Genomic DNA, 72089 nt, shown 5'->3' with positions numbered 1-72089 from the left:
TCAGTTTAAAATAAATTTTCTCTTCAAACTGACGTATTATAAAGCATCCCATTGACTGACTTTATTGGCGAGGAGGGGGGGGGGGGGTTGGGGATTACAATACCACCAGGTTTCCGTGCATAAACACACTAATTGTTTGCTTGAAGTATTTGTCACAGTTATGACACTTAGTTGCGTCAAAAATGATGCTGTGGTCATGGCGACTAGGGATGAAGCAGTGTCGTAATTTTGAATATAACTGACGTTTCGCTGCATCTCGCAGTCAGCATCATCACTGTGCAAATAAAGATGTTTCTGTAAAATTATTTTGATAGCTGAACTTAAATGCGTTTCAAATATTCACACAAAATATTATTAATGAATGAATAAAATGCTTTTCGATTTACAGTTAGCCGTATACATTACCTAAAACATCATAATGCACAGGTAAAAGAGTCGAGACTAAGTATAATAAATAAAACAAATTAGAAATTATTTAAAAGAGTAAACAATCATCACATTTTTCTGTTAAATAATGTTAAAAAATTTAACATAGATAGGTCTCACCTAAAGCACATTCGTCAAAACCTTTTAAACGGCAATTATCTGGATATAATTCTGACCTGCACCAAACTTCTAGCGGCACTAATTTTTCAGATGACACACAGTTATGTATCATATTGCATGCTTGTTCGCCCTGACTGTGTTTTTAAAATAAGGGTTAGAGAAAATAATTTTATCTTTATTTTTATTTTTCGTGAATATTAACGTTCTTAAATAAATGCATAAGTTCTTGCAATGATAGTTATTAAATAACTGATGTGTTCAATTTACTTTTTTAAAAACGGTTCCCAGTTTATCTCCAAGGGGAAAAAAAATATTTTTTTCTCAAGTGATTGATGTATTGCTTAATTAATATTGATGAGTATAAAATGATATATTACATACGTTGATATATCATGCAAAGTATTTTTTAAACAGGCGTCACCTTTATTTATGACCATTATGGAATTAAATAAAAATTTGTCCAAGTATTTCTTAACTTTTTATATTAATGGTATGGCCAGATGAATTATAATTGTTTTTTATTTGAAAGAAAAAGCCATTGCGCGAATGTACAATATATCAGGCTAAAATTTTAACGATCGACATTTATTCACTCCTGCCAGAACATGGAGCCCTTGTTATTAACAAACATTATTCAAAAACGTCAGATGGAATATTTTCTCGCTAATTTATTGGATAATAATCATACTATATGATGAAAGCTTTATCAAATCATTACAATTTTTTTCTTAGAATCATGAATAAAATCACGAGAGTAAAAAAAAAATCCTTCTTTCTAAACCAAAAATAGTGTGAAAATAATATTGTCTACAACAAAAAACAGCCGAGAATTATAGTAGTTACGTATTTGTGCGAACAACGTTTAGAAATTCAATTATTTTTAACAAAGTTTCTTAGCTATACCATGTCCAACAACAATAATTATTTTTTCTTTTTTATTGTGTTTCCGATCGTGCTTTTTTCTTCTTCAATGTTCTTTCAATAATTATGCTTCCTTTTTTTATGTGTTTTCAAATGTGCTTTCTTTTCGTTGATTGTGATTCCAAATGTGCTTACTTTTTTTAGTGTGCTTCCAAATTTGCTTTCTTTTTTAATGTGTTTCCTATTGTTTTTAATTTTTTTAATTTTGCTTCCAAATGAGCTTCCTTTTTTTTATTGCTGTTCCAATCGCGCTTCATTTTATTGATTCTGCTTCCAATTGCGCTTCATTTATTTGATTGCGTCTCCAAATGTGCTTGCTTTTTATTGGTTGCGGATCGTCAAGACTGTACTCAGGACGTGATTGGTCTCGTGGTTCGGAGATGCCTGGTCTAAACGCCTGGCATTGGACATGGCCTGTTTAAAGTTTTCTTCGATAGTATCGTCGAAAAATAACTATTGGCTTGGAGACGCTTGGCCTGTGTGTTTGACTTTTTGCACGATCTGTTTAAAATGTATCGAAAAAAAGAGGGTCTCGTGGTTCCGATTCGCTTGACCTGTGCGGCGATGTCATTTTTATTTTTATAATAATTTATACTTTTTTGTTTATACATAATATTGAATTTTAATAAATTGCTCTTTTTAACGTTCATATTTATATAACTAATGTAAAGTTTCTTAGGTTATATTTTTTATTTTTATTTTTTAGTTATTATACAACAAATGTTTACAATCGTCAAAATACCGCATGTAATTTGAAGTGACTAGATGCACTCACATACAAGCTTGCTTTCATTATTGCTAAATTTCCTGGTTAGTTAAGAAAATATTGTTAACAAAATGTAAAAAACGGGAAATAAAAATTATTATTATTTATGTTTTGTGACGTATGGCCTGGGTTCTACTTTGGTTTATGGACTGCAAAAAATTTTTTTCTGGGTGCAAACGGTATTTCGGTAGGCTCGTTTTCTACTCTCGTCTCGTTTTTTTAGTACTTCGAAGCCATCCCAACAAGTACATTTCCGTGTACTGGGTTATGGTTTCGACCACGTGTTCACGTGTTGGCGTGATGGCCGGTGCGTGCCTCGAGCGAGCTACTGGACTGCCCCGCGACACTTCTGCACGCCTGCAACCCCCGCACGCGGGGTCAAAGTTCATCTGCAGGCGCCTCCGTCCGGGCAGCCCCCGTCTCCCGCCTTGAGAATGTTCCAGAAACTCTGTGGTTGACGAGCTTTGAATCAGTCGTGCGTGAATACCTTTCACTTCACCTGTACTGGAAGTTATTATCGCAACCCTCACTGGAAAGAGACTTTAATAGAATTTATATTTTTATTTGTAATATTTGTAGTTGTCATAAAGAATTTGCTTATTTGCTTAGATTTATAAAACAATCTATTCAAATCGGAGAGGAGTTTTGCAATGGTAAAATTGCTGCTGCCACGTAATTTATTTTTAAGCAAATTAGGTATTTTTATCACCATGGATAGTGTAGAAAAAAATTTTTATTTCTTTTTTGTCATTTAAATTTGCACAAAAATTTTTAATCGATCTTTTAAGTAGCCTCGAAGTTTTTTTTAGTAAATTTGGGAATTCTAAATTGAGTTAATTGCCATTGTCGTGTTTCTGTGCGCATTTTTGGTAAAATATAATTGCCAGTTGAAGTGGATACAATTCACTTCCGATTTAGTAATCAGCCTTATTCATAACAACCGTACTTTTGTTGGCACTTTGCTTTTTAAAGTTGATTTTAATAATCTAGCTTAGAAACTTAGGTTGATTTCAGTTCGAATATAATTTTTAATATATCTGAGAGTGTTTTGGACGGAAGCAGCTTGGTGCAGATATTGTGTTGTCCCGCTCTACGAGAGAAATTAAAAAAGGGGGGTTGTCTGTAAAGTTGGTTTACGGACGATAATTTTATTTGATAACGTCAAGAAAACATTCATGATAAAATTACATACTTTTTTTTAATTTTCAAATATTATTTACAGTTTTTTGCAAATTTAATTTGAAATTATTTGTTTGAATATAATCACGAACAATTAGTTAAAAAAAGGCACGCCTTAACCTGTTTTTGATATTATAGAAGATTTTCTCGCACGGTGGTTGGCCGGTTCTTGCACGCTCGGCTCAGGCGGAACGTGACAATGAGTCATACTTTTTTTCGTGCGTGCAGCCGGAGTTCGTCGATTTATAAGACGTTATCACGTCAAGAAAATATAATAATTGTTGGGTTGCATGGTTGTGCTTTACTTCAGTGACGATGTTGTATCGGAGCGGGTGAACTATGATCGCTGGAACTAGTTTGTAACGGACGTGTTGAAGACTGGTTTCAGCGCGGAGTGATTTCCCCGCGGGCGCGCGGCCGACTGCGCGTGTGGCAATACGGCTCGCCCCACCTTGAACCCTCGCGCCGGCCGGCCAATGGGGTCGCACCGGCCTCTGTCCGCCGCCACTCAGCTCCGCCGATGGGAAGCCTTCATTTCACAGACGAGAGAGCCGCACCCGAAGTTCCCCGAAGTTCACGCTCGCTTTTTCCCCCCGTTCCATCTCATTGTATAAACCGGTGTGGCATTAAATTTTGAGGTCGATTAGGATAGGTTAGCTACATTATAAATACTTTAAAACATTGTGGATGGTTGGTTATATTAGGTAAGTATAGCTACATTAAAAATACTGCAAAATCATTTTATGGTTGCTTAGCAAATAATCTTTTTTAATGTGTAGCTATTCAGGGCTAGGAAACCGTTTACATGATTTCACAGTATCTTTGATGTAGCTATCCTAACCAAATCAACCGTCGACAATGGTTTAAAGTATTTATAACGTAGCTAACCTAGCCTAATCGACCATTAGTTATCATGAGTTACAATGAACAAAAAAATGAACCCCGAAGATGCACGATCGGGGGTTTGGCTCTCTCGTCTGTGAGAAGACTTCCCGTCAGACACGGCGCTGCTCCTGCGGGGTCTCTGACGTCACTCGCCCTCGCTCGGCTTCCCTCGGAGCAGTGGCGGATCCAGAGGTTCACTCTAGGGTTTCAGAATAGTCGGAGAAAAAAAATGTCGTAAATTAACTAAATTTGTATTGATTCTCCTCATACTACACAAAACCTCCAACCACCAGATTTTATGATTCTACAAGAAATTCATTATATATATTAAAATATTTTATTGGTTTCAGAAACAATCATTTTTGTCGGCAATATTAATGTAGCAGACAACTGGTTTTTCAGGGGGAGGGGCACTTGCCCCTGGTTAACCCCCCCATCCCCTTTTGGATCCGCCACTGCCGCGGAGAGAGGGTCTCGCAAAGCATTTCTCGGTCAAGTTTAAAAAACAAAGAGCTTGCGCAACGCTGTACACTTGGTATACCCGACTGAAACTTCTTTGGCGATTCAAAAACCTCGACTCGTAGGTAAGTGGTCTCTTCGTATCTGCTTGGCGTCGGAAACGTTTGAAAACAAATGCTTCACCTAAACGTTGCATTGAAGCTCGGCCTTGGAGCTGCAACAGAAATTTTTACTCTCGTCGCGCCAAAAAGAAGTTTCACTTCAAAAAATAAAATATTCCTGAAAAATATTTTCTTTTGACGTGATATCTTTTTATAAATCGGGCTTTTTAACTAAGATCAGTCATTTCATTAAATAAAGACATTTCTTCTCTTACTCATTATGTGTGTTTGCAAATAAAATGGAAAAACTTTATATAATTAAAACTGGCATAGTTTTTATGAAATATTGGAACTAAAAACAAGAAATTCTGAAATATTTCTTTAAATAAAATATTTCCTTAAAATTATGTTTTAAGACCCTTCAAAAAGATAAGAGTGATTAAGTATATTCAAGCAGAACTTTTCACAGGTATTTGTTCAAATGTACCGCTCATGGCAGAGAAGGTCTGGCAACTTTCACTGCATTCAACGAAACAACTTGCCCGGCAAGTATGTAAATACCAGAGTGATGAAAAAAAATAATACGGCACGCCTGCAGGTGGGTTCAACTCTTAAGTAGTGCGGTGCTTAACAGACGTAGCCATGACTCACTAAGTACAGCGCGTGTCCAGCCTACCAATCACGGGTAACGTAACAGAGGGACTTTAGTATTAGGACTGGTAAAAAAAAAAAAAAACGAAAAGGCGAGAAACAAATTAGAGATTTCAAACAAGCTGATAAGTTTGACACAGCGTGCGTTAGAAGTTATAATTTCTTGGTGTAATAAAACTGACTTTAATTTGTAAGTAATTAAAATAAATGAAATAATTAAAGAACTAGGTGATATTATACATACGGTTTTTTAAGTATAAATTAAATTAAATATTTAAAAATAAAACTCAGTTTTCAATATAAATATAAACTCTTCTATAAAACTCATTATATAATTAAGTTAAATAATAGAGATAAATTTTCATTAAAAATAAAAAAGAAATAAATATGCCGATGTTTATTCTAAATTACCTGTTTTAATTATTTAAAAAAATTAAATTAAATAATCTATGATTTATAATGCAAATAAATTAAAATAGTAAAACATAAACTTGATTATGTAAATACCTTTCAAAACGTTAATAAACTCACTTTTCTACGAATAAAATTCACAATAAACTAATTTTTTCAATTATATTGACCAGTATTCAATGTCAATGACTAAAATTTAAAAGCACATTTATAATATTTTTTTTGGTTGGTAGCCTTTTTTTCATACTGTGAAAAATTTTCGTTGCATGATGCCCACGCATCGTAAAAATTCACTCTCGTCGTTTTTATAACGCCCTGTACAAAATAAAACATGTCAGGAAATTCTTAAATTACTATCGTTGAAAGAAAACTGTTGATGCATATTGTGAGTCTGCCAACACGTACGTAGTTGTTAAAAAATTATTGAGTGAGAAATGAGAAGTGTTTGCTCACAACCCTTCCATGCTGACGACGTGTTTGGGTAAGAGGCACCGTGTAACACATGCTGCAACATACGGTGTCTTGATCCAACTGCGGGTTTCCGCTGCTCTGTGCTCTTGACATAGAGCTGTGCTGATGTGCTCGGCCGGCTCTACGCCGTGCTCTACGAGCACTCGAACAAGAGGCCTCTACTCCGCGCTGCGACAGACGTCAGATCACGTCGCTGGACAGCAAGTAGGCACACATCCACGTCTCGCCACGCTAACTGTCCCGTACAACCACTCTCTTTGCCACAAAAAAAATTGGTTGTCTGTGAAGTCGGTTTACGGGCGATAGTTTAACGTGACAAAGTTATAACAAAACATTGATGAAATGATTGCATACTTTTATGAATAAAATTGAGTCATTTGTATTGAATTATCATTATTTTGTATGGATACAAAGAAGGAGTGAAATTAAATCTACAATTTAATCGATATATTTACTTTTATTTGCACTCGTTAATTCAAATATGTTTATTACTTTAACGAAGAGATTATTTTAACTATAACTTTTATTCATGTCTGCTTTTTAGCTTCTTCCAATCTATGTTATTCTGTTAAGGATAGGACGATGATAGGTAAAGAAGGAAACGAATGGGAGTGTTTTAAGTTTAATGTGCCTGGAAAACGTCAATTTCATGGTTGTTCCAATCGAGTGGAAGAGAGATAGATGCGGCGCAAGCGTACAATGAGCGTAACGGGACACAGCGTAACGGAACAATGTGCCTAACGGGACAATTTTCGTACGTGCAGCCGGCGTTCATCGATTTATTAGACGTCACGTTAAAAAAAACTGTTTAGCTGTGACAAACTAAAATTATGTTGAACATTAGCCACTGTTATGCTTCTGCAAACTAAATGCCTTTTTTTGGCATGTATGTACAGTTATAATAAATGCAAACATCCTTTGTGGTTAAAATAGTGCTAAAACTTTCCTAATAATCAAGGCAGATGCAATAGGTATAAATTAAAGTTTTTATCACACTACAAATTACGGTAATCTCAAATGAATAGCCTACAAATATTAAGATAAATCAAATTTAACAAAGAAAAATTAAATTAGCGATACTCTTAAATACTATCATTGATTTATTAATTATAAGTTTTATTTAATTTAAAGAATAAATGTTTGATAGTTTTTATATTTGCCAAATAAAACATGGTTTTATAGTGTATTGAGTGAGTATAACTTATAAGATGCCAGTACAGCATCGGGTATGAATATATTTTACGCTAGCGTATACAAGTTGATACGAGAAGAATAAGCCCAGTACTTTCAGCAATGATTGAAAGTTGTTAGAATTATATAAGATGAAGTTTTATATCGTTTACAGTTTGCTACGATGAACTTCCCGGCACACCTCGGAAGCTTACACTCGGAGACAATAACGAACTACTTTGGTGGGTGCGCCTGTTAGCGACTATGCTTGTACAGTGGAACTCTGCCCGCATGTTGTGTGCTGTGTCTCTTGTGTCTTGTGCTGTGTTTCTTTGTGTTGTGTGTGTGTCAAGTGGCTTGTACTCAGTCGTCCCCCACGCATGATAACGACGACGTCGAGGCGCTACAGAAGGGTGAGGGATGAACGGAGCAGCAAAGGAATGCAAACGGCGAGAGGAAAACGGAAACACCCGGAGAAAACCCCGCCGGCTCACGGCAAAGTCCGCCACGGAATATCCCGGATCAACTCCGGCGGGAACCGAACCAGGGTCCACTCGGCGGGAGGCGTGTGACCCGACCTCGTGACCTTCGAGGTCACGTGTGTACCTTTGGACCCAGTCGACACTCTGGTGCACAGTAGCCTGTTACACAATCACCAGAGGTCGAGAGCAACAATTGCAGTGATAATCAAAACAACAGTCCTTCGAAATTTTACATTTAAAAAAGACACCATTGCTAGTAACACTGCATGTCATAGAGAAACCTCAATAACAGACCAAAATAAAAGGGGGGGGGGGGGGGGTTTATCTGTAAAGTCGGTTAACGGACGATAATTTTACGTGATAACGTCATAAGAAAACATTGATGAAAAATTGCATACTTTTTTATTTTCAAATATTATTTACAATTTTTTGCTAATTTAATTTAAATAATTTGCTTAAATATAATCACGAACAATTAGTTAAAAAGCCCGCCTTAACCTGTTTGATATTATAGAAGATTTTCTCGCACGGTGGTTGGCCGGTTCTTGCATGCTCGGCTCAGGCGGAACGTGACAATTTTTCGTGCGTGCAGCCGGCTTTCATCGATTTATTAGACGTTATCACGTCAAAAACACAATTGCTAGTAACACTGCATATCATAGAGAAACCTCAATAAAAAAACTCAAACATGTATAAATAGCCATATAAGCCGATGCTAATAGTTAAATGTACTGACAGCACAGAGAATTCCGTGGACGGAGGCCTCAGTACCTTAAGGAACTCTCGAACTCAACAGCTACTTTTATACTCTAAACTTCCGACACGAGCTTTTTGCTGTTCACGGTTTGGGCTCTACAGTCGGAGGTGCCTCCTTGCCGCAAGATGATTTATGTTCGCCGGCGACCGACACCAGGTTTTCTCCTTTCCTCGCGTGCCCAGGAACATCTGGTGACTGTTGAAATGCCAACAGGTCCTTCAGCCGGTGGAAGTGGAGCGGCCTGGTTGCTATCGCCTTCGCCAGGAGTCGTTCATGACGTGGCAGGACCTGTTCGCTTCGGTGATGGCTGGCTGCAGAGTGTCTCTTTAGCGCAACATTTGTAAGCAAGTCTCTTGCGTGAGGTTAAAAATTCTTTCTATTCCGAACTTAAAAAAAAAAAAAACAATCATGAACGATAAGTCTCGGGGTTGTATCTCGTAACAAAGCATGCAGATACTAAGTAGTCCAAAAAAAATTAAAATACTAAGTTCCAAATTTGCACTGGATCTGTCGAAACCGAGCAGCATTTTGGACGCTTTTTTAATTACAAAATTTCATATCACTTCCTTTGTCCAATTTTTGACGTGATAACGTCTTATAAATCGATGAACGCCGGCTGCACGCACGAAAAATTGTCACATTCCGCCTGAGCCGAGCGTGCAAGAACCGGCCAAACCACCGTGCGAGAAAATCTTCTATAATATCAAACAGGTTAAGGCGGGCTTTTTAACTAATTGTTCGTGATTATATTTTAAACAAATTATTTAAATTGAATTTGCAAAAACTGTAAATAATATTTGAAAATTAAAGAGTATCCAATTTTTCATCAATGTTTTCTTATGACGTTATTACGTAAAATTATCGTCCGTAAACCGACTTTACAGACAACCCCCCTTTTTCTTAAGTATTTCTTGACTGTTGCACTAAAATTTACCATTTTTCAAGATATGCCGTTACATTTAATTATTTCAACCAAAAAGCGCCATCTCTGAACCAACGAACATAGAATTGTTAACAAAAGCTTATTTTAGAAATTATACTGGCAAATTGAAAGCCGTGTCCCCAATTTATACGACGTTCTTCTCTGGTTCCGTTCCCGGCTAATCCTGAGTTTCCTCAAGCGGAAGACGTAGTGAACACTGCGTGTGGGCTTTATCGGGGCACTCCCCTTTCCCCCCACCACAGGCAATCCGTCGCTACGCCCCTCTGCCCCCTACCCACTCTCGTGACACCTCCCCGGGCTGATTGCAGGGGGCAGGCCTGTCCTTCACGCCAGTCCTTCACAGCTTACATGTGGACCACGATCACCGAGAGTGAATGCGCGCTATCTCGTCAGGTTAGGGAACATTACTTACATGTGCATGCAAAGGATAGGTTTCAGAAACGCACAGCTATCGCGGAATGGTAACCTTTCTTACATCGCGATATCCGCAACACTCAGACCTCGGGACGCTGGGGCGACGGGTGTGTGTTTTGACTGTGAATCAAGTTGGCACCCACGCGGTGTTTCGAACCTTGAGCTACTCGTTTTCGTGACTCTAGTGACAAGAGGCGTGGGAGATTCACTGAGAACTGTCCGCGGCGCCACTCTTAGATGCAAGGCAGCTTCTCAACTCGCCGCGGTATGAGATGCCGTGGGCAGCAACCAGTCAGGAGTGAAATATTCATCATCGATAGTTCCAAAACGATTCTTTCTTAATGGAAAACATCCACATTTAAACAAATCGTTGATTTAAAAAATTATATGACTTATTTTTTATCTTTAAAAAAAGAGGGGTGTTATCTGTAAAGTCGGTTTACGGACGATAATTTTACGTGATACGTGATTGCATACTTTTTTAATTTTCAAATATTATTTACAGTTTTTGCACATTTCATTTAAATAATTTGTTTAAATATAATCACGAACAATTAGTTATAGAAATAAACTGAAAGAAAATCAATGTCAATAAATTGTTAATTTGAAATGACGAAATTGGACAAATAAACCAATTTTTTTTTAAATTGCTGCTTTTAAAAAAGCCCGCCTTAACTTGTTTGATATTATAGAAGATTTTCTCGCACAGGTGTTTAGCCGGTTCTTGCACGCTCGGCTCAGGCGGAACGTGACAATGATTCATGCTTTTTCCGTACGTGCAGCTGGGGTTCATCGAATTCATAAGACGTTATCACGTCAAAAAAAATTAAGTTAAAATTTCGGTTTTGATATGTTGCTCTTTTCACAGAGGTTCTGCAGGTATCAGCTGAACTGTGTGGGAAGCCTTCTTTTCACTGACGAGAGAGCCACACCCGAAGTTCCCCGAAGTTCATGCTCGCTTTTTTCCCCGTTCTATCTCATTGTATAAACCGGTGTGGCATTAAATTTTGCGGTCGATTACGATAGGTTAGTTACATTATAAAAACTTTAAAACATTGTGTATGGTTGGTTATATTAGGTAAGTATAGCTACATTAAAAATACCGTTAAATCATTTTATGGTTGCTTAGCAAATAACTTTTTAATATGTAGCTATCCAGGGCTAGGATACCGTTTACATGATTTCACAGTATCTTTAGTGTAGCTATCCCAACCAAATCAACCGTCCACAATGTTTTAAAGTATTTATAATGTAGCTAACCTAACCTAATTGACCATTAGTATCCTTTTATCAACACCGCCATATTTATTTACAATGAACAAAAAAAAACCGAAGATGCACGATCGGTGGTTTGGCTCTCCCGTCTGTGAACAGAAGGATTCCCGAACTGTGTTGCTGCCGGGGTTATGTGAGCTTCGCAGAGAGCGCGATGCCCACTTGTTCGGGCGGGAGACAGGACGGTGATTGCGAGGCTGCCTGGGGCCACACTAAGCCTCTTACCCGGGGGACAGCTCAGCAGCGGAGCTGTCCGTGCGGCGGGCAGTACTGCCCCTTCCCCCTTGTCCGTTGTCCAGCCCCTCGGCTTGGAGCGCGTGGACTGCCCCCAGCCAGGCTACCGTCCAAACAAACGACTACGTAGACATGCCAAGAATTCCCACACAGTAAACAATACCCCACCCAGTTACTTAAATCCATTTAAGAATCTTTCAAAGATCACCTAACTCAAGAAGAAAAAGGTGTGACGTATAAATAGAGACCGGAAAAATTCGCGCTTTCGATGACCTCTAGGATAGACTCCACAACCCCCTACATACTCAGGCAAATGCCACCTGCTCATTGGCTATTGACTCGTGACACCTGTCGACTGGGACGCTTGTGATTCGATACTTTTTTTGGTTGAAGGTTTTCCATTGGCTCAAAGTCCTTCATATAAACTGTAAGCCAATCACAGAAGCAATATAAAGGTACAGTTGTTTGGATTCTAGCATATCGTGAATTGAATCCGCGAATTTTTCCGGTCTCTACGTATAAAGCAACTCTCAGACATTGCTCTAAGCTTATGGCTGCACCTAATTTTCTATTATTATTGAATGAGTTTGTATTGGCCAATTGTAAAATAACTCTCAATCATGGACTGTAATAGCTTTCTCGTTTACATTTGGAGGGACCTTGATGCATCGCCGAAGTTACGCCGAAGAAATTATAAACACACTGACTAAGGCATTTCTCCGCTCGAAACACAATATGCTTAAATGTGTCACAAAGATGGCGGACCGGCGTGTAGCAACGTACACCCTTGTGCAGACATAGTCACTTCCGTGAACATTAGGGTGCATGCCAAACGTAGAGGTGTGCCGAATGAAACTTCGTGATAGTGAAACAACCCCCGGAATATATTTTGTAAACTTGAATAGTCATAGTATGAAGTAATTTGTACTGCTTCTCCATTCGCAAGGAAACACGTCTGCGTACTTTTACACACACCCAAGTTCACGAGCGAAAGACCTAGCCGTCATTTGAGGACCGCTGGTTGAACTTGTTGATTTACAAATTGGCCGTCGAAATCTGAGTAAACCTTTTTACTTTCAATCTGAGGCGTCGTTGTGTTCTATCGACCGATCAGCTACAGCAGGCGAGTGTACCTAATATTTGTAGCAGAATATTCTGCTCGCCTGTTATAAAGTATGTAAACAATATTGCTGCTAATGCATTTTTTTTCATATTGTTTATTTTACAAATCGTTCTAGCCACCATGTGTATTGCCTGCGCAGTAAGAGGATGACTTCATGCATAATCGATGTTAAATAAGCATGTATGCTCAGAAGCTTGGTGTGTTATAACTTACCGTCTGCCGATATCCTTCCTAGTTGAATCACAACTAACAACAGTTTAAAAGTTTAAGTCTTTGTTTTAAACGGATATCCCACCTAATTATCTTAGATAACTTAAAAAGAAGACCTAGAAAAAAATGTACGTGTACTTTTGTGTATATAAACGCACATTTATGACCATTTCATAAGCTAAAAAATTGTTTTCAATAGGAAACAAGTAAATTAACTGAAGACAACACAAATCATAAAACATTCATCGTGTAAATTTTTCATTGTTTCATATAGTAAAAAAAATCGGGCTTAAAATATTACGTTTGTTGTCTAAAAACGCTTATGATAAACGTTAAATTTGAATTATCAAGCTTGATATGCAGTCTGCATGCTTAATTTACAGACGATAATGGAAAACAAAAACACGACACATGTTTAGAAAATATATAATAATTTGTAAGATGTGTTTTGATTCATCGCATTAAGGTAACTGTTATTTTTAATAATTAGATGTGTTTAGCTGATGTGAATCTGTGTCTAAACTATAAAAAATCTTCAGCCCTGCTTGATTGTTTAACCCTACAAACATTTTTAAACCAAGAATGCGATAACATTTTCCCCTTTTGTATTCTCAAACGTAAAAAAAATTATATTACTTGATATTCATATGTCAGTGAGCTAAAATCTCTCTAAATAAAATTAAAAATAATTGTTATGGCAGCCCCGTGGCTGGGTTTAAGCTCTTCACGTGTTATCACGGAGCGCAAAACATTTCGTAGTTGTGGATTTAAAATATCCCGTTTCGCCCACAAAGTCGGCTACTTGCAAAACACGCACGTATTGCGAGTTGCAGCTGGGATTTCACACAAGGGAATGGAGAGTAGAAAAAACAAAGATTTCATTTATTATGTATGACCCTCTTACGTTCCACGCTGTCAGGGTAACTAACGGGATTATCTTGGACACTCAAGCTGCCAGAAGAAAAACCAATTTCCTTTTCCAGTTGAGGCAATAACCTACGGCTTCATCTGAAACGTTAACAAGGGACAAGCGACCACAATCACACACTGTTTAATTAGTCATATAACAGGAATGTCTTAAAATCTGTAACTACGGTCTTTGTAATATTTTATTAACTTACGTAAAATAAAACTGATGGAAAATTGTTTGTGATTTATAAAAAAAATTTTTTTTAACTTTGTTACTTGTCTTATACTTATCGCAAGTTAGAGACAGCAACACACAAAAACACACATTGGGGATACTGTGAAGGAATCTACTGTGTCCTTTTGTAAGGAAAGTTTGCTATCGTTTGCCTGTATATATGTCGGGAAGTCACGGGAATACAAAATCATGTCTCGCCTGGACTAAACCCGGGTCCACATGACGAGAGACATCTGTCTGGCCACTGCCATATCACTTCCTTGTGGGCGCAGTCGTTTGAGTCCAAAAATGTAATGAAATGTTCTGGACATAGAGTCATTAAAATACATAATTTAGTCATGTCTCCTTTAATATCCAAGACGTTGGTCTTGGGGAATGATTGTTATAATAATTAAAATAGTTTCGTAAATCTTTTTCAAATAAATTTAAAAGTTATAAATTTAATTTCTCACGAATGACCTATTACATAAACCTAAAGCTTAAGATTGTATGTCCTATACCAGTTCAAAAATTTGAGTGGCCAAACATAAAAAAAATTAAAATAAACTATGTATACAGTGCATATACATTTTTTGCATAATTAGCTGGCACAGTTAAATGTTTAAATATTTTTGTGCAGTATGGAGCAGGAAAACCAAATGGAATAAAAATTGGAATTTTTTTTTGACGTGATAACATCTTATAAATTGATGAACGCCGGCTGCACGCACGAAAAAGCATGACTCATTGTCACGTTTCACCTGAGCCGAGCGTGCAAGAACCGGCCAACAACCGTGTGAGGAAATCTTCTATAATATCAAACAGGTTAAGACGGTTTTTTGAAATAATTGTTCGTGATTATATTTAAACAAATTATTTAAATTAAATTTGCAAAAAAAAACTGTAAAATAATATTTTAAAATTAAAAAGTACGCAATTTTTCATCAATGTTTTCTTATGACGTTATCACGTAACATTATCGTCCGTAAACAGACTTTACAGACAAACACCCCCCCCCCTCTTTTCTTTGTTTAGAGGCAATGCTGGTAGCTACTGCTACCAGTTCGCTATCGTCTGGTTCAACAAGTGTTAAAAGGTAGGTCGTGTGTTGTGGCATGAAGGCTGTGCTGTGCTGCTGCACTGCTCTGTTTGCGAGTGGATCCAGGCGGCGGGCAATAACCTGATTCCTGTGCGCAAGGAACCGGCTCGACCTCGCTGTCCAGTAGTTCGCCTGTCTGCCGCTGCCCGCGCGCGGCGCCACTGCGCGGCTGCGAGGTAGCCGGTTAAAAAGGAAGCGTTCCAATATGACATTTAAAATTAGGTCATGAAGTTATTAGGTCCATTATTTATTTTTTTAATGACAACCTTTAATATAATAATGATAAGTGTTCGTGAAGTTGTTTTTTTTTTGTTAGAATGGCAGTTTACTTATGCATAGAGACCGGAAAAATTCGCGAGTTCATTTCGCGACAGGCTAAAAAACAAATCGTTATACCTTAGTTCTGCCTCTGCTATTGGCTCACAACTCACCTGGATGACTCTGGACAAATGAGAAACACCCAACCAAAGCTTTATCGAATCACAGGCTGCTTCGCTGGAACGTCTCACAAAACAGCAGCCAATGAGTGGGTGGCATTTTACCGAGTGTACGTAGAACTATGGAGTTGATCCTACAGGTCATTGAACCCGCGAATTTTTCCGGTCCCTACTTATGCACTAGTCTGAAGATGGGAACAGATCTCAGTTCCCGAAACGTCGCAACTGTCGAGTCTTAATAAGCCAACGTTGTTCGTATGTGTTGTCGCCGTTGTGTCGCCAGAATATTTGTATTGTTTCAATCTTGGATTCGCATGTCCGTCGCCGTAGTTTCGTTGTGATGTCGAGGTAGTCTGTTTTGAATCATCGTTAGTTTCTTCGGTTTGTCTCTTAGTTGTCAAATGTTTCTGTTTGCCTGTACTTACTGTTCTTGTCGCAACTGTCTCGTCATTGGCCCACAGGGTTTCTCTGTGCTGTGATATTTCTGCTACGAATTTTTCCCACAGAATTCTCTGTGCTGTCTATACATTTAAAATTTGACATCTACTAATTTTGACATGGTTTCCTGGGCGTTTGTGTTTTTACCTTTAGTTTGTCCGTTCGTCAGGTTTCATCTATGACACACAGTGTCAAGCAGCAATGGCGTATGTACAACATAATGTTTTAAATCAGCATTAACCTTATCTTCCAATTTCACCCCAACAGTATACAGACTTGACTGCCCCATTAAAATTTATTATATGAATCGCTATTAATTAGTTCTTGAAGCAGAGAATGCTCACTTGTCGTGCTTTGCAACACGGTCGCGCTCATACTGCGATACACCCAGAACCTGTAATTTAATGCAATTGCACGTGTGACTGATACTTTAAGAGCGCTGGTCCAGTAGCAGACTGCTCACAAGCATCTGAAGATCTTAGAAGCAACCCTACCACGAGACACTGACAAACTGACTGCTATAAAACTTATGCACTTAATAAGTATCTGATATTTCAAATCTTTTTCAAAATAATAGGCTTTCTGTTCTGTTTAATCAAAGCCTAAAGTTATTAAACACATAAAACGAGTTGAAAATAAATCTAACTGAAGTTGCGACTTTATTATAATGTTTTTTCACCGTAACCAGTTCTTGATATTCGGGGTACTAATTAAAGATACCATTATAAGTAGGCGCACTCCTGGTTAGGTTTCTCCTTGGATATTGTGTAAAAAAATTTCATTTTCAGTAAACTCGTCAAAAAATAACATACATTCCATACAAACATGAAAACAATTTAAACGACAAGCAAATCTTCAAGAAGCATTGAATTTCGAAAAGGCTGCCGCCTTGGTCGTATGCAACCCGCCAGACGTGACTGCTCGGGGTGTAGGAGGCCACGCAGGGGAACTGCGTTATGACTGGTAGGTCTGACGAGCTGACGATGACACTCTCAAAGAGTTGGGCTCGTGGTCAGCTCTCGTGAGAGTGAGCACCAGGAGAGTGCGGAGCTGAGAGTGAAGTCCGCCATTTTGGTGCTCAGAACGACTCAGGGGATGGTTTGCGGGATAACTTTGAATCAAACCCAGCGTATCATATACTTTGTCACCTCTACGCGCATTACTTAGAAATTGAGTGCAGTCTCCTTGTTTGGTGACGCTTTTGTCGTGGACTATGTATGTGGTGACCATGCCTTTTTCTGATTTCAAACCAAAAATTATATATTTTTTTCGACAGCTTTTAAATATAAATTTTCCGATCGGAAATTGACTTACCTTAAAATATTTGCATATTGCCATGTCAAACATTTTCTTTTCGTTTTAATTTTATAAAAATTACAACCGATGTTTAAATTTTTCATTTTTACGGCTGAAACTTATTCTTGTCGATAGACAAAGAATACAAGCTCTTGGTAAATGTGCAAAAAATGATATTTTTGCGTGCCAAAGCGCACGGTACGGGACCCTGAAGGGCGGCAGTTAAACAGGCAAGTCCGCAGTCCCTGTCACACGATGTGAGTTCCCCTCGCGCGGTCGCCCGTGGCGGCTGGCTGGATGGTCGCGCGGAGGAATTACCAGAGCCACGGCCGTTTCCATGCGAGTTCTCGTAGAAGGTGGGAATATTATCCAATCAGATTGAAGCGGCAGTGTGCCCTAATGTGTTTAAAACGGTATTTTACTACGGAGGCATATAATTACTAGAGACCGGAAAAAATTTGCGGATTCCTTTCGAGACAGGCTGTAATCCAAACTCGTTTGGCTTAATGCTGCGTCAGTGATTGGACCGCAATTTACCTGAAGGACTCTGAGCCAATGGCAAACACTCAACAAAAGAAGTATCGAATCATAAGAATCGCAGTAAACAGGTGTCCCGAGTCGGTAGCCAATGACCAGGTGATAGTTGCCCGAGTACATGGAGAATCGTGGAGTCTATCCTAGTGGTCATTGAAACCACGATTTTTTCCAGTCCCTAATAATTACTGATTTGTAGAGACCGGAAAAATTCGCGAACTCATTTCGCGATAGGCTAAAATACAAATCGTTATACCTCAGTGCTGCCTCTGCTATTGGCTCACAACTCACCTGGATGACTCTGGAACAATAAGAAACACACAACTAAAGCTTTATCGAATCACAGGCTGCTTCGCCGAAACGTCTCACAAGACAGCAGCCAATGAGTAGGTGGCATTTGACCGAGTGTACGTAGAACTGTGGAGTTCATCCTACAGGTCATTGGACCCGCGAATTTTTCCTGTCCATAGACACAGCGTAATGGGAAAATGATGAGAGACATCTATGTTTATAAAATACAAAACCTAGAAAAAGCGCACGCACCAAGCTAGGCCTACGCGAGTCACCGTTCCACGTGTAAATAGTTTCTCCCGCGGAAACAGTGGCGGAGAGCCTGTGCGGAAACCTCCCGCCGTGAGACGCGGGCCTAACGCAACCGCCGCGCGAGGCAGTGAGGCGGGACGAGTGACGCAACTGCGTGCGTGTCGCACTGGGTCTCCACGCGCCGCTGTCTGCTGTGCCGCAACCGCTGGGAGCGGCGCTGGGATTGGCCGCTCTGGCCCCGCCCCCCTCCCCTGTGTGACGTCACTCGCCCACAGAGCCGCAAATAGAGACCTGCAAAATTCGCGATTTCAAATCCCTAAAGGATGGACTCCATGATCCTCTGCGCACTCGTGCAAATTACATCCGCTGATTGGTTACCGACTCGTAACACCTGTTCACTGGAATGATCGTGATTCGCTAATTCTTCTGTTAAAGATTTTTCATTGGCCCAGAGTCCTTCGGATAAACTGTGGGCCCAATCACTGAAGCAAAATAATGTCAAAAGTATTTGGACTCTATCCTATCGCGAAATGAATCCGCGAATTTTACAGGTCTCTACCGGGCATTAACAAACGATTTTAACTTCTTCGGAAATCAGCGAACTGCGAGGTATTCATAGGGAACCCAACAACATAAAATTCTTTAACGTTTCGAAAATAAAAGTTGGCCACCGTGATTTTATTTTTTTGTGGTGGTTCGTCTCTGGGAATTTTCGTTATAACTGTTTAAGTTTATCAAATTTTGTAATGCGGAACAACCAAGACGCTATGTTAAAATGTTTTATATTTTTTGTTTCAAAAAATTAAAAACTGCATGGTCAAAAAGTACGAGTATTGAGAACCATAACCTCATTTTCAATTGCAAGAAAATATACATGGACACACGTCTACACTTGTGTAAATGGCAGCCATGCTTACTTCATTGCTACCGAGATTATATTTTAACGTTGTCAACAATTATTCCAAAATATAATAATTTGCCATTGTACTTAACACACCACTCTGTTATTACACTATTCCATAAATTCTGAACTAAGAACATTTCTAAAATTACTTTTTTTATTTAGGTTATTATTTTTAAGAAGTTTTAAAGTTTTCTTTATATTTAAAACTAATTTTTTAGCATTATCCAACCGCACAGATTATTTAGTGGCTATATTCCAGCCTGAACAGTCCTCCCCCCCTTTCGCAACCCCGTTCTTCTGCCCGTTTGTGTAGTTCGCCAGGAAACTATACACAGGGTGTGTCTGAGTTCGACCAACAAACTTTAGCTGCAGGTTTATCACCACAGAATAAGTTGGAAACCTCTATACGGTTTATGGTCTAAAGTGCTTCACAAGGTTGGTATACGCCTTTGAAGTTAGAGTTGAACAATAACTTTAGATGATACAGAAATTATATTAGGTGGATCGCCAAGTGTCTGAATTATGTTTAATTCAATGAAAATCAACAACCACCACAAAAGTTGTCCCTCTCGTGAATGTATTTCTACGAAATAATTGGCGAAAGTAACACGTTACTACATTTTGTGGAAAATCTAATGCGCAAACCCCAATTATTTCATTGAAATAATTTGCTACACCTACACGCTTCGCTATGGTTATAGATTTTCATCCAATTAAACATAATCCAGACGCCCAGTGCTCCATCTTAAAAGCTTTCTCTATTATCTACAGTAAAATTTTTGTTCAGCCCCAACTTCAACTTTAGACCACGAGTAGTATGGATGCTTTCAAAAAACAATTTTCAAGCTGAATTTTGCCAGCCGAGTTCAGATCCTACCAGTACAGTCATTAACAAAACAAGGATCTTTAAGCACGAAGTTTACTTACATGCACAACTGCGCAGGTACTCTACATTCATAAACCAGTACATAACCTTCATACACACACGTGCGACTACAGCGCTAGTCGACCCACGTGCATAAATGAGCACGCGTAAAAGCATATGTGCATTAATAAATCCACGCTTATCAATGCATCTAATCAGAACACGATTCACGGTTGTTGTTTTTTTTTTAAACCTCGGCTCCGAAGTTGCTGTTCGCAAGCGCGAGGAGGAGTGTACTTTAAACTCGGGTTGTGGAGGGTGGAAGTGAAGCTGTTACGCCTTACTGAGAAACTTTTTTAATAATGTCCGTAAGAAGGCATGAAGCGCATCTCATGACCGCCATACTGTAAAGAACAATTTTACGGCCGTGACCGGGAAACGTCTCTCTTTCTTCGACTTTCAATATCTATTTCCGGCAGAGTTCGGTAGACTTAGATTCAGACCTTCCCACCTCTACCCGCGTATGTACCTGCACTGGTACATGTCAACAATAAATGTTTAAAAACCTTTTTCACCGAGACCTCAACAGTAAAACAGTAATATTTTTTAATAGTAGTTATAATAATATTGTTTAAGCTGAACAGGGGCTTTATTGGGGTAACATTTGCACCTACTAATTTCGCACGTAAAGTTTTGTACGATTTCATCGTTGGTTGTGTGGAAATGTGATCGTTGTGTTTCATATCAACGATGGTTTCATTAAAACCCGCCAAAATTAGTGACGAAACGAAAATGCACAGACCTAACATCAGTGCGAACCCGCGTCTAAGAAATATACACGCATAAAATTCAACAGGTAAATAAAAAAAAAATTCTGTGAAAATTTATTACAATGCTGTATAATGTACCGGAGAGAAAATGAATAGCACCGATGGTTACCCGACTCGTGCACGCAACGTACAACTGATGTACCCGTACTTCGCTACGGCAGTCTACAGGCAGATCACTCTTGCGCCGCTCATAATACATGCCCCTCGTTGTGGGTACGCCACTGCCGCGCGATGCCCGTTGCCATGGAGACGCAGAAGGCATGAACAATGCAAAATACTGTTCTCATGCAGACAAAGTACCCACTGTTGCCTGGTTTTAACCACCCATTAGATCTAATTTTCGGAAAATGTCATCCTGCGTAACATAAGGAACATTAGGGGCAGGCATATTTCGCGAAAAAATCTGCTCGGCGTCGGCGGTCCCTCTCCCACCCTCCCCCTACCCCTGCCCACTACCGCCACACCTCCCCCTCCCACTACCACCACACCTCCCCCTCCACCCCCCACTACCACCACACCTCCCCCTCCCACTTCCGCCACACCTCCCCTTCCCACTACCACCACACCACCCCTTCCCACTACCACCACACCTCCCCCTCCACCCCCCACTTCCACCACACCTCCCCCTCCCACTACCACCACACCTCCCCCTCCACCCCCCACTACCACCACACCTCCCCCTCCCACTTCCGCCACACCTCCCCTTCCCACTACCACCACACCTCCCCTTCCCACTACCACCACACCTCCCCCTCCCACTTCCGCCACACCTCCCCTTCCCACTACCACCACACCTCCCCTTCCCACTACCACCACACCTCCCCCTCCACCCCCCACTTCCACCACACCTCCCCCTCCCACTACCACCACACCTCCCCCTCCCACTACCACTTGCAAAATTTCAACGGTGATGAGGACTGCACTAACAATGAAATAGCCGTTGCCATAGAGACGAATGAAGCATCAACAAAGCAACAGCCGTTGCCATGGTGATTTCCTACCAAAAACTGGAAATAAAAAAAAAATTAGGGGTGGACTACCCCTAACATTTAGGGGGATGAAAAATAGATGTTGGCCGATTCTCATAGATACCGGATAAGCACAAAAAATTTCATCAAAATCGGTCAAGCCGTTTCGGAGGAGTATGGCAACGAAAACTGTGACACGAGAATTTTATATATAAGATTTGACTCGCTAAGTCTCCGGACGTTAAATTCCATTTCAAAATGTATTCCGAATGTTCGTCGCTCGAGGATGTGTTTTCTTCGGTACGATAAGCGCGACCGCGGGATTAAATACGTTGCTCGTCGTTTGTCGTATCCGTCGTCGTTTTGGCGCCGGCTCGGGCGACAAAGAAACGGTCGAGCGATCCCAGCGCGCGTAGCCCGTTCCGTAATGCGACGGCATAATCCCGTCCACGGCAAAAAAAGGGAAAGAAGACCGTAATGACAGTTCGCGGCGATCGCGCCTCGGACCGACTGCGCATGCGCGGGTCCGCAGAAGACACGAGAGACGCGCCGGTAATCGGCTTTCGCGATTGTTTTCCGAACCCAAGTGTGTGCTCGGGAGGTCCTCTCCGAGTGTTACCGAGCGTGGCCGAGCGTGGCCGAGCGTGGCCGACTGTTCACGAACCGGCCGTGAGTGGAAATGTTCTCCGCCCGTAAGGCCGTTATTCAGCGAATAAGATAGTTCGCTTCGAGCCTTGGCCGAGGACGGACGCGTCAAGCGGAGCTGCGAGATTCCAGGAACAGCCTGTTTGCTCGCACACAGGCCAGGTGGTATTCCCAGGTTTTTTTTTCTAAGAAGTGTAGGCGTGCAAAACAACCCGGGTTGTAGCTAACCCTACAGCCTAGCCACAACCCGGCTTAATACCGGGTGCGTGGTCAGTGGGTGTTAGTGCGTTGTAGGGTGTAACTAGCGACATGACTGACCAGTTAAGTGACGAGCAGGTGATGCAGGAGTGCATCGATGTGCCCCTGCCGAGCGACGACGAAACTGAAATGTCTAGCGACGACGGCTTTACAACAGTCGTCTCAAAAAAACAAAAAACGGGAGGAAAGGACGAAAGACTGCGCCCCCCACTGACGAACCCCGCGATCGCCAGGCAGCAGGCCGAGCGACTTCGCAAGCAGCCCGTCAGAAGGGCAAACAATTCGGCCAATCAAACGGCCGCCAACACGCCCGCAGGTTCGAGCCCTGCCCCGCCAAACCCTGCCCCTCAGGCAAAGAAAATGCAGGTGAAACCCCTGTATGTATTTGTTGATTCTGGCCACAGCTACCCGGCCATTAAAACAGTGCTGGATGGAGCACTGCAGGAGTGCTGGTCGTGCGTCAGTCGCGGCCATGACCAGCTCATGATTCACACTGCCACTGTGGAGGAGTACCACAGGGCAGTGCGTGCACTGGAGCAGGCCGGAGTGCAACACTCTGTGCTGCTGCAACGGGACGAGATCCCGAACAAGTTTGTGTTTTGTCGAGTGCATAGCAGCACCGACAAACAATTCATTCAGGCCGAGTTCGCCGCAATGGGTCTTCCAGTGCAGAACTTCTGGTTTCTGTACAACAGGCAGACAAGGCAGCCTATAAATAAGTTAGTCGTAGAGCTCCCGAAGGCCGTAAATCCAGAAAGGATTTACGACCTGAAGTCATTCGGAGGCCTCAGCATTCGTGTTGAGGACTATCGACACCCTAAAGGCCCCCTCCAATGTGGCAACTGTCAGAGGTTTGGCCACCCCGCAAAAGGCTGCAGAGCCTCCCCTGTGTGCCGATGGTGCAGCCAAGGGCACAAAACCGAGGTTTGCCCCCAGGGAGGTGACAGGACGAAGGCAAAGTGCGCGCGATGTGAAGGCCCGCATTGCGCCAATTACAGAGGCTGCATGGCCTACAAGAGGGAGAACTGGCGTCACCTCCCGCAACAGGAGCGGAAAGACAGAGAGCTGCAGTCCAAACGCGCATTGCCCGAAAACAAGCGAGCAACAGCCGCGGCTCAAGTCCGCCCGCCCCCACAACAAGCCGGCCCCTCAGGCTACTGCCCCCAGCCCCCAAGGCAGCCGTGGCGAGCCCCGAGCTACCCCGCCCCCCCGCAATGGCAGAGCCCTAACCAATATTCAGTGCTGAGCGATAGGCATGAACTGGAGTATCCTGTCTTGGCAAACCCACCCAGGCCTAGAGGCCAGCCCCTGCCCCAGAGGCCCCCGAAGAAACACCATTCGGGGCACAAAAACGGTAAAGGCCGGGCGCAAGGTCAAGTGATGGATCAGCCAGGTACTAAGGCGCCACCCAACTCCACCCCTCCCCCCAGTGATTCCAAGAAAGTCGCGCCTGGGCAACAACAAGCCAGCCCGTTGCAGACTGACTCACCAACAGTAATGCCAACTGCTTCACCGCAGCTAAATCCCGCGGAGAAGCCAGCGATGGACGCGAGCGACTTTCTGAAGCTCGTAGGCCAATCGGATGCCATTACACAGGACCCTAACCTGGCACACGTCCTGGAACCAATGTGCATTTTAATGGCTATTTGGTGTAATCCGTCCAAGTCAATAGAGGACAAAATAAAAGCCACCACGGGCTTCGTGACAGCATTAGCGGCCAGCTTTAATGCTGCACACCCTTAATTTAGGTTCTGCCATTAATACTACCCCCGTAGACAGTAGATTAAGTACCATCCTTTACTGGAATGCGCGAGGAATTAGAAATAAAATAATCGAATTTACCGATCATTTAATTAAACATAATATTAGAATCGCGGCGATAAACGAAACACACTTAATTCCAACAGATCGTCTAATTATCTTAAATTACACTATTTATAGGCGCGACCGCGATACCAGAAGTGGAGGGGTTGCCCTACTAATCCACAGAAGTATACAACATAGTGAATTTCATTTACCTGAATTTAATAAATTAGAAGCTGTGGCAATTACTTTTAAAGTCAATAAACAACAAATTGTGCTTATTTCGATGTATGCACCACCGGGCAGGTCACTAACTGAAAACGAGCTGGACATCTTATATGGCTCAGCTCCCACATTCCTAGCAGTCGGCGATATTAATGCCAAACATAAAGACTGGAACTGTCGGAGCAATACAGCCAATGGCCTACTGCTGCAAAGACACGAGTCTAACAAAAATTATCAAGTACATGCTCCCTCAGAGCCCACTCACGATAGCGGAGTACTAAGGCACAACCCCGATATTTTAGATATTGCATTAAATAAGAGAGTTCAAACGGGATTCGAACTCAGAGTCTTTCACGAAATGTCGTCTGACCACTTTCCAGTACATCTACTATTCGATGACGTGGACACTGACATCAGTCCTCCGAGAAAAATTAAAGACTACAAGAAAGCCGACTGGAGAGGCTTTCAGACGTATTTAGTCGATAATTTGCCTGCAGCCGATGCTGCCAACTTCAAAACAAAAGATAACATCGAATCAGCAGTCACTGAACTTACAGTTAAAATTCAAACTGCAATTAACTCGTGCATCCCAGAAAAGGTGGTTAGATTTAAGCAAGATGAACTGCCGGTGTATATTAGGGATTTAATTTCTCAGAAAAATAGATTAAGGCGCGAATATACTCGACGTAGGCAGCGCGACATTAAAGCGAGAATTAATGAATTACAGAAAATAATTTCCGATGAAATAACTCTATGGAGGAGCAGCCAATGGGAGACGAAAGTCTCTCAGCTACAGGTGCAAGATGGTAGCACCTGGAGTATGACAAAGCGATTCCTTCATAAGATAGATAAAATACCTCCGCTACAAACACGCACTGGGTTCGCTTTTACACCGACAGACAAAGCACAAGCCTTCGCGAATACCCTTGAATTAGCCTTTCAACCTAATATCGAACCCTGTGACCCGCAATTTAATGCCAGAATATACAGAGACCTTACAATTAAACTTAATCAGCCTTTAACCTCAAAACCTTACTTAACTCAATCTCAGGAAGTTAAACAGGCTATCAGGCGTATGAAACCACGTAAGGCACCGGGAAACGATGGCATTCAGGCAGTAGTCCTTAAGAAACTGCCCGATGAAATTTTGGAATACCTAGCTCAATTAATAAATGGAATACTTAAACTACAGTATTTTCCATCGCAGTGGAAAGAAGCGAATGTGATAGTTTTTCATAAATCCGGAAAAGATAAGACACTGCCCCAAAATTATAGGCCCATTAGTCTGCTGAGTACATTGTCAAAAGTAGCTGAATGCATAATTCTACAGCGACTAAATACTCACATTAAAGAAAATGACGTACTGCCGGACGAACAATTTGGTTTTCGCAGCGCGCATTCAACAACGCATCAACTGGTCCGTATGACAGAACAAATAATAACTGCGTTCAATCAGAATAGCTATAATCTCGCAGCGTTTTTGGACATAGAAAAAGCCTTTGATAGAGTACTTCATGAAGGCTTAATTTATAAATTATATAAAACTGGCTTCCCCGATTGTTATATTAAATTACTGGCCTCGTATTTAGAAAATAGATCGTTTAGAGTCACGACAGAAGGAGCACAGTCCGATTTAAAAATAATTAAAGCAGGAGTCCCACAAGGCAGCATCTTGGGGCCGGTTTTATTCAATATTTATATCCACGATATGCCTAAGCCGGCACACCGATCAGTTCAGTTTGGCTGCTACGCGGACGATACGGTATTGTTTAGCAGATCTAGTATTCTAGAACTCGCAGCAGACAGATTACAAACCGCGTTAAATTCAATAGAACAGTGGTGCACAAAATGGCGAATTAAGGTAAACCCTACTAAATCAGAAGCTATAGTTTTTACGCGTAAACATCTCCCGCCACTTGAAGATAGACCACGACTAACACTTTTCAATGAGCAAATTCCTCACAAAAATGTGGTTAAATATTTAGGCGTACACATGGATAGGAAACTACTATGGCGCGATCACATAGAGGCGAAAAGAAAAACAGCTTTCACTAGGCTCATGACCCTCTACCCCGTCATGAGCAGACGTTTAGGTAGCTCTGTTAAAAACGGAATAATAATTTATAACGCACTAATAAAACCAATAATCACGTACGCAGCGCCGGTGTGGGCAACAGCAGCGGAATCTCACTTAATCAAGCTACAGAGAATTCAGAATAAGAGTATTCGTATTGCGACAGATGCGCCTGTGTATTGCCCCGTAAGGGCTATGCACAGAGAGCTCAAAATCGAACTTTTAAAACATTATTATTTCCGAACTGCGCAAAAATTCTATGATAAATGTGCCATAAGCAGAAACCCATATATTTCATCACTGGGCGAACAAGATACAGAGTTGCATGGAAAATATAAAATGCCAAATTCAATCTTGGCTCACAGACCTCCGTAGTGTGCTGTGGCTGGCTGAGCGATCGGCCAATCAGTCTCCCGCGAGTTGAAACTTAAATTATAGACATTAACGAATAATTTGCTTATTCAAAATGGTCCGAAGCACGCAGGTGTAGGTTCGGCTCCCGGGAGTTCACTGCCTGTTGTGTTAGGGCTGACTCCCTATGTACGATGGGCATGGCCCGCCTGGCAGGCTTCACCTCCAGTGCCGGTTGTGTTTCTGAAAGACATGGGATTTTGAATTACAAGCTTGCAACAATGCCAGAATGCGAATAGGTCTTGACTTAATTCACCTGTAACTTTATACACCGACAGTTCCTCTATATTTAACTAGTAGTATAGTAGTAGATATTAGAGATTTGTAAATTAGTAATAAGTCCTAGATACTAAGTAATAGTCAATAAAATATATATTTCTAAAATAATAATAAAAATCTAAAAAAAAATAAAAAAAAAATTAAAAAAATATATATATTTTTAGTTCTTATTTTAGTTTTATCTTAAGCACTGCACGTCCATCCCTGAGTTGGGTGTTTGCATATTTCGTAACGAAATGCCTAGTTTGTAAGTCATTTATCTTTTTTCTGTTTTAGTTTCTTAGTTTTTTAGGTGCTGACTGGCGGCGGAGTGAGTGGTCAGTGCAACCACTCACCACCAGGGGCGCTTGCGTCCCTGGTCACTAAATCCAGTCCTGGATAAAAAGCAAAGCGGACTACGAGTCCAAGTTCCCAACCCCCGCATGGTAGACTCTTTTCTACTCTGTCCAACACTTCATCCAGACCATCCTCTGTCTCCTGTAAACTCCTACACGTAATGCATGCCAATTTGCATCCCGCATGAATGTGCCCAGGGTTTTCCCTGTGTCTATGCAGGTTTTACCTGGGCCCAACCTATCTCTAGTTATAGTCTAGATTTAAGAGTGAGGGGAGTTAGTCATGGCGCCAATCGCTGCCATGGCTGGCCAATCCCCTCCTAGCACATGATGCATGCGACCCTCTCCTTGCATGGCTAATCCCAGCATGACTAGGCGTATAGGCTTCGGCCTGAGACGCACCTAGGTCCCTCCCTAACCCGGACCCCTCCAAAATACACTTAGTTTTAGTTAGGTTAGGAAAAAAAAAAAAAAAAAAAAAAAAAAATCAGCGAATAAAGCCGGCGGAAAGAGACACAAACAAAGACGGGACAGGCCTGTAAGCTACACTCGCCTGCGCACTCACGCGAGAATGGCGTCTTCAACGCCTGCACTACTCACACCACACTGATTAAAAAGAAAGAAAAAAAACAAATTTTTTTTGACGTGACGTCTAATAAACCCATGAACACCAGCTGCACGCACGAAAAAGTGTCCCATTACGCACATTGTCCCGTTACGCTCACTGTACGATGGCGCCGCATCTATCTCTCTTCCACTCGATTGGAACAACCATCGATTTGACTTTTTCGAGGCACATTAAACTTGAAACACTCCCATTCGTTTCCTACTTTTCCTATCATCGTCCTATCCTTAACAGAATATCACAGATTGGAAGATGTTAAATAGCATACATGTATAAAAGTTATAGTTAAAACTATCTCTTCGTTAAAGTAATAAACACATTTGAATTAATGAGTGCAAATAAAAGTAAATTTATCAATTAAATTGTATATTTCATTTCACTCCTTCTTTGTATCCGTACAAAATAGTGATAATTCAATAAAAAAAATGATTCAATTTTATTCATAAAAGTATGCAATCATTTCATCAATGTTTTGTTATGACGTCACGTTAAATTATCGTCCGTAAACCGACTTTACAGATAACGAATTTTTCTCCTTAACTCTATTAGCTCCCGTATTCTATTATTTTCTTCCTAAAGTGGTTGGGAACTTACAATTCGGGTCTTGTATCGCTTGATACAAAAACGTACCATTTCAAAAAAAAGCTTTGTAAATTTTTTTTTCTTTCTTCCAAAAATATTTGTTGCCTTAAATAAATAATGGTTTAAAAATCTAAACACAGAAAACAATTTAGCAGTGAAATAATTCTTTTGTTTTTTAATTGAATTTACTTAAATGACAAACTATTTTTTGTCGATAAAATAAACAAATACATCATTAAAAGTGAAAATTAAGAAAGAAATTAAAATTTGTCATGTTAAATCATTAATAAATATCATATTAAAAATTATATTTATTTAAAAATAAAACTTTAATAATAGCTAACATACTTCTCTCTTACAAGTAAATTATAAAAATATAAAATATTGAACTTTATAGGTTAATTTTTGTACTATATGTGAGGCTAATTCAATGTTAGAAAGGAAACAAATCAATCCCTTTGCATTTACTGTTCAGCCAATGAATGAAACCGTAAAAAAATTATAAATTTTTTAAAATTTTCTTTGAATTATATATTTTTCTACTTTACTTATTTATGTTGTAACCTAAGCATTAAAAATGATAACCACTGATTTCTATTATTTTTAAGCAAAATATTACTTAGTATTCGATAACTATTTATTTGTTCGGCTTGAACAATAATCAATATATTAATATACATATTTCAAGATATTAAATATTGTGTGCTCTTTTATTTAAATTAACGTTCATTGTTATAAATAAATAATCAATCAGTTTTAAGAATAATGGTGATTTCACAAATTTGAATACTTACAAAATAAATTACTTTGTTTTTAACAGTCTGTTAAGTTAATAAATAATAAGAAACAACTTTTTAACATTTAAAAAATCCCCTTTTTAAAACAATTTAACACTATACCAAATAAAAAAATATTAAATTTTATATAGAAATATTTATATGTGATCGATGATATTGTATATTACACATAGAAGCAAATTTGGCTGACTACCAACAAGCTAAATGACTTTATTTTACTTTTAGATAATAATTTGATGTGTAATTAAAGTGAATTTCTCTGATTTTCGCTTCTCAAAATCATATTAGTTTGAACAATTTATCGATAGAGATTGTAAATGTTCCTCTCGCAGAAACAAATTCATTTCCAAGGTTAAAGTCTTCAATAAGTAGCCAGAATAGTAAATTCAAGGTATATCTTTCAAATACTAACGCAAATCTTGTTCAAAGAAATAAATAATGTAGGTATTTGTATTGCTAAGAGATCAAGCATAGTATAAATTTATTTAATAGAACAATATTAAGCTAATTATTTGACTAATCCTTCTCAGATTTTTCATGTGCATTCGCGGATCATGACAGTGTAAATACAGAATGAAATCATGTATGCAAACTTAAAGATTCTTCAGGGTAAAGTTATATATAGTTTTATAATTTAAGTTTAGGGACTTTATATTCTTTAACTTACATAAATATTTTTTTTTTTAATTTTTCTGTTTTTCATGAAACATTTATTTGCAAAAAAATATTAAAGTTCAAATATGTTGTTCATATCACACTAAAACCAATTTTACCCAAAAAAAATTACCCATCTTTATTTTTAATATTTTATTTCTCTGTTATTCGTAAAACATAATTACAGTAAAAATACATCGAATACATAGTTTTTAGTTAGTTGTAGTAGGTCTGGATTGTATACAATATTTACAAACATGAGAAGAGCCATGAACACCTACTTAATTACCAAAATAACTAACGTAAATAAAAATGATATTTTGAAGAGAAATTGATAAACCATACCATTTTTTATTTTATTTGTTTCTTTTTTTGCACCGTGTATTCGAGCCGTTCTATATAAGCCAATATACAAAAAGAAATATTCATATTATAACAACATTGCACTCAGTGAAATATTTTAAATGTGGACCAAGCTTTTTCTGGTTTGTTGCATGTAGGCTAAAAAAAAACATGATAAACAACGAATGTATGCCATTATAAAATGTGCACAGATTTATAAAATTTACTTCTGGCCCAAATATACGTATTGAGAGAGAGATAGAGCGGAGAGAACAGACGAAAGTTCGTGCTCATGGTCCAATACATTACTTACTCATTTGTAATTGTGTTTTATATTTATATATGACATTTTTGAGGAGTTATCTGTATGTCGTCTAGTAACGTGTATATATAAAGTATGTTTTCTATATAAAAAAATGCACCGCAATGACATATGGAGATAAAGTTAATCTTCACTTAATTATATCCAATTTTTTTTTGGTACGTTAAGGCCATCAGTTTTCTTACACGAGGCATATCAGAGCTATTGGCATACCATTGCTGCATCTGTGTTTCTGATAGTACAGGCTGAGCCCAGCAATGAAGGGGATCTGTCAGCCCGTGCGACTGTTGAGGAGGATGCGCAGGCGGACAGGTTCCCTCGCGAGGCAGACGAGGTGGCGCCTCACAGCAGGTAGGTCTCGTAGGGCAGGCCGTAGCTGAAGGAGTAGGCGTAGGGCGTGTAGTCCAGGCTGGTGACCAGCACCTGTCTGCGGGGCCTGGTGGGGTCTCCCTGGGCCCAGCAGGCCACCACGAGCCACACCAGCAGCGCGCACAGCACCTGGGGGGGCAGGTCACAACCTGTCTGTCCCCGTCCGCCTCGACCCCGCATGGCCTGGGCGCCGGGAGGCCATCTTCTCGCGGACGAGACGGCCGAACGCCCGATCGTTAGGGACCGGAAAAATTCGCGTATTCAATTACCTCTAGGATAGCCTCCATTATTATCCTCTGTACATCTCAAGTAAACACGCGCGTTCATTGGGTACCGAATCGTGAGGCGTCTCCACTCGGTAGCTCGTGATTCGACGCTCCTTTGGTCGATGGTCTCTCATTGGCCCAGAGAGCTCCAGTTGAACCGCGAGCCAATAGCAGAACCAGCAGAATTGTACACATTTTTGAATTTCAGCCTATCACGAAATGAATCCGCGAATTTTTCCGGTCTCTACCGATCGTGCATCTTCGGTTTTTTTTTTTGTTTATTGTGAAAGTTTAGGTTAGCTACATTATAAATACTTTAAATCATTGTGGACGGTCGATTTGGTTATGATAGCTACATTAAAGATACTGTGAAATCATGAAAACGGGTTTCCTAGCCCTGGATAGCTACATATTAAAAAAGTTATTTGCTGAGCAACCATAAAATGATTTTGCAGTATTTGTTAATGTAGCTATACTTTACCTAAAATAACCAAGCATCCACAATGTTTTAAAGTATTTATAATGAGGCTAACCTATCCTAATCGACCGCAAAATTTAATGCCACGCCGGTTTATACAATGAGATAGAACGGAAGAAAAAAAATTGCGAACATGAACTTCGGGGAACTTCGGGTGTGGCTCTCTCGTCTGTGAAATGATGGCTTCCCCTGGGCGTCGCACCTTTCCTTACGATTCTCCTACCGGCCTCAGATATCCACACGACTTCACAAGGATCGCAGTCTCTCTCGGCCACTGTGGGTTCTGACCAAGACCTTGCATCATTTTTATTTCAATTGATTATCTGCACCCAAGATTAAAATTATGTATTTGTTACCACGCCAAGAAAGTGTGACTTATAACGCGCGAATTTTTCAGGTCTCTAGTGATGTGTGATGTGATGTTCGTGCACACTCGGCCTCACTCCGCGTACCTGGAGCTTCATGTCGGACGCAGACGGCTCTTCTCAGCGGGACGGCGGCGATGCCTTGTCCGGCGACGGGACCAGCCGGGGCTTATATACGCGGGGGTCCAGGGCCGCAGCATCCCTGCCCTCGGGAGAGATCATCTCTGCCGCGGCAGGTGACATTTAGGCCCGGGGAGCCGGGTCGCAGGTCGCCGGCCGCCCTGCCCCGTCTTGCGCAAGGCCGGGCCGACGACACATTCCTCCGTGGGCTCGCGAGGAAGACCACTAGCCTGGTGGTGAAGACGTCGTCGGAACACACTCACCTGGTCGCCACACTCTCGAGACCCGGTCGGGACAAAGTCACGTGTGTGTCACCGGTAGAGACCGGAACAATTCGCGGATTCATTTCGTGATAGGCTAGAATCCAAAAACGTTTGCCTTTTTTACTGCATCATTGATTGGGCCACAGTTTATCTGAATGATACTCGGCCGATGAAAAACCTTTAACAAAAGAAGTATCGAATCACTAGCGTCACAGTTAACAGGTAACACGAGTCAATAGCCAATGAGCAAATGTAATTTTCCCGCGTGCATAGAGGATCATGGAGTGTATCCTACAGGTCATTGAAATCGCGAATTATTCCGGTCTCTAGTCACCGGTAATACTGGACAAGAAGTTAAACATATGTACATTCACCCGGGTTAACTTAACATCCCTGGCTGGAAATTCAATCCGGGACCTAACCACCGACAGCCAAAAAATATTTTTGACGTTTATCCATCAGTCACAGCTTGATAACGGATCTTGCCACCGATCCATCAGGAACAGCTGTTTCTAAAATCATAAAGTGATAATTCATTCTAAGAATTTCTTTGTCATACATTTATCAATGATTTCTTTTCATCAAGAAAAAGTGGCAAATATAAAACTACAAAATGTTGATTTAGTAAAATTAATATATTTAAATATATTATTTAAATTTTAAACGAGTTAGTAAAGTGAAATGATTAAAGCCTGGACAAATCCAAAAATATCGTTTTAACGGGGTTTGTTTCCATTGAACCAATCCATCAGTGGATCTGGATCAGTAATGGAGTTGAGAGTAACGTGAAATTCTGATAACTTGCATTTGCTTGCTGTAAAATGAGAGTATTTCACTGTTGCATCAGTTTAAAAAATACTGTTAAAACTCACAGATTCAAGTGGAGAATTTTGAAAATATTTTCAACACTTTATTACTTATATGTAGCAGTTACCACTATTTATAAAGTTAGTGTACAGGATCGACTGTAGCTAGGGTTGACCCCAAAAAGTCTTGTCAATCATCAAGAATAACAGGTATTTTCTTCGCCACTAATCGCTTTTAATCATACATTATGCTTAAAATATGTCAGAAACGAGCGAAGTTTGTTCAGAATGAATAAATCATTCAAAGATGAACGCGGTCGAGATAAATTCAAATGTCACTATTTTTCAGTATAAAATGTAATATGACCCTTTAGTAACATGACAAAGATTTGCGAATGATTCTTATAACAAAGTTATGAAATATCAGCTTTTTCAAAAATATTTTAATAAAAATATAAGTTTTATATTTCTATAATGTTAAATATAGAGATTCATAATTCTTTTTTCCTTAAAACTGTAAAAGTATAGTCCATGAGCAACAGCTTACATGTAATTGCCCGACTCCAGTCAAATTGTACAATTTGCACTAATTTTTATCATTCTTTAACAAAATGTATCTGTCAACAACCGTTGTTGCAATAACGTATTTATTACACTGATTTAACAAACATTTCCTTAAAAATATATGCAGGATATTACCAAAATATATTTCCTTGCGAAATAAGTTTTTCTTGTTCATGTCAATAGTTTTTAGCTGCAAGACATAAGTTTAAATATGTGGATGGTTGTGGTATATCTTAAATCGTTATTTTTTGACGTGATAATGTCTTATAAATCGATGAACGCCGGCTGCACGCACGAATAATTGTCACGTTCCGCCTGAGCCGAGCGTGCAAGAACCGGCCAACCACCGTGCGAGAAAATCTTCTATAATATCAAACAGGTTAAGGCGGGCTTTTTTAACTAATTTTTCGTGATTATATTTAAACAAATTAATTAAAAGTAAATTTGAAAAATCTGTAAATAATTATTTAAAATTAAAAAGTATGCAATTTTATCATCAATTTTTCTTATGACGTTATCACGTAAAATTATCGTCCGTAAACCGACTTTACAGACAACCTCCTTTTTTTTTGTACATGAATTATTTTTAATAAATATATTAGTCATTATGTATAGCAAATGTGAAACTAACGTGTAAAAGAAAAAAAACCTTTTGCCAAATCTATCATTTTTTAATAAGGAAACGTTTGAAGTTTGTTAACTAAGGAAGAAAACAAAAAAAAATTAGGAAAGTTCTAATTTAAAGAGAATTAAATAATCTTCGACGTCAGTTGATTTGATTTCGCCGTTAATGAGGTTGGAGACCCTTATTACATTTGTGCTTACGAAGTAATTGCGGAGATGTGAATGCGGGAAAATTTTCGGTGATTAACCAATAATTAACGTGAAGGTTCTGCGTGTGTGCGTCGGACCCCAGGGACAGGACCGGTGGGTCGCGAAGGACGAACAGACTCCGCGGCGGGCTACGCGCGCGTCCTTGCGGGCAGCTCGCGTGAGAGGTCCTGGGAGGCAGGACGCGTGCAGGATCACGCACGACCAGGAGGTCCTGGGACAGGACGTCCGGCGCTGCTGGGGTGGTGACCTCGGGGCAGCACCAGGTCTTCTGCGCCTGCTCGACCCAACTGTCGGCCTGGCGGTCCTTGGCACTCTCCGGTCTGCAAGCGTCCTGTAGTGACGTCATAACTAGAGACCGGAAAAAATTCGCGAGTTCATTTCGCGATAGGCTAAAATACAAATCTTTATACCTCAGCGCTGCCTATGCCACTGGCTCACAACTCACCTGGGTGACTCTGGGCCAATGAGAAACAACCCGAACGAAGCTTTATCGAATCACAGGCTGCTACGCTGGGACGTCTCACACGACAGCAGCCAATGAGTGGGTGGCATTTGACCGAGTGTACGTAGAACTGTGGAGTTCATCCTGCAGGTCATTGAACCCGCGAATTTTTCCTGTCCCTACCTATGAAAAGAGAGGGAAGTAACTATCAACTATCGTGACCCCTTCACAGCTTGGAAATAAAAAATGACGTATAATGTTGTATAATTATTTTTTTAAAATGTAAATAGGATGTAATATTTAGTAAAGCTTATCCTAAGTCTTAGTTCAGGAATAAATTATTCTGAATTTGATGCATTTTAAAATCTTCGGGTGAGGAGACTAATTAGAGAAGCACTAAGTATATGATGAACATTAAAACAAATGAATATTTTTAATCATAGAAAAAAATTGTATTGATTTCCCCGTTCTTTCATCGAAATTGAAGAAAAACGAACCCAAAAAACATGTAATCAACAACATACGTGCTTCGTTTTCAGCACTGATGTGTCATCGTCAACACTGATAGGCGAAATAAGGTTAATTCCTAATCACTCGTGCAATCAGTGACGACAAAGTAGTTCCGCGCGAGGCACGTCAGCGCCGCTTGTGAAGTAGGTCGCTTGTACGGGAGATTGGTGGGGAGGGGGGGGACGCGCGTGCAAATGAGGCCTGCGGCGACCGCCACAGCCCAGTTCATTGATTTGCGATTATCTGTCGGGCGGCGCGTGTTGCCGGCGAGTGAGTGTTTGCCCCATTTCACCGCGATTATCTGCTGCTGCAGGGCGCTACCATCGCAGCCCAGACGAGGCGGACACCGGGACATGGGCGGGCGAAGAACAACAGCTCAGCTCTTTGTGCTGGGATCAGCCTCGGTTCCGGCAGTGAAGCAAACATTCCATAGCCCGGCTTATAACACATCGCTGCAGTCTACGACATTATTCCATATATTATTAGCAAAGTGTTGACATGCTCGCACTTACACTAATTTTAGTCGTCGGCACATTAGCTCTTTATGGCTGATTAAAATTTAATTTCATAAAATCAAGTAAAGTCTAGTGTTTTCACACATTTAAGAATTCTAGAATATTTTACATAGGTTTAAACTCTTTATTTCTGTTCAACATTAAAGTTCTTTAATGGTTTCACGTTAAAACAATTTAGTAGATAAAAATTTTTATGAATAGGTATGTATAGTTATTTAATATATAACAGTTTGAAACAGGATGGCCTTTAAAAAGGGCCATGAAAATTTCGCGAATAGATCCCGAGAGTAGCTGGAAGTTAAAACACTGTAGCATCGTCTGTGTTTCGTGATTGGGTGAGTTACTTTGGGGTGCATGTCGATTGTTACAACAACCAATCACACTTATTCAGTGTGGAAGCAAACTCGTCCTTAGTTCAAATAAGGCAACGACTTCTCTCGCAGACGGCCGCTAATCACAAGGAAGAAACTGCTGGTGTGGGTATACCTTGTTGCAGTCTAGTAGGCGTTCAGATTTTTTCGCGAAAATTTCCTGCCCCTACCTATAAATTATTTATTGCGTCCCGTACTTGCATGCTGCTAAGAAGATGTTTAAACAAATTGAAAAAAAAACTTAAGTAGAAAAAAATTCAAACTTAAAAACTCCCAATTATAAATGCAAATGATACTCACAAATAACTTAAATAATGGGATACGTAAAATATTGTTTCGCTGTGTTGTTTCAATTTGTTTATTTTTTTTTACTTATGGCTGCAGTTAAACCACTTTTAAATCACTCATGAAAGAAAGAAAAACGTATGCCAATGATATATAATCATTTATTCCACGATTTCGAAGCACGTGTTAACAACATAAATGTCATGAGGAATGCAGTGTCTCAGCGGCGAGTCTGCAGAACAACCAGCAGCCTGGAGCATCAGCAAGGTGAGACACTGGCGGTGGTGAGTGTGGCAGTCCAGGCAGCGAAGTAGCCATTGTTGGGGAAGACATTCGAGTAGCGTGAGTATATGCGGTAGGATTAGCATCATGAGTTGCTTCAGGTACCTTTACACAAAATGCAGTTTGGTCTATGTTTTACAATTTTAGTTAATAAAAGCAGTAAATTTTTTCTTAACCACTTCTACATGGACAAATAAATTGAGCTCGATGAAGATACTTGGTCGAATCGTGGACACATATAATCTCGTCGATAAGGACCGATGAACTTTCGACAGGAAAGGATTTTTTCTTTTTCTTCTAAAGCATTTTTATTACAGAGTCTAAGGATACCAGTAGCTGCTACAGGCGGCTAAACCGGGTCTCGAGAGGGGTTTGTAGTATCCACCGTAGAACTCGTAAAGGGTTGATAGCCAGGCTGTTCATAGGGCTGGAGGACGGGAAAATGAGGCAAACACTGGGAGAAGTTAAAAGGTTGTGTAGAGCCAGCAGAAACCACTGTTGTTTTGTTTTTCTTCAGGTATAGACGCTGGAGTTGTACGAAGAGAAAGCTGGAAGAGTATCAGGAGCGGTAATGTTCTGTTCTATAAGAGAATATTCAGGAAGGGATTAAGAGATAATTCCAGTAGCAATCGCCGTAGAAAAACTAGTAGTATGGGTAGTTTGAGGGGTAGTAGGAGGATAGGTATTAATAGAAGAGGAGGCTCAGCAAGAGGGGTACACTTCTGTTCTACAGGTGCCGGGCCAAGGGCGGACGGAGCTAGGAGTACTCGCCGAAGGGGTAGTAGGAGGGGTAGTAGGCGGGGTAGTAGGAGGGGTAGTAGGAGGGGTAGTAGTCAGGGTAGTAGGAGAGGAACTGCTGCGGCAGGAGCCCCGGCCAGGCCCGCCGGAGCCCGGGAGAGAAGCGCGCCGCGGTGACAGTCACGTGCGACAGCGAGGTGGGGGTGACGTGGACGCCGTGGCCGAAGCCGACGCCTGTCAGCGTCCCGACGCCCTCCGAGGGGTGGTCGGCGGCCTGCAGTCCCGCGGCGCACAGCAGCAGCAGCGCGGCGACCTGTAGACACAGACTCTGCGTCATCGGCTGCTCCAACACCCTCCCGGTCAACAGCAGGGAGCGAACCCTCACAGTTCTGTTAACTAAAAGCTCTGGAATGTTTAAACAAGAGAACTGGAAGCTACTCGCACCCTACCCTATTAGGGCGCATATGTGGGAGGGGAACGCGAGATCGCCGGCACTAAGGTCGGAATAATCTGCCCCCTAAACCTCCTAGCATCCCCTCGACAACTGAGCAGCTGGGTAGCTAGCCCGACGGCACCAGGCATCGACCAACTCCTGAACTGAAACATTGGAGAATTCAACTCATAAACGTTTCACCATCTCTCAACATTTTCGGTACACAGCCAAATAACATAAGAGTGATTTTAGTCTATTCAAGTAGCACTTTTCACATAGGTATTTGCACAAATGTACCGAACGTGGTAGAGAAGGTCTGATTAACTTTCACTGCATTCAACGAAACAACTTGCTCGTTCTCTGGGTGACTGAAGGTCCCGGAGTTATTGGTGACACGTAGAAAGTCTGCGTTTCCTACAAGGGCCTTGGTTCAATACCACTGCATTGATTAGCATAACTGCCCAGTTACAAGAAGTAGGGAAAACCTTCTTTAAAGTGCATGTACGATAGGACCTTACACGGCCCGGTAAGGCTAACGCTAAGATGTTAATTTCAAATATATTGCTACGAGGGCCTAAATTGACGTAGATTTGTGTAGCTACAGAATATAAACCATTAAACCATCGCACAAAATAATAAACCCGATTGTGAAGAAAACTAGCAGCGCCCCACGCCAATAATTTTCATTTTCCTGGTTTTCTCTGAAAAATTATGGACGTAAATGGGAAATGAAGAATTAGAAATTTTATGAACACGTATTTTAATACGTTGGTCATTTTGATTTCATATTAAAATTTTTAACATTCATAAAAGTTACCTGGGAAAAATTTTCCAGGATATTATAAATATTTTTTGAGATAAAAGCCCGCTCAAGACATCGGGGCCCGACAAGTTCTCTGCACCGTCCGCAACCTATTCTCCGTCATTTTAAAGTCAGAAAACAGTCATCAATCCAGCCCTGGACAAAAAGCAAAGCGGACCACGAGTCCAAGTGCCCAACCCCCGCATGGTAGACTCCTCTGCTCTGTCCAACTCTTCATCCAGACCATCCTCTGTCTCCTGCATCCTCCTACACTTAATGCATACCCATTGAATCCCGCATGTAAGTGCCCAGGGTTTTCCCTGTGTCCATGCAGGTTTTACCTGGGACCAACTTAACTAGTTATAGTCTAGATATATGAGTGAGGGTAGTTAGTCATGGCATCAATATTGCTCTCTGGCACACGGTGCATGAGACCATTCTCTCCATGGTTAATCCCGGCATGACTAGGAGTATAGGCTTCGACCTGAGACGCACCTAGGTCCCTCCCTAACCCGGACCCCCCCCCCCCTCCTCCCTTCACCAAATACGCTTTGTTTTAGTTAGGATAAGGAAAAAATATTTTACAAGAATGTTTCACGAAAACGCTTTATTAAAATTCGTCCTTGAAATTTTACTCCCATCACGCCCAAAGAAGTTTCTATTAAAAAAAATGTAATAAATATCAGATGTGGATTTCAGCTGGTAAAGAACTTAATATGCAAAATTTCCGTATCTATAGTGAAAGCCTTTCTTAGTTTGCTCCAAAAAATATAAATTATATTTTCGAAAAACACCAACCACAACCGACAGGTGATTCCTCCCAAAAATTTTAAAACGAAAACATATTTTCTATCTTTCCCTTACAGTGATTTTCAAGGGAGGCACTTATGTGCCATTACAAAATCAATTTCATAACACTTTGTTAAAGAAATTTCATAATATACTTGGTACTAAGCATTTAAATGGTGAATAATGTTTCTGCTATCGGAATTTTTATTCGCGTGAGAACATAATTGACAAAATATCATTATATTTTATTAATTAAATTATGGTTCCACATCTTAATATCGCACACAGCTTTTATCCGTTAAGCTGGGACAGATTTTTGATGAAATATTATTAACAAGTACGTTTAAACCAACAAAAATGGTCGTCTAATATTGGGTCAAGCGTTGTACAATGTTGTACAAACATGTCATTTGACATCACAAATTACACATATGTTAAAGGGAGTTTTTGGAACCTCGCGCATTGTGTATAGAGGGCGTTGCCTACTCTTCAGGCCAAAAACACTGAGCGTTTGACACATAATGTTCGCGGTTTATTTTCTCTCGGTAAAATCATAGCAAAGCTTTCAAAATTTAAAACTCTTTAAATTAAATGGTAAGTTGGACAATGGGCATGTAAAAAATGAAATATGTACTGATCACAATGAATGTTTTCCGCGCACACGAGACATAGTGACTGCAATGAAATAAGCGCCCACAGAGTGTGTTGAGCCTAGCTTCCAGCCAACACGTGGCAACTGGTAATCTGCAATTACCGCGGCAGCGCAATTAAGCCCGCGTCGCTTAGTTTCGGCTCCATTTCGCAAATTCCGCTTTTTTTCCCCCGCAGTCCGTGTGTCGCAGGCGGCTGCCCCTGGCGGGTATGTGTCCACTCGGACAGTGTCGGGCTGCAGGGATGCGCGACTGCAAAATTATCCTGAAACGACCCTGCCTATTAGTTCACCATTGCTAACTCCGTGGCACGTTGTAATCGCTCCAAAAGTATGCTATCAATAATTGACATTTATTTTTTTAGCATCAACACCTGCCAGCACCGATATTTCACTTCACGTTTGGTTCAAAAGTTCCACAAGTTTTTTTCCGTGATAAATAGATTTTAAGCCATTGCAAAATTAACGCTTCATTTATCTCATGTTTATCAGCTATATTTTTTTTATAAATCTCTTTTAACCCAGTGCAAGGAAATATACGTCATTACAACCTTTGACTTGCTTAAATTATTTCTCACCATTATTTTTATTTTAGTTATAAAGTACTAAAAAACAAAATTACGGGGAAAAAAATCTTCAAGCAAGTAAAGGTTTGTTGAATGTTGATAAACCGACACACGTTAGAATTGCAGTATCTAAGTCATTTTCGTACACAAAAATACTAACACTTTTTGATTGATTGGAAAATCTTACCTTCGTTTCCATTTCTTTCTTCTTCGACGTCGTTGCTCTGAAGCGTGTGTGACTACCGACACTTCGTGAGAGTGTGTCGGTATTTATACGTCGTGGATTCCACCAGGTGATTTACAGGAGAATGCCAGGATTTTACTCTCAACTCTTGAACCTTTTTATGGGCCCGAGAATGAAGGATTGGCTTGTTCGGGATTGCATTTTGAGGGTCGTGATTCTTCATGTGAAACGTGTTTGCATTCAACGTCCGGGGATATTTCTCACGGGCAATAAACGATTGTGGCAGGCAATACCCTCACAACTACTTCTAACAAATTACAACCCACTCACTTTCACAGGGAAAAAACTCATTATCTAATATTGATTGTTCACCAATTTTCTAAATTACTTTTTATAAAATCAATTTAAAAACTCATATCAAGCTAATTAAATTTAGTAAATATAAAATGTATGTTTTAATTTACACTGAAATTAAATTTAATATATATTTTTACCTCTTAAAGATAATTAAGTAAATATGAAGGCAACAGTAAAATAAGTTTGTTTCAACCAACGATTTAGATTTAAAGGAAGTTTAAGTACCATCAGTGAATCAAATTCTTCACTGAAATACTGAATACATTTTTCTGGCTTTCCAAATAACTATTTCCAAAAAATATATTCTGACAAAGTTAAGTTTTAACCTATTAAAATGTAAGTAGTTTTTATTACCACGAGATTTTTATATGGAAGTTGTACATTTTTATTATCGGTTTATTCTCACTTGACAATGTATAAAAGTTTGTAATCAATGCTTGTACTACGTCTGAGAACAGGTGTGGTTCGGGGATCACTAAGTTTTCGGACGTCTCGTCTCTGTGAACTGCTGCGTGGCGTAAACAGTGAATCCTCTTTAATCACCTTCACACGTGTCTCTACAGTTATAAGTCTACAAGCTTGATACTGCCGGGACCACCATCTCGTGAGACGCATGCCAGGAGAAATAGCACCACCGGCCTCAACCGACGTCCGCTCCGAGTAGTCCACTCCGAGTAGTCTGCTCCGGATATCCTGCCCCGAGTAGTCTAATGCAAGTTGCCTGCCCCGAGTAGTCAACTCAGAGTATCCAGCCCCGAGTAGCCAGCCCCGAGTAGCCCGCCCCTAGTAGGACGTGCCGGCCGACTGCGCAGCGCGGCCTCAGGGGGCGGCGCCCCGGGACGCGTGTGTCGGCAATGACCCACAGGCGGCGGTCCGCACGCGACCACAGGCGTGCCCAGTGCGCGCGACGACCCCTGCTTCCCGTCGCGTGGGTATAAGTAGTCGGCCCGACTACCCCGCAGACATCAGTCAGCGACCTGCAGTCCGGCACCCACCAGCAGACATCAGTCAGCGACCTGCAGTCCGGCACCCACCAGCAGACATCAGTCAGCGACCTGCAGTCCGGCACCCACCTGGAGTCAGCATGAGGACCTTCGTGAGTACTGTCGCCCCAGTTCTTGCTCTCCTGGACTAGCTCGTAGCATAGCATAACCATATTTCATTTTATACTATCCGAGTCATTAAATAATTGTTTTTTATCAACTCATAAGACAAATTTTATATCAGTCCTAGCACATACTGATAGCGTTAAATCACGTGGTATTCAGTTTCTGATTTTCCTCTTAAAATCATTTATTTTTTGTACATCATTTCATATTAATAAAACAATGTTTTCGTAAAACACTGAAAAACTCAGGTTTCTATTGTTTTGGAAAAACAAATTTTTATTGATTTAGTACACGATATACCAAAAAAAAAAGTTTTAAGAAGAATGCTAGGTACATACAAGCAGTTAAACCAATACTGTATACTACATGATTTCATGCTTTCAGTACGTGTTTGGATTGACAGGAATTTTGCTTATAAGTAGATAAACACCGTTTATTAATGACTTGTTTAGGAGACAAAATCATGTAGTGAACCACTATAGGTGGTAAAACTATGAATCAACAAGCTGAAAAACTCGGATTTGCCCGGGATAAACACATCATAATACAAGGAACATCACTACGAGTTTCAAGTCTGTAGGACATACACTTGAAAAACGGGACATTTTTATTTTTAAGTCCCATTGATTGCACAATCTCGGTCCATCAACGCTACGCATAAGCTAAACATGGATGCAAACATTCAGCTTCATTTTTTGGGAAGGCAGGTAATTTCTAGGCAAGACGTGATGGACGCACCAAACAATAGCGCGTTATAAATTCAAGGCCACATCATCTATTGACGAAGTTCCCAACTAAACTGTTATGAGCGCCTTTAGTTCGCTAGAAGCCACGATATTCACTAAGTAGATGGGTTTCACAAAGGAAACGTATAAGAAGTTGCCAGACCTTCATATATGGCCGTGTGGCGGACATAGAGAAATTACACAAAATTTCACAGTTTGTGTATCTATGACCTACCTGCTATGATTTTCTATTATAAAACTGATTTTTTGCCTTTTGCACTCTTTTAAGGATAGAACTTCATATTTATATTTAGTCTATGTCACTCTCCGGCCCATAAACTATCTATATGCAAAAAATTATGTCGATCCGTTGATCCGTTGCTGCGTGAAAGAAGGACGCACAGACAAACTCACTTCGCATTTATTATATTAGTAGGGATTTGAAACTACGTGCAAAAACACAAAATATTATGAGTAAAATAATTTAGGATGCTGCTTCCTTGAGACCTCTTTAACAGCGATGTTTGTTTAAAGGATAACCCTCAATCGGCCATGCTGAGATGCGTTGAACAGTCGTAACATTTTCATGGAGTTACTTCGTGGATCCAGGTCAACACCTTGATTCGAAGGCCCATAGGGAGATTGACAAGTTTCCACCGAGACGAGGCTACCAGAGTCCCAACCTGGAATCACTCCAACTTCAGCAAAACAACCAATCGGATGAGCGCTAAGAGCCAAAGGTCCAGTCAGTTGCGACTGAGTTCCGTTCACGCCAGTGCCTTAGGGCAAACTCTTCGAAATTGCTTCAAACCGCTTTTTTTTTTTTGGCTATGGAACAGTTCTGGAAAATTTTAAAGTTTAATTCAGCTGGTCTGCAGCAGTTTTAACAACTTCGCTCTAGGATTTCAGTGAGTTGAGGTGGTCTGATTCTGGACTCTCCCAGTGGCCCACTAGTTGCTGAAGATTGGCCTTGGAGTAGTCGCATTATTTCAAGATATAGCGATTGCAATCAAAAATTAAATTCTTGCTATATGTAGTTCTCTACATAGGTATATAGCTAAAAAACTTAAAGAATTACTAAGACGGTTTTTCTACCCCCCCCCCCCCCCCAATTCCTTTCACTTACAGTCAAAGTACAGTGATAGTCCCCACTGTCCCTAGTAGGCCAATCCTCTGCGGTATTAACAACATTAAAATAAATTTAATTTAAACTACAACATAAGTTAGACCTGCTATTGTACCAGAAGGATGTAAACCCAAAACATTTTTGCCTAAAGAAACAGCATACAAAAAATTTAAGAAGGACCTGAAGTAATTATTTGTTGGTAAATAAAAATATTAAACTTGGCTTTATTTGATTTTACGTTAAGTATGCAAAAAAAATAAAATATTTAAATATATAATGATTGGAACGTCTAACAAACGAATTTTTTTTAATAAATAGCAAATAATGGGTTTATAGGAGCTAAATGTCTTAAAATTTCAAATATTGTTTTTAAAAAATACACAGAAGGGAATAACAACAAATCTTTTTGAAACTCTAGTAAATTTATTTGCTTTTGTTGTTAGTTTGAGTGCTGACCAAATGTTGTACGCCAATTAGTGGCAATCATTTAGACAGGTGGACTTTATTTTACGGAATTTTACCTGTAATTTGCCAGAGGATGAAAAATGTTAAACTGTAAACTAAACTAAAACAAAATATGGTCTAAAAGAACAAAACTTGAAGTTCAATTAATCCTCTTCTTCAAATATTTTTGACACCCTGTGGCTGGAATGTCCAGTAGAGATCTCAGACGTAGATCTGACGCCCAGTGGTGAAGTGAGAGCGGAGCACTGACGGAATGAGTGGTTGGTGGAAAAGGGAGTGGCCGAGAAAACCCACGTGTGAACGACAACATCCGTCACGTCTACCGTCTTTCAGAGTTCCATCCCCGAAGAGTCACTCAAATATTCTGAAGCTGCCCGGGTTCTCAGTGCTTGTCGCGTCGAACGCGAAGATTCCGCCGACATTTCGGTCGACCTTGCACTCGCCATCTTCAGGTTAGCTGGTGTACTTACTGAAGTTGGTGACCGAAACGCCTGTGAAATCTTCGCCTTTGAGGTGGCTGGAACCCAGAAGCCGAGCAACTTCGGACAGCCTGATCCGTATTACTGAAACACTGTTTCCGCTGAAAGCAATAATTAACTGTCTGTGTTGTATTGACGTTATCGGGATGTTGTTCCTGTTGGCAGGTGATCGCAGTTCTGCTGGCGGCTGGCGTCTTGGCGCAGGAGGCGGACAAGGACGGCGCGAAGAGGGTGGACAAGAGAGGGCTGTACGGCCTGGGCTACGGCGGCTACGGCGGCTACGGCGGCTACGGCGGCTACGGCGGCTACGGTCTGGGCTACGGCCTCGGCTACGGCTACGCCTCGCCCTTGTACGTGTCCCCGCTGCACTCCTACTACGGCTACGGCCACGGGCTGGGCTACGGCTACGGACACGGCCTGGGCTACGGCTACGGACACTACTGGTGACACCTGGGACGGACGTCTGCTTGATAACTGACCACACGGAACAGAATGTCGTCTGTCGAGGCTTCAATAACCACCACTAGCAGAATTTTCTTTTGTGACGATTCACCCTGTCCTACCATCCAGAATTTATGAAATTTTATGCTGTCCATATCACTGATATCTCACTTTTCTACAAAAAAAATGTTCTAATTAAATCATATGTTTATTATATGTTTTACAGAATTAAATTTTTGATTCATTATGTATGGATCTTTCCAATGGCAATAAATAAAATGTTATGTCAACAGTGAATTTTTTTTGTTGATATTTTGTAAAAGTTATGAGTACTGGAATATAATAAAAGTGATTTAACTAATATTCATTTTTAGTTTTTCTCTCTCCTGTGTCTAGCGTCGCAAAATGTGCGTTCATGATCAGCCCTCTGGGCTCGAGGCTGCAGTCGTAATCAGAGTTACAGTTACGTCCCGTATTCACGGACCAGACCAGTGCGACTGCGTCCGTGGACAAGGCAAGCTCGTAACGTCTTACGTAGCAACGTAACACAGTCGCTCGCCTTTGTCGTGAGTGATGGGCCAGTGAGGAACAGCGAAAAATATGGATATTATATTACAATTATTAAATTTCCTTCTTGATATTTCCAATTGCCTATTAGTAAAAAAAATACGTTATAATAAGTGGTTCATTGAAAATTGTCCGAAGTGACGAAATTTTCTTTGAAATCTTTTAATTTTGTTAGTTAAAATGTGTCACAACAATCTCTAATTAAAACACGATTTTTTTTGAGACTTTGTCTGGCACGTAAAAAGACGATGAGCCAATTAAGAGGAGATCTGACTAACCGACTTCGTCTGGAACTAATTATTGATTTCCACGTCACACCAAGAAATTATAAAGTTTTCTACTCGGGGGAAACTTTTGTAAACTTTATGAGTTTCAAAATAGAAGTTACTCTGGCAAGAGACCAAAAACAATTTATTTTCTAAATTGAAAGACATGGATATCAACCCAACTTCGAAGTTAAAAATTCTCATTTGACGAGTTATTGGTTACTTCACTTTCTGGAGTTTAAGTAAATAGGCAAATTATGTTTTTGTTAATTATTAAAATTGTCTATTTAGTTTAATATATGTTCTCAGTAAACTTCTTGCATCGTTTCAAAATATTAAGAATTTTTTTCAGTAAAATATTTAGAGACGTATGTGCAAAAGCAACGGCAATGGCCAATCAACTAAACACAATTAGTACACTCGTTTAAAATACTTACATGGATATTTACAATCATATCCAATGAGATAAAAGCACGTTTTATAACAGTAAGTTAAACTATGACCTACAACTTAATATTTCGTAAAAAGCATAGCTCAGAAAAACCTCTGCTTTCAACAGCTGAACTCTTTCTTCGGTTTGTATGTTTGACTGTATACGAATAAGTTATCTCGGTTCGTGTGACAGCCAACTGTTATTTTTGATAAGAAGTAAAACAGTGATTTAAAAATAATCTAGTAATACTGTTAGTTAAACCAACGAACAAACAAAATCTTCACGATATTCGTCATGTTGTCTTTAGTACGCTTGACGAAAGAACTCATCAATCCACTAAATAAAACAAGTTTATGTAATGCATCAAGAACATTTATTGATCTTTCACACCAAGAATATTTATGCCTATCAATAACCGATCAAACAGTATATAAAAACTGTATTTGAACTTCATAGATAAAAATAGCAGTGTTAATTTAGTTTCATGATTTAACGATTTGTATTCTTCGAGGTCATCAGACATGGACACCTCAAGTAATTTTTAATGATGTTTATATATTTGATGGGCTCTTAATATAACATTTTACTACGAGCCTTAAGTATCTAGAGTCATTTATTGTTTTTCTAGTGCTTGTTTTATATATCCATGCCATGGTTCGTGTGTTACAGTGATTACCATGGCCAATTTTACTGAGTAACGCCCTGGTAGCAGACCCTTCTGCTCTGAGTTCTTTTGTTTATAACATTTAATGTTCAATGAATACACTCTAGTCACCCCGCTCTGTTTTGTTCGCCAGTTCCTATCTTCGTCACGCTATAAATTGAGCAAGTATAAGCATGCGGATAATGACACAAGAAACAAGGTGAACTGTATAAGAAAGAAACCCCAAACTAATTACCAATTTACTATACATATTTAGTGGTATTATACCCAGAGTTCTTTCCTCTTTTGCAATGTGTGTTACGAAATTATTTTTAAGGTATGAAAGGGATGAAACAAAAGTATGTCTTGAAAATATGATCCAATTATTTGATTCGGTAAGATAAAGTGATAAAAATTTTACTTCATACAAAATGGTGGCTCTTTCAAACTGAGCAGTAGTGAGTTTGAAAGCCTTCACTAAGCCCTAACTAAGCGGATCCTGGACATGACTTTCAACTGCCAGGACAAGAATATATATTGATTGTATTGTCTAAATTTGGATTGAACCGTTGTCGGAATTTGTGAGTGAACATTTTTGATGATAAGCTTTTGGACCTCTTTCTTCCTAGCGCCTGGATTCAGCCGAGACACACGTCGCTGCTGATTGTGTGTCGGCGACGTGCGAGGTCGCTCTATGGTCGCTCCGAGGAAGACCGGTTTGGTGAAGAGCTTCTCTTGACCCAAAAACTGTTTCCAGGCAGCCGTAAACAGAAGAATAAATAACTGGACAGTGTCGTGTTGCGTCCACAGCAAGTGAGGCCGGCATCGCCGTCTCACTCGGGCTTGATCTCATCCAACCACAGGTCCGAGCGTTCTCATGGAGTCATTGAACCTTTCCTTACCAATTAAAACGACACACACACACACACATACGGAATGAGTTCGAATTCGACCAACAATTTTAGGATGCAGTTTCATTATTGAAATGATGTTACGACCGTGAAGATTCAAAATTAAAATAAACTTGAATATTAGAACTACCCAAAGACTTTTATAATTAAAAATTGCAATAATTGTTTTTTTTCGACTAGTGATTGTTTCAAGAGTCTTTATTTTTTAGTAACAACATAAATTACATTCCTGAAAAGATAAATTTTTTTACCTCACATGTCATGTAGGTAAAATAATTAAAAATGAGAAAGAAAAAGGATCAAAAATATCATATAAAGAAATTCACGTGTTCACATGTTATATTACGAAACTCGGACCGAAATATAACATAGGTTTCTTTTAAATAATCCCAAGCGTGATAAATATACGCTTCAAGTACATTTCTTGAAGCGAATGAAATGTAGTTTCGAGAAAAATGTAATATGAATGGACGATAGATAATAGTCATTCTTTTCGAAATCATATGTAGACAGTAATGTTTATATGTTTTTGAATATCGAGTGTTCAAAATTATTTCTAATTATTCTATATTAGGGGGTTTGCGTTCTGTTGCTCAAACTATTTCGTATGAAGTTAGTTTATTAATGTTTTTATTATTTTGAGAGGATCATATATTTTAATTGATTTTTATTATTTTCAGTTTTTTGTTTATATATATATCTGTTTATGTTTATTTTCTTCTTTATGAGCTGTTACTAATCGTACTGCTTTTGAATTTGCTGAGGGTGAATCTGAGTTGGTTTCTGGATTTAATGTTTAGTATAGTATAGGTGGTTTTATTTTAATTTTATTGAGTGAATATTCTATAATTTTATTTATAAGATTATTTTCATGTGTTGTATTTTTAGAATGTGATGTTTTTTTTTTAAATTTGTTTTAAAAAAAATCGAATGGACAGTTATCAGATGAAGATGGTAATTGTTTAAAAATCAGTTTTGCAATAATTCTCTGCGTTTTGTACGTCACGAGTGCTCAACTTCTTCAAACTCGGAATAAACATGTTATGATTGAAATCATTATATGCATATGGCGGACCCACGTGTAGCAACATAAGCCCGTAAGCACAAACAACATAAACATTAGGGGACATACCAAACGAAACTTTGTGAATACATATTCGACCAAGTCATAGACACATTAAATTACTATAATAATTTTTGACATGATAACGTCTTATAAATCGATGGACGCCTGAGCCGAGCGTGCAAGACCATCTTCTGTATCAAACAGGTTAAGGCAGGCTTTTTAACTAATTGTTCGTGATTATATTTAAACAAATTATTTAAATTGAATTTGCAAAAACTGCAAATAATATTTGAAAATTAAAAAGTATGCAATTTTTCAACAATTTTTTCATATGACTATCACGTAAAATTATCGTCCGTAAACCGAATTTACAGACAACCCCCTTTTTCTACTACTGAATTGCCAAGAGGCTTCCTAATCTCACTGGAAGTTTATTTTTTTTAATGTTGAATCAGACCACTGTGTTTAAGGTTTGTTAAAGCAAAACATTGCATACTACAATTTCACCTCCCAAAGTATAACTTTAAATTTAAAAAACATTAATCTAATAATATATCCACGTTCGACAAACAAATTTCAACACGTGGTTTTAAATATTGTATGTATATTCTAAAGTAAATTTTTGTTACGTACAAAATAACAAATATTTTAGCAAAACTCCGTTCCCCCGGAGAAACCCCCGGAATGGCCACCGCATGGGGAGCCCAAGAAAAGAAACGGGCTCCCCATTTGGAAGCCACCTGGAAGGTTTTTTTCTGTTCCACCCACCGTTTCTTTGGTAGCCTGACTTGTTACAAGGGATTGTATTCCTACCAGAGAAAATGCCACCATTTCGTCTGGGCAATCCGCCTTGGAGGAGCCGGGGCGCGAACCCGGGTCCTACAAGTCACAAGGCAGGCGCTCTACCCCAGAACCAGAGTGGTAGAGCGACTATCAGCAGTCTTATTAACAGTGACAAGATGTTATTACACGAGTTTACTGTAGTTATTAACACGTGTTTATTTCTGGCTGTTGATTTGGGTAGCAATTATGTACGAGCAGGTTAACAAGTATTTTAATACTCGCCAGTACTAACTTCGGTAACAAACAAATTCATGTGTTCTCATGTTGCAAATACACTTACAATGCGAAATACGGAAAATAAATATAACATAGAATTTAAAATAATGCCGTGGGTAAATAAATATACTCAAAATAAGTTTTCATTTAAATTTCTGAATGCTGATCTCGTGTAGTTTCCACATCCGCCGTTAGAATTTCCTGCCAGAGCAGCTATGTAAACTGTCAAATCATTTACTTTGCTGAGCTAAGTTTTCAAATATGAAATGAAACGCCTTCAATATACTCCGTATATGGAAATTTCACCACCAAAAATCGTATGTCAAGACGGTTTTCATTTCAAACCAATTCACAGTATCTACTACCAAATTCAGGGAATTAAATTTAACTTTTTTAACATGTCTACAGCGAAAATAATGTTTTTGGGTTTTTGTTTTTTAAGATGAACAATTTTGGCGGTTCTTCTACATGGCGATACTTAGATGTGAAAAAGGTAGGGAAATAATGACGTCATAGGAGTAGGCCAATGAGGTGGGACTTTAGTATGATTTCATGTAGCTGACACTGTTGATGTGTGGTTGTTTCTTTGTCAGGGAAGTAATTAGCCTCGTATTATAAGTGTATTTGAAACATGATAACAAAATAATGTGCTCGTTATTAAGGTGAAAAGTTGAACATCACTGCGAGTCACTCTTTCAGTACTGCTTACTTTTATTACACGCTTTATATTAGCTTCACCTGTATGTTTGTATGTTTGTAACCGACTCCTTTGCACTCGATTTTGACCCACTTTAAACGGACAGATTTAATCAGGACCGGTGACAATACAATAATTTAATGAGTTTATCTCATTATCCTGATAAGGATTAAATAATTTCCTCACCCAGCCTCTCTGTGAGAGCAAGTGAGACAACCGTGCAGTCGGCGCATGCGTACCGTCTACCTACTTTCCAACTCGAGCACTTCGGGGTATTAGTATTGTTACAATACATCCTCGACAGTTTGTTTGTTGGCCCAGCGGATTAAGGCGCGGGTCTTCGAAGACGATGACCTACGGATTCACCTGTCGTAAGTTCTATTCTTGTCCACGGCTGAAAATATGTTTTTTTGTTTTCTTTTCAACAAATTTTGGGATTGGTGCCGTAAATCCAACTGTAATTCGTCTGGGACTTTGCCAATCCTTCTATTCAAACTAAAAAGTGAAAAATAAATATAGTTTAAAAAGACTAATAAACACGCTTTTAAAGCAAATCGAACTAAAAAGTAAAAAATTATTTTTAAAATAAGCTTAAAACAATAATGAATGAAAAATACTAGTATTATTGTGAAAAAAGCGTGGGGCGCTTTGTTCCATATTTATCGTACATCGAGCGCCCGATGGTAGAGCAGCCGACATGTCATTGGAAGGCTCTCGGTTCGAATCCCAGTCCGGGCTATCCGAATTTTTCTCACATATTCTATACACTCTCATTGAGAAGGTCCTTTCCTCATCCTTTCTCAATCCTTATCCTTCCCAAAATTCCTGTTACGTAAATGTGGAACGCTTCACGTAATAATTAATCCGGAACTTACATCATTTCCTACTTCACAGCATTAATTTCGTACAGTATGTAAGACTGGTCGATATCACTTGTTCGTCAATAACCTTATACCATTAAGTCTCACTGTATAATATTGATAACGTCAAAATCTTTGAATGGCTTCTAAAATCGAGATTTGACTATCAATACAGCTGTACACGTTAATAATTTGGAAAATAATTACTATTACTTATAGTTATCACGGAATTAATAGTATATTAGAACAAATAACAGTTTTAATTTTTTTTAAAAAACACGCTTTTATAAATAAACCAAAAAAAAGTAGAAAATTTATTAAAATTTATTTTCTATTTTTTAGTTAGATTTTCTATAAAAGCGTGTTTTTTAGTTTTTTAAAACTATTATTTATTTTGCGTGTTTGCCGTCATTGGGAAAAATTACACTTCTTCCTTTCTTTGCTTTGTGAGTTAGCGGCAATAACTGAGGTAACAGACTGCGCTTCATGAGTTATGTTTCTTGTTTTAGTAATGAAAGTTTACGGAAAATATAGAAATTGTCGGCAAAGAATGCATGTAAATTGTTAATAAACTATGTAATAAAAAATAAAGAGGCAAAATTACTACCAAAATAAAATGAGTCGGTTATGTAAAATAGCGTGCACGGAAGGATTAAACGTGTATGTGAATGAAGGTGTTGTTGCAAGGGTTAGCAGTCGTTGAGGTAATGAAAACGAAGTGAATTGTTGATTAGGTTAGGTCTGCTACATCATGAATAATTTAACAGTATGGAACAGTGTATCTTGCGGTAGAGGTCGGTTACAATAATGATATAACAACAGTCTTACAGGATAAACGAGAAAAAACGTGGGTTTTGGTCAGAGTATTGTAGACGCTGTATTTTTCACGTATCTCATTGTTTGCACTTTATAGGTTCAGGGTATCATAATGAAGACTAAAATTCTACGAGTCTAGTTTGTTGGGCAAATAGTTTGTTTGAACTATTTTCTGACGTGACAACGTCTAATAAATCGATGGAACGCCGACTGCACGCACGAAAAAGTGTCCCGTTACGCTCATTGTACGCTTGTGCCCCATCTATCTCTCTTCCACTCGATTGGAACAACCATCGATTTGACTTTTTCGAGGCACATTAAACTTGAAACACTCCCATTCGTTTCCTACTTTTCCTATCATCGTCCTATCCTTAACAGAATAACACAGATTGGAAGAAGTTAAATAGCAAACATGTATAAAAGTTATAGTTGAAATAATCTCTTCGTTAAAGTAATAAACATATTTTAATTAATGAGTACAAATAAAAGTAAATTTATCAATTAAATTGTAGATTTCATTTCACTCCTTCTTTGTATCCATAAAAAATAGTGATAATTCAATAAAAATGATTCAATTTTATTCATAAAAGTATGCAATAATTTCATAAATGTTTTGTTATGACGTTTTCACGTTAAACTATCGTCCATAAACCGACTTTGCAGACAACCAATTTTTTTTTAAATAAACTTTTTCCGTGAGTTTATTTCAAGTTTGTATACTTTGGTGAATAATTTGTTTGCATTGAATATAAATTGAGGGAAGGTGTTTCTTCTATACTGATAAGGAAGCTGAGATGCGCGGCTTGCACAATTAGTGTTCGTCAAAGCCGCGATGCGTGACGCACGCACGCGAGAGTGGCCACGCGCCGGGGTTGGCAAGACTGTTTCATAACACATCCCGTGTTACACGTCCATCTTCGCGGAGCCGGCACCACAGGGAGATGGCTTGGTATAAAAGCACGGATACCCACTCACTGACCATCAGTCACAGCTGGACACGAGGAATAGCATCATGCAACTAACGGTAAGAGCATTAAGTGCCTGTGTGATTAATAATCACGTCTGCCTTAACTGATACGAGTTCGGCCCGTGGTTATGATACGTTTAAGAGACCCATTTCTTGAGATGCAAACCTTTGTCCTTTGATACATTCAGCCACTTCTGCATTCCAGAATTTTATTTAATAATATGTTTAAGGTTTTTAGAAACGAAACAATAATTTAAAATTAAAATTTTAAATGGGCTGGCTTAACTCTTGTACAAAGAGTAACCTACTAAAATAAATAGTTTAACATTTAAGTAATATTTTATTATAAATTTTGTGGCATGCAAAAAAGCAGAATAAAGATACGTGTTTGATTATCATGTAATAAAGTAACGTACATAAACCAGTATAAATTATTTACTATTAAGGGTTGATATATAATACTTTATTTTGATTTAAAATATAACATTTTTAAGTGACATCAAATTTTAAGCTTGCTTGTTTCACTGTGTCAAATATACTGTTTACATTGGTGGAATAAGAATGAATTATAGATTTAACTTAACAATTTGGATTTAAAATATATAAAATCTATTTATGTTTTACATAAATATTCTATGTCAAAAAATTGCGTAAGCCCTTGAAGTTTTTAATAATAGATTGCAGTGTGCTTACAGCAGCTAATTTAATATAATGTATTAATATTGTATTGGTTTTTTTAAAAATGAAGTATTTGTAACTCAAAATAACTTGAAGCAAAACGTTATTTGAAAAAATTTTACTATTACAAACCGTTTTAGTTGTGAATTCACTCTTAATTGAACCAATATTCCATTAAATCCAAACAAAATAACACTTACCAGAACCTTACGTTACATAAAATAACACAAAATAAAATAATAAAATAATAAATAAATAGCTGATATTTCTTATCTTCCGAAATAAAAAGTTACAGAATTTAATGATAAAAATTAATACTTTTCCAAAATATAAAATCAACAAATCCACACAGTTAATTTCGAGCAACAAAAAATATATCATTAGAAAAAACTTAATTTTTTTATTTAAAATAGAAAAAAATTAAATGAAAACTGCAGTGTTTTACTTGAGGTTTTATGATTTTTTACGTAGCATTTAGTAAAGGAGTTAGTAAATATTTAAAAATTTCGTTTTAAATTAACGAAGATTTAAATTGTCCGCGAGTTAAAGCAAAATGGATAGCGCTATATGACAGTATGGTGGGCATAGATAAATGGCACACGATTACTGTTTGAATGTCTATGACCTATGATTTTCTTTTTACCCATGGAGATCGGTTGAACGGTTTTGAAGTTAATGCGCTGCAGCGCCATCTAGCGGCGAGTTACAAAAATTGGATCGCACAAAAACCTTCTCCATGAAAAAACACTTCTATGAGTTAACTTTCATGGTGATCGGTCAAACGGTGTCGGAGTTAATCTACGTCATACATACCAATATCCTTTGTTGTATATATATATATATATATATATATATATATATATATATATATATATATAATTTAGCTCAGTCCTCGTTTCGGTGTGCTCTGTTCCCAGATATACTCCATAGCGAACAACTAAGTTTTAGATAAAAATTTGTACCATTCTGAATTTTTAAAAACATTTTATCTGAAATATTGTATACTGTAATTAAAAGTTTGGGAAGAGAATTTATGAATTACCTTTATCGTATTTAGTCAAGATATAAAATTTATACTTTTTCTTGGAAACTAATGATAAGGCCCTCATCTTGGTTTCAACCAATTTGTGTGAAATATAATTACGTATATCATTTAATATTACAATTTTTGGCTCTTATGCACCTAGCATACAATAATATTAAATGCATTGTTATTAATAGCGACTGAACGCTACAGAGAGTTTTTTTCTGAGAAAATAAAAGGAATTAGTTTTAATTTTGAATCTTTTTTTTTCTGTCAAATCTACTACGTCTGTAATGATACTGTCAATAAACACAATTTATGGTCTTAGAAGAATCCATCATAAATTTAATTTAACAATTATTAAACAATGCTGAACGAAAATAAGATTTGTAATGTTAAAAGGTAGGGTGGTATGAGTCGGGCAACTGTAGTCGACATTGTCTGTGCACAGCAAGGCAAGCGTGTGACGGTCTATAGCACTGCAACCATCTGAAGTGAGGATGCCTTGTGTGCAGGTGGGTCTGGTGCTAGCGGCAGTGGCGTGCGCGGTGTCGGCCGAGGGGGGTCACTCCGTGGCGAAGAGAGGCCTGCAGGGCCTGGGCCACGCCTCCAGCTACAGCAGCCAGAGCCTACACTCGGGGTCCTCCCACGGCGGCTACGGCGGCTACGGCAGCTACGGCGGCTACGGCAGCTACGGCGGCTACGGCGGCTACGGCGGCCTGGGCGGCTACGGCCTCGGCAAAGCCTCCAGCTACAGCAGCCACGTCCTGCACTCCGGGCCTTCGTACGGCGGCTACGGGAGCTACGGCGGCTACGGGAGCTACGGCGGCCACGGGAGCTACGGCGGTCTGGGCTACGGCAAGGCCACCAGCTACAGCAACCTGTACCAGCACTCCGGGCCCGCCGTCTCCTATGGCCTGAGCTACGGCCATGGCTACGGCTCCGGACACGGAATCGGCCACTACTAGTATTGGCCACTACTATGATTGTCCACTTCTACGTTTGGCCACCACTACGATTGTCCACTACTAGTTTTGGCCACTACTAAGATTGTCTAATACTATGATTGGCCAATACTATGATTGGTTACAACTGTGATTGCCCACTACTATGTTTATCCACAACTATGATTGGCCACTACTATGTATGTTTATCCACAACTATGATAGGCCACTACTAGGATTCGCAACGTATGAATGATTGACGTGATACGGTGTCCCAACTGAGTTAAACCATGCACTCAATATTTTATTGATATTTTCACCCATAAAACAAAAAAAAACACACACACACATTTTAAATAAACATTGTTTTTTGATATTATTTCTCAACTTCTTTAGTTTTTTGTTTAATGTTTAGACACTTTACCATCGCTTTTTACGAATGTTAAAATTTTTCCATGAGAAACGTTTTAATTGAAAAATAAATAAAATTTTCGTAATACTAATTATATCTCTATTTTCTGTGACTCTAGAGAATATTTTAATATTTTTAAATATGTACATTGTGTAAATAGTGTAATAAAATTTTGTACAACAAAAGGAAAATGGATATTTTATTATATTTTGAAATTAAGTTTGTGAATTTTTTTCAAGAAATTATATTTTAGTATTTTGAATCCGAAAAATTTTTATAACAATTATTTAAGACATATAAAGGGTTCAACAATAAATAACTGAAAAATAAAATTAATATTTGAATTCCATAATCAGTCAAATAATTCATAATTTTTAAAGAAAGATCTCTTAACTCAATAACCATTTTTTTCTTGCACACAAGTTAAACACATAAGTTTCATATAAGTGCAACAAATTTCGTTTTAACTTCTCTCAAATTGTGAATACGTAAGCAGTGCAGGATAATGATGCTCAGTCTAAACACAGAAAACTCTAGCATTTTTCATTATGTATACCCTTCTTTTAAAATACACCACTGCCGAACCTCGAATAAAAAATAACTAAATCAATTTAAAATAACTGTTCCAAACAAATACATACTTTTACGTCCCACTTATTTTAAAATAAATATGTTTTTAATTCTTATTTAAAAAATTTTATAAGCTTTAAATCACATCAAATTTATTTTATATTACTTCACATGCTGTGTATAATTATAATTAAGATATATAGAACTAATAATATATTTAATATTTCGTATTCATTATAATAAATAAATTTTGTATATTTCATATAGTGCGAACTTGTAAAATACAAATTTATAGTCATTATGTAACCCTGCACACTGAAGGACTTCAAATGATATGTATCTTGGAAAGTTTAAAACATTACGCCTTGAAGGTAGGCCGCCGCACGCACCTCTGAGACAGACGCGTTGCGGCACTTCAGGCTTTACATTGTGATGGCCGCGTGTATTCGCAACAAGAACTGCGCACACAGAGTCACTTAAACCGCTTTTTGAAGAAATAAACTCTTCAAAAATTTGTAAAATAGTGTTGTTAATCATTGATCAGGCAATCACCCAAAAAAAATGTTTTTTCACACATTCTCAGGACAGCCGACTTGTGTGTTAATCAGTGTATTCAAACCAAAAATTTTAATTGGATGATTCAAATTGATTGATTCACTTATTTGAAACCAATATTACTAGATAAAATATTTTTTTTCTGTTTATTTTTGACATTTCAATATTGTGGCAAAATATTCTATCAGTAATTTGGCCGGATTGGATGACATTAATGAACCAAGACTTTGGAAAAACAAAGATTAATGTTATGTAAATGAGGTATTAACTTTTGTTTATTTATTCTCCTTTAATACTACAAATTAATTTTAAAGAAAACAACTTTATCTAATCGCATTTTTGTTGCAAGATGAGTAATGATGCTTTATTATTCAGCTGACATAATTTCCTTAAATATTTACCGTTTGCGTTGTACTTATATTAATATAATATGTTGTAATGTAATTACTTTATTATAGTTTATTTATTTGAAATATTTTAACTAATAATTTTGGTATATTTTAATACTCCTCAAACAATAGAAATATTAACTACTTCCTACTACATGAAAGTTCGACTAAAATAAAAAATTAAATGATAATTAAAGGATAATTAATTGTTCCTAGCAAGCATTTATTCAAAATACTTTTGTTATTATTTAATAAATATATTACAAATTTTAACAAAATATTTAATTTAAATTCACAAATTATTGAATACTCCATTAAATTGAGCTAATTTCATCATAATGCATTTAAAACACTAACACTGAAAATGTATCGCTAAAACATAGTTATGTATAATATAATATTTTTAGAATTTTTTTGGGATATAAACATCGAGTTCCCAAAATTTGGTTTTGATATTCCTTCTGACATAAGTCCCATAAGTCCTATCTATAACATAAATACGCTCATCACTGACTCACTGACTGACTCTGTAACGCTGTATGAATTCTTCGTTTTTATGTCTTTACGGTTTAAAATTTTCATTGCTCTTTGCTTAACCTGTTTCTCCTATAATTGCTGCCTAATCCGTGGCTAAAATATTTTGAATGGTTCTATTAGAATTTAACATTGTTTGAAAATTGTCAAATTTTTGCGAGAATCTTCTTGGCTTGCATGTGGACGTAGCGGTATATTGTGATGAGGCTGATAGTTTAAGCGTTTTTCAGGATAAAGTAGCGAGCCGTGGCTCAGTCTGCCTCGTTCTGGTCGCTGTCGAGTCTGCGTGTTAAATGTAGTGTATGTTATGATGTGACAAAGTCTAATAAATCGATGAACGCCGGCAGCACGCACGAAAAAGTGTCCCGTTACGCACATTGTTTCGTTACGCTGTATACTGTTACACAAATTGTTCCGTTACGCTGTGTCCCGTACGCTCATTGTACGCTTGCGCCGCATCTATCTCTCTTCCACTCGATTGGCCTATGCGTCCGAAGAGAAGAAAGACAGCGGCAGCACACAACTTACATCTACACGTGTACTGTTTCGTCGACTGTTTATAAAGTGAAGTGAAAAGTTAATGTGGTTTTCATTGCTTATTACAACAACAATTTCGGCAATAAAGGTTAATTTTTCTTGCATTTTAAAAATCTGATTAATAGTATAATTTAATTATTTATTCTTTTATTATTAAAATAAAAATGATTCAATTTTATTTATAAAGTATGCAATCATTTCATCAATGTTTTGTTATGACGTTGTCACGTTAAACTATCGTCCGTAAATCGACTTTACAGACAACCAATTTTTTTTTTACATCAGAAGACAAGTTTAACTGGAATGCCTATCTATCTTGGAGTTGGATAAGCAATTTTCATGCAGATAATTTTATTATTAATCTAAATTTTTAAAAAAATTATTTTGGCATAGCCTTCAGACACAGGTAGATTTAAGTGAACCCATTTCTTCTCTGATGTTCTAAAACTTTCTAGAACATTTTAAAATATTCTATAACATTTTGAGAACTTAATGTACGTACTTTTCTAAATATTCTTCAAATATTTCATAACGATCGATTAAACGTTCATATTCCTCGCAGAAAAGATATTTTGAAATTTTTTTATTCAATGCATTTATCTTTGAATACCTAAGAACAAATTTCATACCACGTCTACTAAGATAGTTAAAGAGTTTTTTACCTTTATACATTATATTACATTCCTTGTACTAATAAGTAGACACGTGAAATTTGTTTTTTTACCAAGGTGTACGATAATATTGTGTATTATCGTACACCTTGGTTATACGTAGCAAAATATACCTCATTTAAAAATGTTTCAGTCAAAATATTTATTTTTCAATTTTTACAATAAATTGTAACGTATTTGGTATTAACCTGCTAAAGGAGTAACACCTTTTTAATTTTGTCTTTCAGCTTCTATTATTTCCACCACTTGCAGTAATGATACTAGGTAGTAGCTATAATTTAGTTTCACAAACTTTTTCCTACTAATCTATCGAAAAAATAACTGAATACTGGTGCGATATTTGACATAGTTATGAATTTATAGACCTTGATCTATTTTATGTGTCAGAAAGTGATTTGTGCAAAATTATCATATTTTTCTTGTCCATAATTTTTTAATTTAAAAATATAATCAAAATAAATACTTGAAGTGAAGATGGTTTTAGGGTAAATATACCATAAAAAATATATATGTATGGAAATATTTGTTTCGTAAGTTGCACCATGGTACTTCTGCGATAGGTAGCATTGCTTCGAAATATACCAATTATGCATGGTCTATAAAATAAGCGATATTTTTTGGAATTATTATTGTATCTTTAAATATGGACACATTTAACTAAACTTCCTTCCCTTTATTAACTTAAGAACAGTTTCAGCTTTGTAACTTTCTGACATTTTAAATTGAACAAATCTAATTTTAATGTATAAAAAATCTATATATTATTTTTTTAACTAAATTAAATTGCACTGGTATGGTTTTCATTTAAAATGGATTGTACTATTAAGTCAATAATTATTTTATCAAAACTAACATTATATCTTTAAGCCACGAAAAGGTTTTCCATTGCCAAGTTATCACTACAAGGACAAACTATATTATTTAGGTTGTTTATTCATGTATGTATTCATAAATAAATCAAAGTCTTATTAGCAGTATAATGATTCCTGACAGCAATAGCACATTTAACAATACCAGAACTTTAAAAGATTTTTTTTTAGATTTTATTTAAAAAAAACTCATAATATATATTTTAAAATTTTTAAATATTTAAACCATAACTTTATATCTCAAAATTGGAAACACTGGTGGAAATAAGGAAAAACTATAACAGCAATAAAGGTTGATCATTACGAAAAAATTTATTTTGTACAATTTTTTTTACATGTGTTTTCGTAATCGAAATAAATACATGTAGACGTGTCGCAGTGGAGCAATGAAGTAAGTGACTGTGAGTGGCGGGTTTTGAGATGAAATTCGCTCAGCGGCGAGTGGCTGGTGCCGGCGGCCGGATGTCAGCTGACAGATGGATGAGTGGTGTCACGACGGGGTCATGAGTGGTGACAGGCGAAAGGTGTCTTGGCAGACGGTGGGGAATCAGTGGTGGAGTCCGTAGCCACCGTAGCCCAGGCCGGAGTAGCCCAGACCGGAGTAGCCCAGGCCGGCGCCGTAGCCCAGGCCGTGTCCGTAGCCCAGACCGGAGTAGCCCAGGCTGGAGTAGCCGAGACCGTGTCCGTAGCCGAGACCGGAGTAGCCCACGGGGGCGGCGTAGCTGACGGCGGGCGCGGAGTACGCGACCTTGGCTACGGCGGGGGCGGCGTAGCCCAGGCCGGAGTAGCCCAGACCGGCGCCGTAGCCCAGGCCGGCGCCGTAGCCCAGGCCGTGTCCGTAGCCCAGACCGGAGTAGCCCAGGCTGGAGTAGCCCAGGCCGGCGCCGTAGCCGCCGTAGCCCAGGCCCAGAGCGCCTCTCTTCTCCACAGACTTCTCCTTGTCTTCAGCCAGCGCGCAGGCCGCCACGGACAACACGATAAAAGCCTGTGCGACAAACAGCAACAACACGTGTCGATCATTTTCTCGCACTCTTCCTGCGGTGCACAATGCTCTACTTTGACGATCATTAAATAGCGTAATTTTCACTAAATTTTAAATATACATAGCATAACTTATTTTTAATTACCTGATGAAGTCATTTTTTATATGTTAACTGTCTACCGAAATAAATAAATAAAAATGACCGAACACTCCAGGTTTAAAATGACAAAACTATTGACTACTTAATGATATCTTTTATAAAGCTAGAAGAGTAAATTTTTCCGGTCTAATTTTGGTATTAAATATTAATGCTCCAAAGTTTTAATATTAATTTATGTAAATAAATAATAATATTGTTTAAGCAGAAGCCATTATTTTAAGATTTTGTTACACTGAACACTTTCTGCTCAACATTTGTTGTTTATTTATTTTAACAGTCATAATTTTTAATGTGTAATTTTTGCAGCTAACTATGTCGATAATACGTTTTTATAAAATCTTTTCAAGAATTTTTCATCTCTCATCAATTCTTACATAGAGATGGTTTCATTAAAATATTAAATAGTGAGCATGCCTAACACAATTGATAGAGAACTAAGAAATCAAAAGAGGCCTTCTTGGATTGAACATTTTTTTTCTAATAACAATATTCATTACTTTTATTGAAAAAATTTTCTTCTGTAAGGTAAAGAACAAAATAATATGTTTTACGAGACTACTGAATGATGACTGGAAAGTAATATTCAAATTTTAGTCATTATTAAAATTATTAAAATACTGACACCAATGGCTACAATTGGAAAAATACGTGTAACAGCTAGTCACTTGCAAATTCAAACGTTACGTTAAATTATATACTTAATTTTAATGAAGCCACATATTTAAGTACTTTATTATAAACTTTGTAATGACCTACACATTTTTGAAACTTAGATGGCATTTTCCCATTCGTATCCCTTCTCATAACCTTTTTACCTCTATTGAACAAGTACTGTATTTAAACATAAAAAATATAGAAGCATTGAAACGCGAAATAAACATATTTAGCATTCTTCCGAAAAATTTATACAGACCTACAATTATTTATCATGCTATATTTGATAGTAAAATTTTGTTCTTCTAATGCATTTCTTCTTTCAAAGAAATTATTTCCACTAAAAATTAAACATTTAATTCAGTAACCAAATTTAAAGAATTTGGCATCAGTCTTGCATAGTTCTGTGAGAAATGTTTTTGTCGAACTCTTGATACTGTTATTATTCCTGGATGAAAGGTTATATTTGTGTGCAACTAGGTAGTGATTTTGGCAAGCAAGAAGTCCTTGATGCAGCAATATAGTTCTCACCCTGAACTTCACGCCTGTGTATCTCATAATTACATGCAGTGTGATATCTCAGAAACCACACCGCCGCCAGCTACGAGTCTTGAAGATACTGCTAGGTCATGGGCCATAAAGTGTTTTCTGTAGTACAGAAGATTTTCGCGAAGAGAAACTTAAAATATGTACATTATACCAATATGGCGAATCTATTTTTTATGTGCTTTCATACCTACCCAATAGTTATAAGCCATGTAGGGAGAACTTGATGTACTCGGCAGGGCAATCACACCTCAAGTGTGGAGTGACACTACCAACCGCGGGATATGACTCTGTTGTGCATCAAGACATGAAATAAAGTATGGTTCTGTTTTGTCTCCTTGGTGAAAAATTTTCCGTTAATTTACGTGGAATTTCTAGAAACTTTTCCTAAAAAAATTACCTGTACAAAACACATGCCATTTTTTTAATGTAATAAATTTTCAGTAAAAAAATAGCATTGTATTGGTGTTTTGCGGTTCAGATAGGAGTATTGTAGAAAAAAGGTTTTATTTTCCTTGTGACTCAACGGAAATTTTTTGAGATAAAAACAAAACAAAATCACTTACGAGTGTGTTTTCATTTCAGCATTCACAAAAAAAAAAAAAATTTCACTCTAGTTTTCGGCCAAGTTGATGTTACTAATTTAAAAGTAAAAAGTTATACTTCATAATTCATGTATTTTTAATTTTATTTTATAATATTGATAATTATTTTTTTTATTTTTCGAGTTACTTAAATCCCGTTTATTTATAACTCAATACATTGGTGTTCGCAGTTTGAGAACTCGACTGAAAAAGTACAGAACGACTTCGGGCTTCAGCTGTAAAATAATGATTCGTGTGATTCCTGCAATGTCCGTCGCTGATCATCGAAGTTGCAATAAAGGTGGAAAAGCTCTACGTATTCGAAAGCTCGGAGGCCGTATCCGTTTATTGATATTACAGAAAACGCTTATGCGAATTCACTGTACGTTTCTGTAAATATGTTTGTTAATTTACGGACATATTACATACAGTGCTGTCCCCAAGTGAAACATTTAGATCAAAAAAAGGAATAATGTTCTTCACAAATCCATTATTACTACTTCCATGGAGCCATCGTTACTACACCGACCCGGATCTTGAACCATAGAGAAGTCTGCTAAGAGAACCCCTACAGTGCATTCTGCCCTGATTTTCCTGACGTGGAAGTCTTGTCATACTTTATCTCCGCGCCTTATCACTGGTAACCCTTAACACTCACCAGAACATGAGAAATACCAGAGAGGCTTTAGAAGCTACGTAGCGATGACCTTCTAGTTAAATCGGACTTCAAAATGACCCAAATGTTTAAAGTGAGGACCAGTTCATGGGCCTTGTGCATAACGGAAGATGTTGACATTCCAAAACTTATAGTCGCGGATGTGCTATGGTGCTACGGCTGATAGAAGTGGATGTGCTACGGTGCTACGGCTGATAGACGTGGATGTGCTACGGTGCTACGGCTGATAGACGGGGATGTGCTACGGTGCTACGGCTGATAGACGTGGATGTGCTACAGTGCTACGGCTGATAGAGGTGGATGTGCTATGGTGCTACGGCTAATAGATGTGGATGTGCTACGGTGCTACGGCTGATAGACGTGGATGTACTACGGTGCTACGGCTGATAGTCGCGAACCTGCCAAGATAACCCGGCCGGAGATATACTCACCAGGACCTTCATGTCTGCGGAGGAGTGCTCGGGGCTGGTCGGCGACTGAGAGTGGTGACTGTTTGGCGCGCGGGTTCGTGTTTTATAGCAGTGCGGGTCGGGGCACCGCCCTCCCACGTGACGGCCTGTAGCGGGGCGGTGAAGGGGGCGGACCACGGCAGCGTCCTGTCCAGTAGGCCTCTCCGGGGGTCCTTACTTGAGCCCCGACTACACTGGACCACTACATCGGCACCTAACCCCGGGTGCCCTACCGAACCTTAGCTCGCCTTGCTTCTGCGTGTAAAGTCCAACGATGGTCTATTTTCTTTCCGGTCGGGATCAGTCAATCATTAATTTGAAAGAAAAAAATTTGCTTTAGTACTCATTAAAATCATTTTCACTAGAGGCGATGAGGGCGAGAGGGAAAGTATCCCGAGACGATCCACTTGCTGTGTGCAAGTTGTCCTTCTTCCGGAAATATGTAGGAGTCCATCACTTTGGGATTCGAGCTCTAGTCCTCTGGTGGAAGGCGTGCGATCTTCAAGGTATTTTAAAAAATAAGTTTATAATTAATTATTCATTACCGACAAGCGTAGCATTGAAGAAGACGACAATTTCCTTACTTATTTACCTAAATTTGTGTTCAGACGTTACTAGTTTACTCTAAGCCTTATTTTGGATTGGAACCAAGAACCCTACTGCGCTACTGGAGTCGCTTCGTGATCCAGGTATCGTTAACGTTTCTGAATTTAATGTTATCAACAATAACAAAAGGAACAACCAGATTACAATGTGACTCAAGATTAAAAGCGATCACTCAAACGTGATCACTCGTGTGATCGTCACTCGCTGAGCTAGGAAAAAACACACACACGTGTTTCTTTTCTTTGACGAGCGTCATGTTTTTTCTTCTAAAGTATTTAATTTTTCAGCTTGAAGCATATAGACTTTCCTGCTATCTTCGTTATAGATGTTATCTTCCACTACATGAATACGTTATTCATAATAACTACATATTTGATTAGGTAAATTATCGTTATAAATTCTGTTTTACATCATTTATTCTACGTATTGACACGAGACATGAATAATACATTTCCAAGCTCTTCTACGCTTTTATTGTCTGGTGTTGATGAACAAGTTCCAGCAAGAAATAATATATTATTTGTTGTGAGTGGCTTTACATCCTTAGAAATTATAGTAAATTTATGGAATTTTCTACGAAGAATTCATCTCAAATAATAAAAAAGTGTCTTCGTAATTTCAGATAGACAGTTCTTCGTATAAACTACGCCGTATTTTGTCTTCCGAGTTCTTTTAATGGGGTAAAATCACACGTATAAGGAATAAGAGTGCTATTATACCAATATTATTCTTCTGGATTCGTATTCAAAGTAAGTAAACATAATTTAACGTGGTTAGCTGTACATTTACGAAGATACTTGGATAATTTGTACAAGCTTTCTCCGTAAATTTAAGGAGAAAAAATTTAACAGTGTAGCTGTCGTAACAGTTGTTATAGGCCGCGAATATTCACTTAAACATAGGACCGAAGCTGGGGCTGCCATAGATTTGCATACAAACACCTGCATTGCAATCTGGATGGAACACAATGGGTGCCCATTCGTTCCAGTTTTGAAGCACACCCTCGGCAAGGATTTTCAATTTCGCGATGGCCGTATCGCCGGGAGTCAGTGTCGCAAGCCCCCGGGATCTGACATTTACAAATCACTCGGTCAACAACCGAAAGAAAGGCGTTCCGCAGCAAAGGTCGCCGCATACATTATCTTTCCAATTTTCACATTATCACGCGGCCGGTTAAGGATTCCCAATTGGCCCCCCTTTTTGATCCGCGCCGTAATTATTGTTTTCTTTTCCTAAAACTTGCCCCGCAAAGGCACACCCGTCAGAAGGGGAAAAAAAAATCGGTGTCGGTTGGTAGCCTTTCCACCGGTTGTTCTCCAGTGAGTATGTGTTTTGGTGGGTGGGGGGAGGGGGAAGTTACACAACTTCCTCTGGGACGTGTCGGAGTGGCGGTCCTTCTGGGCGACCGACAGAAGCACTGGAGCGACGGGCACTCTGCTTCGCAGTCGTTTGTTCCCGAAAATAGGTCACATCCAGACACCGCGATCCCACATCAACCTCCCGCGCCTACAGAGAAATGATCCTATTATACATCTGAAGCGACGTTACAAATGGGCTCGTTTCTAGTCCGTAAATGGCATCTGTTCGAAACCAATTACGTGGCGATTACAAAGCCTTGTCCTAGATACGTACACTGAGATTGGATATTATTCATACCGGCATATTTAAGGTTGAAGTAGACTGACATTTAATATTTAATTTATTTGATTACATTTTCACATAAATCTGAATCACAAATTGATACCGAATTTTATTTTTGATCACCAAGCAGTCAAATAAATATCTAATAATTACAATTGATAGCTTTGGTATCACACGCATCGAAGCTAGTGTAGGCGTAACATAAATGCGTTTCATAACATGTGAAAAGAAAACCACATCAAATGAAATTTTACATCAAGACAGTGGTTAGTTTGTTAGTTATTTTGAGCTCTTTCTTGTTTTTCGGTGATGGTGAATGTGTCCGACGTTTCTACTCCCCATGTTGCAGGCATCTTAAAATGAGATTAATAACTGAACGTGAGGTGTTCTGGCATATTTCTATAATGTTCATAAGGGCAACTTAAAGCCCAAGTCTAGTCGGGTCCCTAAAGCGGTCATGTTCTCATGATGGTCTGCTGAGTAGGAGACCAGTTTATCCAGTTATCTGAAATGGACGAATATCCTCTCCCCATATGGAGACTTATATTATATAGACTTATAAGACGCTTATTTAAATAATAATTGTTCCTTCGGGCATGCTTTAAACCTAGAAGCCAAGAAATATTTAAAGATCTGTCCGCAAAAGTCTACGATCAAGAGTCCGTTATCAAAAGATTACATAGGTCTAACTCCGTAAAGGGGATGGACTGGAACTGAGTTATTATGATGGATTTCCCAACGTTTCGACATTCCTTGTTTTAGCCATCTTCAAGAGAAGGGCATGTTATTCCGGGCAAAGCCCGGACTATCCTCACCACCACCTCCTCTTAGAGCTAAAGCCGTGAGGGTAAGAGCACTACTTTGATCTTTTTTTTTTACTTTCCAAGCATCTATCACCATGATAAGATGGCATTGGGAAGATTTTTTTTTTTTTTGGCCTTAGTTGTTCCAATCTGCCTTATGAACGGTTTAAACAATTCTGTGGGCTATTACCGAGGATAACATTATCCATTCTGATATCACCGCCGTGCCGGCAGCCAAGAATGAAACCTTGCCATAGTTGGTTAAAAATCCATTTTCATTTGTGTCCACGCAGTAAAACGGCGGTGGATGATTTTTACCTCTGCTAACATTCCGCGTGGAATCTCTTGCATGCCGTCTGTGTCGGGATGGTTTGAGGGAAGGGCAGTTAGCAGTTGAAGACGGCTGCAATAGCATGGGCCCCGGCGGAAGGCAAAGGTAGTCGCTGACGTGTCGCAGGTGAAGACAACTGGCTGGACGCCGACGGGGGAGAGGGGGAAAGGCGCTAACACCCGGCGAGGCCCCCAGGGGACAATAGCGCGTGTGTCCAGCGGGAGCTGCCGGCCACTCCCCCTCCCCCTCCTCCACAACTGGAGTTACACAACCACCAGACCGGTCACTTCCTGGACGAGAGCTTCCGGTGGGCCGCGCCCTGCCGTCTGAGACACGTTCCTCGCGAGCCGGGCCGGTTGCGTCACCCGCCTCCAGACCAGACCCTCACCTCCCCATCCTGCAGTGCTGCGTCCTCACCGCATGACCCTCACCGCATGACCCTCGCTCATCGGTGCCTCTAGCGACCCTCCACACACTTCAAGCGAACCTTCCTCGCGGCCAGCAGCTCCAGCTGCGAGGAGACGATGACTCGTCAGAGCGTTCATGACGTAGGGACCGGGAAAATTGGCGAGTTCATTTCGCGATAGGCTAAAATACAAATAGTTATACCTCAGTGCAACCTCCGTTATTGGCTCACAACTCACCTATGGATGACTCTGGGCCGATGAGAAACACCCAACCAAAGCTGTGTCGAATCACATGCTGCTACGTTGGGACGTCTCACAAGACAGCAGCCGATGAGTGGGTCACATTTGACCGAGCGTACGTAGAACTATGGAGTTCATCCTACAGGTCATTGAACCCGCGAATTTTTCCGGTCCCTATTCATGAGTGAGGAGCTGTATGGAGGGGAAACAAACACCGGTCACGGATCTTTGCAGGTTCTTGGGTCACCATGCTTGTAGCAACTGTCACTCTGCGGTGTGAAGTTCCAGGCTTGTGCTTTATTGAAGTGAAAACTTCTTCAGCCGCGTTAAACTTATGGGTTTGCGTGGCCGACATGCTAGTGACGTGTTGCGCCAGACTGGTGATGCGTACCGGCCTGTGTACATGTAAACGCATATAGATACACTAATACATTGTATATACTCGACTGTATCATGTGCGTGTTGGACTTTTTTTTTTGGATGGGGAAAATCTTGTGAGTTCGCATCACTGACATGCTGTATTGGCGGTAAGTGAAGTTAATTTGACCACGTGAATACACGACCTAGGTCTGACATCACTGGTAAGTCATAGCTAGGTAATGAAGTTTTACGTAATTTTTACATAACACTGACATCTGTTGTGACTTAAAAAATGATGTAAGGATAAATGATATCATGCTGACATCGTACCGATATAATACCAAAATAATTTTCTTACGTACATTTGACGTAGAAATATTATATTACACATTTCAAAACAAAGTTTTAAGTTTTCATTTCTGTCGACAGTCCCCATGACTGGCTATTTTTTTATCGTCCAGGTAAATGATGATGTGGATTTTTTTAAAATATGTGCGGTTTTATTTTGCAACGCGTATGATGGTCACACACGGACCGTGGATCGTGGATCATGGATCATGGATCGTGGTTCCCTCTCCAGCCGGTGTTGCCTAGTCCCAGACGCAAAACCTGGCGCCGCACATCAGAATACGACATGAAAAACATTTGTGCGCATGTCACACCATTTGGCGTTTGGCGTGTTTTCTCGGCTATCTCTTACTATATTGGAGCTATTGCGGTATCCGCACTCGTAATTAAATCATTGTCTCCCTGTTATCAGTGTTGACTGTTTTAACTCTGTGCAATAAGGCTTCTGCCACAATTGCGTGTGGATTACGCAGCGTTAACGTTTTACCACAATTTTAATTAGTTCTCCCTCTCCCTCACCCACAATGTTGTACTTCTGTTTATCTATTGACATATCTTAAAGTTTTAATAAAAAGGTGCGTGTACTTATGAAAGGGCTTTAGAAGTTATACTTACTTAGCGTACTATTAAATAACTTTAATTTTGCATGCAAATAATAATTCATATAAATAAAATTATAAAAGAATTTGAATGATTTTTAAATGCGGTTGGTAAAGAATATATTCAAATTAAAAAAATTCACAGTAAATTAATGTTTTTTTTTATGATATGGACCATCATTCAATAGTAATCACTAAATAATAGGATTTAAAATTTAAGTATTTAGGCTTTATTTGTATGCAGGCTTTTTTTTTTTTTTCATCGTATGAATATTTTGCTGTGTGGTGCGAGCGCATAGTAAAAGTCACGTTAACACAACGCGCCTAAAGAAATATATCTTTAAAAAAAAGCAAGTCACAACTGTGGCTATATCAACAAATGTTGTTAGTCAGAGAGGTCAAACTGCCTGTGTGGGAACGAAAGTGTAACGATACAACAAAGACTTGTCTGTTGAATTTCGTCAACAGCTGTTCGTTTGCACGAGAACCTTCACCCACTTTCGCCTAATTCGGCG

General features: G+C 39.0%; 3 protein-coding genes across 3 annotated transcripts; 2 read left to right on the top strand and 1 right to left on the bottom strand.

Annotated features, from left to right (window-relative positions):
- Positions 1-43339: 43339 nt before the first annotated feature.
- LOC134534500 (keratin-associated protein 6-2-like) lies at positions 43340-47083 on the top strand. The gene is made up of 2 exons (XM_063372978.1): positions 43340-43471; positions 46445-47083. Exons 1-2 carry the CDS (start codon positions 43460-43462, stop codon positions 46724-46726), a joined length of 294 nt encoding a protein of 97 aa, XP_063229048.1. The 5' UTR covers positions 43340-43459; the 3' UTR covers positions 46727-47083.
- A 7944-nt stretch (positions 47084-55027) lies between these two features.
- Positions 55028-58254, top strand: LOC134534499 (keratin-associated protein 6-2-like). The gene is made up of 2 exons (XM_063372976.1): positions 55028-55062; positions 57223-58254. Exons 1-2 carry the CDS (start codon positions 55051-55053, stop codon positions 57673-57675), a joined length of 465 nt encoding a protein of 154 aa, XP_063229046.1. The 5' UTR covers positions 55028-55050; the 3' UTR covers positions 57676-58254.
- Positions 58255-62475: 4221 nt separating this feature from the next.
- Positions 62476-66272, bottom strand: LOC134534498 (keratin-associated protein 19-1-like). The gene is made up of 2 exons (XM_063372975.1): positions 66222-66272; positions 62476-63173 (listed from the first exon to the last, which is right to left on the bottom strand). The coding sequence occupies exons 1-2, from the start codon at positions 66231-66233 to the stop codon at positions 62736-62738; spliced, it is 450 nt and encodes a 149-aa protein (XP_063229045.1). The 5' UTR covers positions 66234-66272; the 3' UTR covers positions 62476-62735.
- Positions 66273-72089: the final 5817 nt, after the last annotated feature.

Source organism: Bacillus rossius, chromosome 7, assembly GCF_032445375.1.
Source record: "Bacillus rossius redtenbacheri isolate Brsri chromosome 7, Brsri_v3, whole genome shotgun sequence".
Lineage (NCBI taxonomy): Eukaryota > Metazoa > Arthropoda > Insecta > Phasmatodea > Bacillidae > Bacillus > Bacillus rossius.
Note: the sequence above shows the minus strand (reverse complement) of the source record. Positions and strands in the feature narration are given on the sequence as shown.